General features: G+C 47.9%; 1 protein-coding gene across 1 annotated transcript; it reads left to right on the forward strand.

Annotated features, from left to right (window-relative positions):
• The first annotated feature begins 11,393 nt into the window (after window positions 1–11,393).
• On the forward strand, window positions 11,394–37,122 carry LOC133386896 (protein-glutamine gamma-glutamyltransferase E-like). The gene is made up of 13 exons (XM_061630667.1): window positions 11,394–11,610; window positions 13,402–13,575; window positions 14,275–14,517; window positions 18,484–18,602; window positions 19,448–19,576; window positions 20,195–20,375; window positions 20,468–20,603; window positions 23,410–23,513; window positions 23,590–23,832; window positions 33,346–33,663; window positions 34,769–34,926; window positions 36,202–36,326; window positions 36,877–37,122. The coding sequence occupies exons 1-13, from the start codon at window positions 11,604–11,606 to the stop codon at window positions 37,034–37,036; spliced, it is 2,097 nt and encodes a 698-aa protein (XP_061486651.1). The 5' UTR covers window positions 11,394–11,603; the 3' UTR covers window positions 37,037–37,122.
• The last annotated feature ends 34,684 nt before the right edge of the window (window positions 37,123–71,806 follow it).

Below are 71,806 nucleotides of genomic sequence, written 5' to 3' on the forward strand. Positions count from 1 at the left end.
ATGCAGACTCTTTGGCTCTTCGCAAGAAATCGCGACTTGAGGCCCCTCTAGATCCCCTTTTCTCTTTGTGTTCATGATGATTTGCACTCATGTGTACAGTTCTGGTCACCTCATCTCAAAAAGGATATTATAGAGTTGGAAAAGGTTCAGAAGAGGGCAACCAGAATGATCAAGGGGATGGAGCAACTCCCTTACAAGGAAAGGTTGCAGCATTTGGGGCTTTTTAGTTTAGAGAAAAGGCGGGTCAGAGGAGACATGATAGAAGTGTATAAAATTATGCATGGCATTGAGAAAGTGGATAGAGAAAAGTTTTTCTCCCTCTCTCATAATACTAGAACTCATGGACATTCAAAGCAGCTGAATGTTGGAAGATTCAGGACAGACAAAAGGAAGTACTTCTTTATTCAGCGCATAGTTAAGCTATGGAATTTGCTCCCACAAGATGCAGTAATGGCCACCAGCTTGGATGGCTTTAAAAGAAGATTAGACAAATTCATGGAGGACAGGGCTATCAATGGCTACTAGCCATGATGGCTGTGCTCTGCCACCCTAGTCAGAGGCAGCATGCTTCTGAAAACCAGTTGCCGGAAGCCTCAGGAGGGGAGAGTGTTCTTGCACTCGGGTCCTGCTTGCGGGCTTCCCCCAGGCACCTGGTTGGCCACTGTAAGAACAGGATGCTGGACTAGATGGGCCACTGGCCTGATCCAGCAGGCTCTTGTTATGTTCTTATGTTCTTAAGACCTGATTCACTAGAAAAGACAATAATGCTGGGAAAAACAGCAAGGAGTAGAAAAAAAGGAAGGCCAAACAAGAGATGGATTGATTCCATAAAGGAAGCCACAGACCTGAACTTACAAGATCTGAACAGTGTGGGTTACAACACGTTATTGGAGGTCGCTGATTCATAGGGTCACCATAAGTCGTAATTGACCTGAAGGCACATAACATACACACCTTAAATATAATATATGTCACTAGGTTTACAGTATCGACCTATGGCATACTGCATCTGTGTTGGAATTGCTTTTTAATATATTTTTAAATCTTTTTTTAAAACGTGTTTTAAAGCTTTTTAAATATGTTTTAAATATGTTTTATTTTAATATGTTTTAATGGTTGTTTTGTTTTAATATATTTTAAAGTCTGTTTTTATGATGTTTCAAAGTGTTTTTAGTGCTTTAGTTTGCCACCTTGGGCTCTACAGGGAGAAAGGGTGGGATATAAATAAAATAAATAAATCAATACATAAAATAACAGAGTGCTAGACTTGGTTGTGTAGAGCCTAGATGCGGATCCGTACAGATCCTTCTTTCACTGGACTCAGGTCCTGCTTGCTTGTGGGCTTCCCATAATGGGCATCTGGTTGGCCACCGTGAGAACAGGATGCTGGACTAGATGGGCCCCTTTGGCCTGCTCCAGCAGGCTCTTATATTCTCATGGGGCGCTAATGTCACATAATCCATAATTGCCTCAAACATGGGATGAAGGTTTTGATGTAGAAACACTTGTCCTAAAGAAGGACAGTGAGTTTAGCTTCTCAGCCAAGGAGGCAGAGTCTCTTTTTTGAGTTTGTAGAAATGGAATACAACGAGGTGGCTGTCACTTCTACCCACCCTACTCACTGTTGGCCTGCATTGAGGGCATGCTTTTGAGGGTCACCATAAGTCATAATCGACTTGAAGGCACATAACAGCAACAATGTATGGATGTAAAGTTGGACAGTGAAAAAAGCGGATAAGAGAAAAATCAACTCATTTGAAATGTGGTGTTGAAGGAGAGTTTTGTGCATACCATGGACTGCAAAAAAGACAAATAATTGGATGTTAGAACAAATTAAACCAGAACAATCACTAGAAGCTAAAATGATGAAACTGAGGTTATCCTACTTTGGACACATCATGGGAAGACATGATTCACTAGAAAAGACATTAATACTGGGGAAAACAGAAGGGAGTAGAAAAAGGGGAAGGCCACACAGGAGATGGATTGATTCCATAAAGGAAGCCACAGACCTGAACTTACTGTTGCAGCGGTGTATTGTCAGCGTGTGTGCCAAGTGTGTGCCCACCTAGAGACCAGTAGTAATAGATCCAGCCGAAAGATATCCACAGACACAGTTACTAGTTAAGAGTCTTTTACTGACAGGATTTTCTAATAGAGTTACAAACATGAATTACTTTCCTAGCTCTCCTAACACCGAACACCCCCACACCTTGCAGTTTCTCTTTCAAGGCTTTTATGTCTGTTTCGTTCTTGCCAGCTGTGTGCTGACCTTGGGCACTCTCTGCACAGTGTTAACCCATTCCAATGTCTTTCTGGAAAACCAGACACACAGACTTCTCAGCAGCCTACAGTTCCCACCTTTTCCTTTTTTATCATTAATTTTATTCAAATTTTCAAACAAAACAAAACAAAACAGAAACAAATTAAACAATAAAATAAAATGTTGACTTCCGATTTGTCGCAGATCAGTTATAGGTCTATGATATATAGCAAACCTGTCTCTTAAAATATTACAAAATCACTTTCCTCCAGTAGTTATCTTAATTAATCATCAAATCTCATTAACATCACTTTATTCTTTCCGCAAAAAGTCAAAGAGAGGTTTCCACTCCTTGAGAAATATATCCCTCAATTTTTCTCCAAATAAACATGTCAATTAATCCATCTCATCAAGTCTACTAGGACCAGTAATTTCAATAGCCATTTTTCCATTATCAGTGTTAATTCCATCTTCCAACTTCCATCCTTGCACCCATAATAATCTTGCTGTCACAGTCATAGTCATAGTCATATAGTAAGAGTCTGATGGGAATTTCCTTCATCACAAATAGTTCCTTGCCATCAATTCTGAATGTGTTGCTGAAATATTGTTGTAAAGTCATATCTCTGTTCCTCTTTTTTACAAAATGCACTAGCACATCTCTTGAGAGTTTTTCCATTGTCACATATCTGGAATTAATTCTATAAATTTTCTCTATTTCAAGTTCCATCAAATCATTCCAATCCAGAAATTCCATCGAAACATTGATAGCTTTATCTCTGATATCTTCATCAATTTCTCCAGGGACAACGCCGAATTCCAAACAGTAATCTTTATCTCCAGGATCCACAAACTCCAAATATTTTTCCAGTTCCACACTTGATATATCTGTTCCAATCTCCAGGACTTGCATCCTCCCTTCAATTTTTGCCATAAAGTCCAAATCTTTTTCCAATTCCACATTTGATATATCTGATCCAATCTCCAGAATTTGCTCCTTCCCTTTAATTTCTTTCATATTCTATTGCTTGTCCATCTGCTTCTTTTCTCATATAATCCTTTATTTCTTTCAACTCCTGTTTCACTTTACCAAATTCAGTTGCCATCTCTTGTCTACTCTGTCCCAGTTCTTGTTTCGTTATCTTAATCTCATCCATTATCTTCTGAAACATATCCAGAGGGAAGAACCCTTCCAGGGGTACATCCAGGGTCTCTGCCACTTCTTTGATTGTCATTCTTAAAGCCGAAAAAAAAAAAACCCCTTCAAATTTCCAATATAGCCACAATTCCCAAGCAAAGAGTAATTTGCTTCTTTTTCCAGCAATAAGGGAGTTAATATTCCAGGCCTGTTGACATCTGGCCAGCACAGTTCTTATCTCCCGCACGTCCAAGAATGCAAAACAAATTTGGTTCACAGCGCCGAACAATTAGTAAAATACACGAACAGCAGATTCGTCTAAAGAAAGTAGTCCAAGAAAAAGTAGTCCCAGACATATATCAATCAAACAATCATCTAAATCAGATTTTCTCTTCCGGGAAGTTGCCCCTCATCCGTTTTAATCTTTATAGTTTCCAAATTCAGGCCTGCTTTTTGCCATAAAAAATAAGATAAGCTTTTTAAATTTTCTTTCCTCCTCCTTAATTCCTTGTATAAAAGAGAGAAGTGTAACTCACCCGGGTATCTTAATTGCTGATTCTTAAACAAATCTCTTTTACTGTAGTAATTTAAGCCAAATGATAAGATTAGACAGAAGAAAGCTCGCCCGTTGTGGATCGTTTAAAAGAAAAAACGTCTCGCTTTTTTTCAGCCCAGCTTGCTGGAAGTCCTAACTCCGTCCTCGGCTGCTAGGTATGCCTTCCTTTCCCAGGGAATTCCTGATCAATTCCAGCCACTGACAGCCCAACGAAGTTTCTGTGGATAATCTATTCGGTTCACCCTTGCCTGGGAGAACATTTACACCAGTCAAAGTTCCCTTTTGACTGATTTTAAACTGAAAAAAGCTTCCTCTGAGACAGAGCTCATCTCAGAGGCAGCCACAGGCGGAGCAATCTTCCGGGAAGTCCAGTTCCCACCTTTTCCATAAAGACATGAATACATACATTTCATTGGTTTTCACAATTACATTCTGTTCTGCAGTCATATTTAACACGATCTAGGTACAGTGTTTCACCATCATCCATATCTGTGTACCTGTTTGTTTCCCGGCTTGATACTGTGCCAATTTGAAACCTTTCAGGAGGTTTTCCTAGATTTGCTCTTTCAGAGTGTCTTAATGTTACCTGAGGCTCTGTTTCCTCTGTGCCTCTCTCATCCGCTCCAGCAAGAGGTTGTTCATATCATATCACTCTGGTGTTAGTAGATCTACACTGGTTACCAGTTGTTTACCGGGCCCAATTCAAGGTGCTGGTGTTGACCTTTAAAGCCCTATACGATTTCGGCCCAGTTTATCTGAAGGAGCGCCTCCAGCATCACCAATTATGTCGCCTGACAAGATCAGCCACACAAGACCTTCTCTCGGTCCCACCAGCTAAAACAGCTAGGCTGGTGCGGACCAGAGAGAGGGCATTTTCGATTGTGGCTCCCACCCTCTGGAATTCCCTTCCTTTTGACCTTCGCCATGCCCTCTCCTTGATAGGTTTCCGCCGAGCCTTCAAGACATGGCTGTTCAGGCAGACCTATGGGATCGCTGGGGTGGGTTAGTTTTTAACGCTGTTGCTTAAATGTAAGAGGGGTGATTAGTTTAATTATTGAGTATGGTTGTATTGGTTTTATATTGTATTTTTATTTTATTGTGTTAATGTACGTCGCCTAGAGTGGCCGTTAATTCGGCCAGATAGGCGACTCACAAATAAAATTTTATTATTATTATTATTATGTTCCTCTTCCTCCTGTTTTATCTCATGTTCTGTGTTTACATCACGTTCACTTGAATTGTCTAATTCAACATATTCAATGTTATCCCAATCCTGATCATTGACTTTTATGCTTCTGCTAAGTACCACCCTGCTCTGATTTGGAATCCAGACACGATAATATGCATTTTGGAATCCCAGCACATTCCCTTTCTGTGCTCTGTGTGCTAGCTTCCCATGCCGTTTTCCCTTGGGAACGTGCACCCAGCACTTTGCTCCAAATCTTACAATGTGCTGCAGTTTAGGTTTCTTCCCATTGAGCTTTTCATATGGTGTCATTTGAATTGCCCTATGATACAGCCTGTTTTGGATGTAATTGGCATACAACAGGAACTCTCCCCAAAACGCATTTGGTAACTCAGAGTCCCTCAACATGGCTCTAGTTGCATCCTGAAGTGTTCTATTTTTTCTCTCCGCTATCCCATTCTGAAACGGAGAAAACGGTGCAGTGAAATTCTGTTCTATTCCTTTCTTTGACAAATACTGCGCTAATGATTTACCAGTGAACTCTCCCCCCTGGTCAGAGCGTATTCTTTGGATTGTCACACCATGTTGCACTTCAACCTTTTTCACAAACTGTTTCAGTTTCCCCTCTGCTTTGTCTTTTGCATGTAACAGATATATGGTGCAAAACCTGGTATAGTCGTCTACAATCACCAGAAAATACTTGGCACCACCTTGTGACCTTTGAAACGGTCCTGCAAGGTCAACATGAATCATTTGATATGGTGCGTTTGTGCTACCCTCTGCCTCTTTACATATGGGAGCAACTGTGGCTTTGGTTTGATTACATACATCACATTCCACATACTGATTGCACTCTTTTAGTGTCACATCCAAACTGTTACTGGGTGTTTTCATGATCATACCAAAACTAGCGTGTCCTAGTTTTCTATGCCATTGATGTATGCATCTGTCATGAGGCTTCTTGTTTGCACTCACAGTAGCACACCCTGTAGGTTTGAATTGCATGTAAAACAGTGAATTCCTGAGATACCCCTTCATACAGAGTTTGTCCCCTCTCTGTATCTCACATGTTCCTTGTCTAAATGTGACAACATATCCCATTGCATTCAGTTTCTTAACAGACAAGACATTACATTCTAAGCTTGGTACATACAATACATCAGTCATAATGGTGTTTAACACACTTAACTTTACAGTTCCCCTCCCCAATACCTGTTTGTGCGTGCCATCCGCAAGCACAACATCCTCTGTCGTGGGAAGTGTAGTTTTGAATAAAGTTATGTCCTTCACCATACTGTGGGTAGCCCCTGAGTCAACAACCCATACAGTACTGTCTCTGTCTTTGCTGCTTTTAGTTTTGCAGTTGTCAGCACTCACCAGCTGCACACACGACGGCTTCCTGCCTCGTCCTTTTCGCTTCGCTTCACAGTCTCTTTGTAGATGAGTAGTAGAACCACAAAAGTAACAGGCTTTTAGTCCAAATGATCTTGCTTCTGTGTCTTTGAAGTTTGGCTTTCTGCATTCTCTTTTCTCAGTTCTCTCCCTTCCTTCGGCCGTTTCCTTCCGTCTCTCCCACTCTTGGAGCAGCTTGCCCGAGACATATTCGACTGTCAGACCATCATCTGGCATAGCTTCCAACGAGCTGATGATCAGATCCCAAGACGAATTCAATGAAGAGAGTATGATGTACACTTGCTGCAACTGTGTGTGCACCACATGCCTTTCTTGCAGCTCTGCAAACAGCTTCTTTATTTCCAATAGATGGGCGGACATCGTCCTGTCCTCAATCAGCTTCATCTGATAGAGTCTACGTGCTAAGTGAATTTTGCTGCTTGCTGTTTGTCTCACATGCACTTCATTTAATGCAGTCCTTATAAGCCTAGCTGTCGGCTTATCTTGAATAAACAACAACTGAGACTCATCAACAGCCAAGATGATTAACGCCTTCGCTCTTTCATCCATTCGAATCCACGGAGCCGGTTGCGGATCCGCCGGTGGGTCGGTCACAATCACCTGCCATAAATCTTCCTTGGTAAGGAACGCTTGCATCCTTAGACGCCAACTGGAATAGTTTCGTTCAGTAAGCCTTTCCAAAGGCATCCCGGCTGAAAGTGAAACTGCCATGCTTCTGAACACTGCTAAACACTATTCCTTCTCCGATTTCCACGAATAAGCACTCTTCCTCGGCTCTCTGCTGCTGGGTAGCTTGAGCAGCCAGGCTGGGTTGCTTGGACCGTAGGCTGGGTTCCTTGGCCCTCTAGGCTGGGCCCATAACCCCTGTTGCAGCGGTGTATTGTCAGTGTGTGTGCCAAGCGTGTGCCCACCTAGAGACCAGTAGTAATAGATCCAGCCGAAAGATATCCACAGACACAGTTACTAGTTAAGAGTCTTTTACTGACAGGATTTTCTGATAGAGGTACAAACACGAATTACTTTCCTAGCTGTCCTAACACCGAACACCCCCACACCTTGCAGTTTCTCTTTCAAGGCTTTTATGTCTGTTTCATTCTTGCCAGCTGCGTGCTGACCTTGGGCACTCTCTGCACAGTGTTAACCCATTCCAATGTCTTTCTGGAAAACCAGACACATAGACTTCTCAGCAGCCTACACTTACAAGATCTGAACAGGGTGGTTCACAACAGATGCTTTTGGAGGTCACTGATTTATAGGGTCACCAAAAGTCGTAATCGACTTGAAGGCACATATCAACAACAACAACAAATTTTCATGGCAATACACAAAACAGTCAGAGAGAATCGAGAGTTCAAAGTGTAAAAAGAGAGAAAAAAAACCCAGACCCTTTTTGGACCTTTTTCTGACAGAGTTCTCGTAATCTGATGAAATTAATTAAAAATCAGCCATGTTCATAGAGTACCTTTTTGGCTGCTCAAAAAATGTGTTGGCAAGAAACAAATCACTGGCTTCACAGAATTCAATAAGTCTTTCTCCTGCTTCATTTCTGTCACCTAAGCTCCATTTCCCCACAATTCCTAGTTCTCTGTTCCCCACTTTTGCATTCCAGTCCCCCATGATTATCATCATATCTTGTTTTGGTGTGTGATCAATTTCCTCCTGTACTGCTGTGTAGAATCTCTCCAATTCCTCTTCTTCTGCGTTTGATGTTGGAGCGTAGACTTGCATGATGGTTATCTTAATAGGTTTCCCAATTAATCTCATTGATATCACTCGCTCAGACCTTGCGTTGTAGCTTTTGCTACATCACTTCTCACTATTAAAGCAACCCCGTTGCTTCTTAATTTCTCATTTCCTGCATAAAATATTTTGTAGTTGCCTGATTGAAAATGTCCCATTCCCGTCCATTTTAGTTCACTCACACCAAGTATTGTAATGCTGATGTGTTCCATTTCTTGCTTGACAATTTCTAGCTTTCCCTGGTTCATGCTTCTCACATTCCATGTTCCTATTGTGTGCGTCGTACAACTCTGGACTCTCCTTTCGCATCTGTGCACATCAGCCTCTGGGCTTCCTTTTGGCTTTGATCCAGTGGCATCATTAGTCACAGCGCTACTCGTACTTGTCCTTTGTTCTTCCCCAGGAGCTCAGTGAGTGCCTTCTGACCTGGGGGTCTCATCTTCCAGCACTATCTCGTGTTGCATTTTGGATACTCTGTTCATAGGGTTTTTGTGGTAAGAGGTATTCAGAGGTGGGTTACCATGGCCTTCCTCCGAGTTTGGATGCATCTTGGTGTCTCAGCTTTGACCATTCCACCTTGGATGACCCTGCTGTATACACACACACACAGACTGACAACAAAATGACATGGAGAAAGAAAATACACTGAGAGAAGAAAACACAAAAAGAACAAAATTATATAAAATAAACAAAATTAAAAAGGGTGTGTGTGCTCTCTGCCATCCAAAAGTCTGTTTTTTCAAGTTTGGGTTAAACAGTAAAGGTGAATTAAAGAGGTGAAATTGGCTCTCTGAATTTAGACAGGTAAAGCCACATGTAGAAATTCAATCTCAGATTGAAAAAAATATCCAGGAATTTCTTCAGCCAGAGTTGGCAACCCTAGCCTCCAGCGAGCTTTGATATGCCGCGAAGGTATCGTCTAAGGGCCGCTCTGTACATCCGAGCACTTGCAGGAGGAGGAGTATAAGAGAACAGCCTCAGGTAGTTGGCCACCTGCCAAGGAGAGAGAGAGAGAGAGAGAGAGAGAGAGAGAGAGAAGGAAGTTGGGTTGCAATTGCAGTTAGCACAGAAGGAGAAGCCTTCCAAAGAAGAGGAAGGGAGCTGGAAGTGTCCACGTGTGGTGATGGAGGTGGAGGAGGATGCAGAAGGGGGAAATCGAGGAGAACATTGGCCAAGGACCATAATCATTGGTGGAATGACTGGACTTAGGAATCTCCCAAACATTCTGTGACTCATAAAAGATTTCAGGGCAGGCTACTTCCTCTTGAGTAGGACACAGAGCAACATCAGGACCATTAAGTTGGGTGGGGAATAAGGAACAGCATTGCTCAACTGAAGCCCTGTGGCAGACTTCCAGAATCCATCATGAAGTTTAGGCTAGGCTGCTGAAATGTTTCCCTGTGAACAGTTCAGGAAATAAACAAGGCTGAAATTTCAGTTCAGCAGCTGAATCTCCAAACCGGAAAGTCAAGCAGGCAGATATCATCTGCAGGGAGGAAAAATGTCTGGGATGGGAATTCTGGGTTGGGACAAAGATGGCTGCCAGAAGCGAAGGTGGGGGTCATGTTCTTTGGCATGCACAAGGCAGAGCCGGTGGCTTGGAGGAGCCCCAAAGCTGGGAAGACAGCTGTAATTAAGCACCCGCATCACAGCTCGTAATGAGGGGGTGGGGTGAGCCATGACTGAAGCAACACCCGAGACAGGCTGCCTGAGCAGCAGCAGGAGGTGGCAGGTGGCTCCCAAAGCATGGCGGCACTGGCAGCAGGTTTTGCTGAAGGAAGCAGCAGCTGCCCCAAGAGGAGGTCAGGGGGAGAGCCCCAGAGGTCGCTCCCACGTTGCCTGGTTGGCCACTGTGGAAACAGGCAGGCCTTAGGTGGCCCAGCCACAGAGCTCTTCTGCTGTGCTTTTGCTCTCAGGCATGCGGGGGGAGGACCTGGCGATAAGTGGGGCAGAGCGGTGCATGGCCAGTGACCCTGATCTGCAGCTCCTTGGTGTGGCCGGCAGAGAGCAATGGAGGGGGGAGGGGGACTGCTCCAGATGCTGCTGGCAGGGGTGGGGGAAGGGAAGGAGGCTTCAGCATGAGAGAATAAGAGATGGTGACATGCCAATGGGGGGGAGGACAAACAACTGAGGGAACCTGAGAGAGTGGAAGTCACGCGGGGAAATTCCCAAGTTGGAGCATACAACTTGTGGGCCCGAGAAGGCCACCAGCAGCAGCAGAGAGGTAGGGAGCCTAGCACCCATCAGGGCACCCCAGGGTGGGGGATCATGGTCACCTGTCAGCTAGGGCAATGTCACCAGTTGGGCTTGAGCCTTGCTGAAAGATGGGCTGGTTACATCTTCCCCAGGAAGACAGATGATCCAGGTTCCATCACATCTTCCTAAGTGAGTCCTTTTGGAACCCCAGCCTGAAAGACATCCTTGTTGTGAGCTGACCTGCGGCTGCTGGAGACTTCGGAGGAGCTCAAAAGGTATTTCAGCCAAAGATATTTCACCATCTTCACCCAAGACGCCATTTTTAGAAAATCAGTTAAGCTCCTCTGAGAACAAAAAATGTGGAGGGTGGCAGATGCAAATGGCAAGTTGCCCAACAGGCCAAATGAAGCACTGCAGACATTCAAAGTGCCAGACGCCTCCAGGGAGTCCCTGGGTCAGCTCCCCACGCAGCCATGAAGCTCGTTTGGTGATGTTGGGTCTCTCTCCCCTCTCTCCCTGGTTCAAACAAGACTAGCGTGTGGCACAATGTGGCCCAGCTGCAACTACCTCAGCGGCTCTTGTAAGGGACAAAAGGGAATCTTATCATGTTCAGCATCTGAGCTTCGTGGGAAGGGCAGGAGAGAAATAGGAAGTCCTCCACACACAGGCAGAGATTCTGCTTATAAGTGGGATGGGAGTGGAGCTGTGCATCAAGGGAGCAGGGCAGATCTGCTTAATGGAAGGGTGTGGGGTGGCTCTCTTCCTCCGGAGGTTTTCATCCCTTCCCACTTATTTCCTCACCTTTGGGGATGACTCTTTGCCTTGGAATTCCACAGAGGAAGTCCTGCATGTCAGCCCTATGCAAGAGAATGCACTTCCTTTGAGTAAACAAGGACAACTTCACGTCTTATGGCAGGACCTCCCACTGAAGAGGAAAATTGCCCTTGCCTAGCCACAGATTATAGGAACTGGCTAATTGCACTTGGGATAGTTTTATAGGGATCAGCGGTGACTGCCTCACATCACACCCAACTCACGGACAGCAGGAGAGCTGCAAGGAATGTGCAATTGAGGCTCCTGGCAGTGCTGAAGAAGAGAAGACACAGAGAAGATGGGAGGTGAGTTTGGGATGGAAGCACCTGCCGCCTCCATCAGGCCTGCTGTCCTGTCCTCCCAGCTGTACTGTGTTCTCTGGTCTTTGCTGGGCCTGAGAGAGAGAGAGAGAGGGAGGGAGGGAGGGAGGGAGGGAGGGAGCTTTGCGTGTGGAGTTCCTCTTCAGTACCTTGTGCTCTAATTGCCTGTGGAAGTGGAACAAATCTATGTGTCTAAAGGGCCACTTGAAAGAAGCAAATTCAGCCACGTAAATCCAGCTGTCTCCCGTTCAGATTGCTTGGCTGCCTGTATCCTCTCAAGGAAAGCACAAGGACCTTCTGGGTGCCAGGAGAAATTGGGTGCTCCTCGCCTGGGAGTCAGCAGCTTTACCCTCAGGGTACATGTAGATCTTGGGTGTCCCAAGTGATGGAACCTTCTTCAGGAGAGCAATTCATGCTCCAAGTGGGTGGGTGCAACTCATTCCAGGATGTCCAGGGTGCCTGGAATAGCCTCTTCCCATAGTTCCACTTTAAATGCCTACTCAGACCACCTATCTCATTAGCAGACAAGTGTTCCAAAGCCACCAGAGTCCCTCTCTGCTCCTGCTTCAGTTGACCTCCCCCCCCCGGCTTCTTTATCCCTCCTTCATCTTTGCCCTTAGCTGCTCCAGTCCAGGTCAGAACTGTATGACCGAGTGCCCAGCAGCACACACTGCTGGTGTTTCACCCCCATTGAAGAACCAACCAGACAGCGACCAGTGACCCTGGAAGCCCCAACATTAGGGCGGGCTCTCCCTGCCTGGTATTTGCTACTTGGAACACATCAGAACATTTCCTGGCCTCACCACAATTGGTGCAACTGAGCCTTTGATCTCGCTCAACCTTCCACTTTCACTGCGAATCATCCTTCCATTTTCATCATTCATGTTCAGATTTGCCAGGTCTAGAGAACACAAACCCTGGAAGAAGGTGGTTTCCTCTTCCCCCTCCATCCCCAAAGCATAAGCTAGATTTTGGACAGCTTTTGTGACGTGCTCTCTGGACACTGCACGGAGGCTCAACCTTGGCATTGAGTCCCACCCTTTCATATGCTTCTGCAACCCGCTGCAAGGCGTGTCAAAGTCCAGGGTCTGCACACAGCGGCCCCGTCCAAAGGCAGGTGATGCTCTTGCTGGGATGGTCAGAATACACCCAGAGGAGGACTTTGGCGAGCTGCTGCCAGAGGAGGCCTGAGCTCCCAGGAGAGTTTTTGTGCTTGGATGCGAAGTGCTAGCTGGGCATCTGGTTGTTAGATACATCACCTGGGTGTATTCTCAAATCAACCTTCCTCTTTAATATGCTTGTGAAGAGACAACACAACCCTTTCCTTGGCAGCTACTGACACCTCGGCTGCTTCCTACATGGAAAAGCTGTGGTTCGTGCGCATGCCCCCTTCAGCACTTTTGCATGTCTTGAAAATTAATACATTTTGAGTCTTGAACTGATTTTATTCTGCCTTCTCTTCTTTATTTTTATGGTTGTTTTTTGTATTTTATGATGATAGTTTAATTGGTTATTATAAGGTGCCCTGAAAAAGTATTTGATGAATGGGATGTACGTGTATTTGTAATTACATAATAATCACTGTCACAACTGGCATGGATATTGTGCCCCTACGCCACCTGTCCCTGCCAGCCCAAACTAGCCCTCTGCTTAGAGGAAATCTTGGGGAGGGGAAGGAGAAGTTGGACCAGTCTGAGGGCAGCATGTTGGATGGAGGCAGCAGAGCCAGCCCGAGCTCTTCTGGCCCCTTTGTACTCACCTCTTCCTGTTTCGTAGATCTGAGACCAACACAACTCAGCTGGCAAATCCCAGCCAATGCTGAGGCACATCGGACCAACTACTTTTCCACCACGGACCTGACCGTGCGCCGTGGGCAGGACTTCTCCATCAGGGTGTACTTCAACAGGGCTGTCCAGCCCGGGGAGGGCTTTGCTTTCGTGGCAGAGACAGGTAACGTCCCCCAGCACTGCTCTCGCTTTCCTCTCAAAATAATCTGTGTCCTCCTCTTCCAAGGCCGGCATCACTCACTCTACAGAGGTGGGACAAACCTTAGAAGCCTGTTTGTTTCTAGGAGGGCAAGTTCATGCCTTCTGCCCTGTGCTTCTCTTGGGCACATTTGGGCTCTACAAAGAAAGTGGTGGATCTATTGTGACTCTTGTCTGGCAGGACCTTTTTGCCCTCAGTGTTTACCTCCCCCATCTGTATATGCAAGCTTGCGTGCATGTGTGCATTTGTGTGTGTGTGTTTGTGTCTACCACAATGAACTGGTTAGTCAGTCTTTAAGGTGCCAGCCAAGGAGCCCAGGGTTGTCATTTGTGACATTGTGCTCACTACAGAAGCCTCCCTGATGGCCTGTCAAGGCACCCCCAAGCACCATGTAAGTTGTTCTGTGGAGGGAGACTGGGTCATACACACACACACTCACACACACTCCAACCCTATTTGGTCAGCACAACAGCCACAGGCTGGTATCAGATTGGGCATCAAGCTGGATTTTCACTGTGCACGAACCCTCCCAGGGGAAGGCTGTCCCACAGAGAGCTCAGGGGTGCATGTGGCATGATCGATGGAGAGTGCCTCCCCTTCTAACACTCTTAGATATCAGTAGCTGCCATCGGTAATTTTGCCCTTTGTCCATTCTCCTGACAGGGTCAGCCCCTTCGGAGTCCCATCACACCAGGGCTGGCTTCGCCGTCTCCAGTGCCCTGTCTAGAGGAGCCTGGAGTGCAGTGATGGGATCCACAGACTCCAACTCCGTGAACTTCACCCTCATTAGCCCCTCCACGGCTGTCATCGGCCGCTACAAGCTGAGCCTGCGGGTGATGTGTGGCAACCAGGTGAACTCCACGTTCCTGGGGCAGTTCATCCTGCTCTTTAACCCTTGGTGCTCAGGTAAGATCCGCGCTTGTCTGTTACCAGCATTTCTGCCCATGCATGCCCAGCTGTTAAGGAGATTTGGGCTGCCGGTGGAATGACACTGTGGATGGTCCTGCCCGGGTCAGACATAGGGCAGGGTGCGCTGCTGGTCCTGTCTTCCTTCAAGTCCGGCTGCATGTGGACTTCCTGTTGCCATCTGGAGGGGGCCCTGTGGGTGGCAGAATGGATGCTGGACAGAGGAGGGGTGGGGGTAGGTTTGGCAGCCTGAGCTGACCCCTGACAGCAGGACTGGGCTCAGGTAACTTCAACTGTCCAAACTGCTCTGGTGGTAGTTGCCAATGCCCCCCCTCAGCCCCCTCCTCTGCCCAAAATGGGTCCCTTGTCAGTTGCCATGACCACTGGCCTGGAAAGGGCTTTGGACCTGTCTGCAGTTCATAGCAGCATGCCTTTTCACAGACAGACCATTCTCCCCTTGCCCCACATTCCGGCCAGAGGTCAGCAGCTGAGAAGCAAGAGTCCAGGGCAGGGGGCTCCTGGGTGGGCTGCCCTGCTGGGGTCACACTGGTTGGGTTGACTGAGGGCACTTCTGCCCTCAGGGGCCAAAAAAGACAAGAAGAGCTGAGGGGTGGGGTGGGGTGATCCCAGGCAGGGCTCCCTCCTGACAGCCCACAGGCAGGGCCAGAGTGGCAACATGTCTCCCTCCCTCCCTCCCTCCCTCTGTGGTGGTTCATCCATCATCTGCTGGGTGGCAGAAGCTCAGAACTAGCCCAGGATTAGCTAAAAATGGGGACCTGGTGAGAAGATCCAGCGCCCCTGGCAGCAGGCCAGACCTCGGCATGCCCAGAAGTGTGTCAGCCAGGGAGCGTCCCGGAGGCACCTGCCTGAGCAGCGGCGGCAGCTCCTGCCTAGTCCTGACTTGCCCCCCCCCCCGTGAGCCAGCAGGCAGGCAGCATCCCTGAGCGCTTTCCTGCAGCAGCACTGGGGAGACGCCCCCGGCACTTGGCTCTGCTTCCCAAGGGCCACCACCGTGCGGTTCCAAGCAGGGGGCCCACCCCTCCCAGCCCCAAGCACGGCAGCTGTGGCCCACTTCCCAGATGAAAGGGGAGGGGTGGGCTCTCTCTGTCGGGTTAGCGGCCCACACCATCCGCCCTAGGATGGAGAGTGCTGAAGGAAAGAGTCCCATGGGGGGGGGCTCCTGTAGGCTACCCCCTGGAGAAAGAAGGCCCTGTTAAGCTTCCTCAGACCTGGCTGGGAGCAACCCCAGCTGATGCCAGCATTCTCTGGAAGGCAGCCAAGGCCTTGGAAGGCTCCTGCTGCAAAATGCAGAGTCCCAAAATGGCTGACTTGGAGAAAATATCATCCTGTTACACTTCTGCACAATGAGGAAGGAACAGCAGAAACAATTCTGCCTCCCACTTGGGGCTCTCCTCTGCGGGGGGGGGGGGCTTTAGTCCTTGGCAATCAGCAGAGCCGGCTGCTCCTGGTGCAGGAATTGGGGAGGGGTCTAGTTCTGATTTGTCTCCAGGCTCTCTGAAGGGATAGCGCTGAGGGTTGAAGGCAAGCAATTGTAGGAGACCCCCCATGCCACGAAGGCCCCTCCCCAAATGGCAAAACTCTGCCTGCAGGATAACCAGGGTGCCACCCGATGATGCCCTGGCCTTACCCTCAAATAGAATAGCTGCTGGCGATGGATCCTGGCCTTGCACAAGGCAGACCTGCCTCATGCTGGTGTCCAGTGAGGGGAGAGTCAGCCAGACAGGCTGCCGGAGGGGCCTGGGTGAAGCAGCCTTGTTCCACACCCCTCCCCCGTCCTCCACCACTCTTGGCTTCCCTGCCCAAGCAAGGCAGGGCTGGATGTATTGCTTTTCCCAGACTCCTTTGCACCCTGCTCAGCTGGGAAGCCAGACCCACCACTGGCCTGGTCTTGTCAGCTGCAAAGGCCTGGACAAGCAGAAGTGCCCCCACCCCACTGGAAAAGGGTCTCAGGGTCAGGCCCACTGTCTCCAGATGCCCACAGCAGGTGTCTATGCAAGAACCCATCCATAACTTTCCTATATTTACACTTGCAAAGATGTTCTAATCAGGAAAATAATTATTTTCCAAGTAACTGTTTGAAACTGTACAGCAAACTTCAGAGAACAGCTAATTTACATACTAAGTCAAACTATTCTAATTTTAGATTAGTGTTTTGCATTTGACATGCACACAGTGTACTTACATCAACATAGTTGTCAACGAACTGTGAGAAAATGGAAAGACATGAATATTCCCTATTGCAGCAGTTGCTCTCTTGGCAGCCATGACGGCCCAAAGCAGAAGCAACTCAGGGAGCCCCATGACACCCGCCAACCTCGCTGCTTCCTGACTGGCAGCGCCGCCTGAGAGGGCCTCACCGTCTATTGAGCATTACACATCTCTTTAGATGCGCCCTGGACCGCTGCCTGGAATTGGTGGTGGGTTGGATGAGGGCCAATAAACTGAGTCTGAATCCTAGCAAGACAGAGGCACTGTGGGTCGGTGGTTCCCGAGTTCAAATGATTGGTCAGTTGCCTGCTTTGGACGGGGTTGTACTCCCTCTGAAAGAGCAGGTCTGTAGTCTGGGGGTGGTCCTGGATCCATCTTTGTCGCTCGAGGCCCAGGTGACCTCAATGGCTAGGAGTGCCTTTCACCAGCTTCGGCTCGCCAGACAGCTGCAGCCGTTTCTGGACTGGGATACCCTGGCCACTGTTGTCCACACACTGGTAACCTCCAGGCTGGATTACTGTAATGTGCTCTATGTGGGGCTACTCTTGAGGTTGGTCTGGAAGTTGCAGCTGGTGCAAAATGCGGCAGCGAGACTGCTCACTGGGGTAGGATCAGAGCTTGGAAAAGTTACTTTTTTGAACTTCAACTCCCCTCAGCCCAATCCAGTGGCCATGCTGCCTGGGGCTGATGGGAGTTATAGTTCAAAAAAGTAACTTTTCCAAGCTCTGGGTAGGATATCGCCAACATGTCACGCCACTGCTGAAAGGATTGCACTGGCTGCCCATTTGCTACTGGGCCAAGTTCAAGGTTCTAGTTTTGACATACAAAGCCCTATACAGCTTGGGACCAGGATACCTGAAAGATCATCTTGCCCCTTATATACCCAGTCGATCACTGCGCTCTGCAGGTGAGGGCCTCCTGCAGATACCCTCTTAGGAGGTCCGTTCTGCACAACATAGGAAGAGGACCTTTAGTGTGGCGGCACCTACCCTGTTGAATTCCCTCCTCTTCAATATTAGGCAGGTGCCATCTCTGTTATCTTCTCAGTGCCTTTTGAAGACTTTCCTCTTTCCACAAGCCTTTTAAGTTGAGACCTATCCCACTCTGCGTCTGTGTTGGAATTGCTTTTTAATATGTTTTTTAAAAAAGAAAAACAATATGTTTTTTAACCCTTTTTAAAATATGTTTTTAAAGCTTTTAAAAAAACGTTTTAAAAGAAGTTTTGTTTTAATGTATTTTCACGTTTGTTTTTATGATGTTTTAAAGTGTTTTTAGTGCTTTTGTGTGCCGCCCTGGGCTCCTGCCGGCAGGAAGGGCAGGATATAAATTAAATTATAAACAGACAGACAGACAGACAGACAGACAGATAGACAGACAGACAGACAGACAGACAGACAGACAGACAGATAGATTAGATAGATAGATAGATAGATAGATAGATAGATAGATAGATAGATAGATAGATAGATAGATAGATAGATAGATAGATAGATAGATAGATAGATAGATAGATAGATAGATAGATAGATAGATAGATAGATAGATAGATAGATAGATAGATAGATAGATAGATAGATAGATGGGCAGGCAGCATGTTTGGCTGAGCAAAGCCGGAGGCTGCTGAAGACAGACAGCCATGGTGAGTTGTGCCTCTTCCTGCTTGGCTGTCCACAGTCCCATACAGCTTTGCCTCAAGGTTGGCAGGGCACCCTTTGACCACCTGCCTCTGCCCCACAGGGGACCTTGTCTTCATGGAAAATGAGGCCGAGAGACAAGAGTACGTTCTGAACGAAAACGGGATCATCTTTGTGGGAAACGCCAACTACATTGAATCACGAGGGTGGTACTATGGACAGGTCAGTGTCAATGTCCTGGTTGTGGCAGCTGTCTTGCCTTCATGGCATCACCCCCTGCACTGCTAGCCACCACTGACTTCCTCGGGCTTTAAGCAGCCGCCCGTGTCAACAGCGGAAGATGTATCCTTTCGGGTCATGATGAGATTCGTAAGGGCAGTTTTCTAGACCATTCATGAACCTCTGCCCTGTGAATGTAGGAGCAACTGGTGGCCATTCAGCTAGTTTGTTCCTTAACTGTGTGTGCAGCCAAGGCCAGAGAGTGCAGTGCATGATAGTAACTGTGCCGGCCTTGGGCTACAATGTGCCTCCTCAAGGAAAGGTTTCTGCCACCACAAGCAGCAGGATGAGGCCAGGATCTCCCTGCTTCCATTTCTGTGCATTACAGGGTCAGTTCAGTCACCTCACGGTGTCAGGGGCTGGAAGTAGAAAGGAGTGGTTCAGAGGTAACCCCTGAGCCTGACTCTGTTTGTGCGTTCATGAGAGGAACTTGGCTGGCATGCAGATGGCTCTACTCAGAGGAGATCATGTCTAGAGCCACCTTTTCCATGAGGGGGGAGATGAGTGGCAAATGCCCTGCTAGCTACAGAGCAATGACCTTGCCCATTTGCACTTCTGAATCTTACCATGCTCATAATAAGTCTCCCTTCTTTTAACATGCCCCAGTACGTGGGCCAATGGCCCCCCACTCCACCTCCTGGCCAAATTAAAGCACGGCTTGTTCTCAGCGCTGATCCAGCCATGCGTGAACGAGTGGCTTTCAGCTAGATCCTCACTAAGCGGGATGGGTGGGCAGGGGAGACTCCTGCCTTCTGGCAATTAAGAGGACCTGCCTTTTTGGGTTATAGTTTCAACAGAACATCCTCAGCCTCTGTCTTCGGCTTCTGGACATGAGCCTCTACCACCGCCAGGACCCAGCTGGTGACACGTCTCGTAGGAGCGACCCTCGATACGTGGGCCGCGTGGTCAGCTCCATGGTAAGGCCAAGCCTGCGGCTCTGCATTGTGGTAGCAAAGTTGCCACAGAGTCACAGCTTGGAAGGTGGCTGTAAATGAATGCTGCATGACTGGGGTTCTCCCTTGGCTCCAGTCACAGAGAGACTTGGGAAGAGAGCTTAGTTTATTACAGGAAAGGCACACTTGGACAGAAGAGAGTTCCTAGTTCTAACCAAGCTGGAGATGCATGCTGGCTCTTTGCTGCCTTCCAGAGAGAAAGAGAGAGGGGAAGGCAAGACGTCTCCTCTCCCAAGGTGGGGTGAAGAACAAGGGAGGAGTCTGGAAATGGGATGAAGCAGCAACTCTGAGAGTTTATACACCTGAAGGAAGGTCAGCACAGAGACCAAAGGATAGTGAGACAGTCTAGGAAACATGGAGGTTCCCCCTCTATCTACTCTTTCCCCATGCAAACCCCAACAAGCTGAGTTGCTTCCCACTTTGCTTGCAGACTGCCCTATGCCCTGGTGGGATGATGCCCTTCAGCCACATGCCAGGGATCTACTAAGGCCCCAGGCAGCTGGAAGAACCTGCCTGACTACCAGACCTCCCCTCCCTCACCTGCCTCTTCTCCTCACCTGGGCCATCTCTCTCATACTTTAGATCAACGGCAATGACAACGACAATGGGGTGCTGGAAGGCAAATGGAGTGAGGAGTTTGCCCACCACGAGAATCCCTCCAGGTGGGATGGAAGCGTGGCCATCCTCAGGACGTGGGCCCAGGGCAACTACCGGCCTGTCCAGTATGGCCAGTGCTGGGTCTTTGCCGGTGTGGCTGGCACAGGTATGCTTCCCGCAACAAGAAGGGGTTGCAGAGAGGAATCAGCAGTGCCTAGCGGAGTCAAGACAAGCTGGTTTGTTTGCCCTCTCTTTCAGCCCTGAGGTGCCTGGGAATACCAACTCGATTGATCACCAACTTCAACTCTGCTCACGATTCAAACGGGAACCTCAGCATTGATAAATACTATGACCCCTCCGGAAAGAGCCTGAAGATGGGACAAGACTCTGTCTGGTAAGTACAATTTGCTCAGCCTCTGGTGGGTGGGGGGCGGGGATGGGATGGGACACTTCAAATATTTTCCACAGATGAATTCCACCAGAATCAGCAAAGAGTCTTGTGAGACCTTGAAGACAGACAGATAACAAATTACTTTGTAAGAAGGAACACCCTGCACACACACGTACACACACACACACTCTTCACCAGCAGTATCATTCAGTGAGTTGCACATTATATTTATGTACATGTTTGGCTTTGAGGATCAACTCTTAACTACTATTGGCTGCCAATTAGCTACCAGGCCAAGTTCAAGGTGCTGGTTTTGGCTTACAAAGCCCTATACAGCTTGGGACCAGGATACCTGAAAGATCATCTTGCCCCTTATATACCCACACACAACATAGGAAACAGACCCTTAGTGTGGCGGCACCTACCCTGTGGAATTCCCTCCCCTTAAATATTAGACAAGTGCCATCTCTGTTATGTTTCCGGCACTTACTGAAGACCTTCCTCTTTCAACAAACCTTTTAAGTAGAGACCTTATTCCAATCTGCTTCTGTGTTGGAATTGCTTTTTAAGATGTTTTATCTCTTGAGGGCTCCTTCAGGAGGAAGGATGGGATGTAAATTTAATAAATACATAAATGCAGAGTATGGAGCAGGCCCCCTACAGGGAATGAAACTGCCAGAAAGACATTCAAAAGGAGTTGCCAGATTTTATTCAGGAACCCTTTTGCTTTAGAATTCAGGCAAAACCAGATATGGGGTTCCTTCCAAGGTGCCACTTCTCTCTTTTCAGCATTCCAGGTGTGGTGGAGTCTCTTTCCATGGTAACTGGATGTGTAGCAGGATGTGTCCAAGACAAACACCTGCTGTTTGGGACATGTCCTCACCTTCCCATTTGCAGGGAGTGAATAGGTGCAATTAACACCTCTCAGTCCCTCGTCCTCTACAAGATGAACAAGGAAATGGCTTGGACTACTCAGTCTTTGTTAGTTGGCCCATTATCAGACCAGGAACAGTTTTTCCTTGATTTATTACTGTAGTTTTACCCAGCTTCTACTTCCATGTGGACCCTTCAGGTAGCTAAAAATAACCCCATCGTAAAGCATCGTAAAAACACATGGAAAAACTAAACATCATTTAATTTTTTATTGATTTTATTTATTTAGATTATTAATTACAATAGTCTCAGAAGTGCTGTACAAGGAATACAACACAAAGGAAATTTTAAAGATTGGTTAGAAGAACCATAAATTCAGACTTCAGTTGAGATGCCTGCTGGAATGAAAAAGTCTTTGGGAGGTGCCAGATTTCGATGAGGGGTGGCCTGTCTGACTTTTATAAACAAAGCACCAATCAGCCAAGTTCCAAAATAAATGAAACTTTGTAGTCCAACTTTCCCATCATCATCACCATCATCACATTTACATCCCACTTTTCCTCCAAGGAGCTCAAGGTGGCGTGTATGGCTCTCCCCCTCCCTGTTTTATCCTCACAACAGCCCTGTGAGGTAGGCTAGGCTGAGAGGTAGTTGTGGTCCCTCCATGTCTTGCAAGCTTCTCCTGTTGACTTCCGCCTTCAGTGAAGGGAATCTGTTGTGAGAGGGTCTCTTCTGTCCCAGGCTGAGTGAGACCAGCAGATCAGTGCAGTCTGCTTCTTCTTCCCATGCAGCTGAAACCCTAAAATAATCTGCTGCCCGCATGGTGGAAGCCTTGGATGACACGTGGGCAGACAGTGGGTGGGTGTCCATGTGTCTGTGAAAGGAGAAGCAGAGTGAAGCAGAGCTTTTCCATTCTGTCCCAGAGGGATGAGGTCAGCCGGCATAGGGCTGATGCTCACCAACCCTTTGGGGTTAATGATTTTGAATTGTTAGGGGTTTGAATTGAACAGCAGTACATGTTTAATTAATAGCTTGTTTTTGCTTTTTTAATATCACCATATTGTTATATTGCTGGAAATGTTATTTTTCTAATGCCCTCAAATACTTTTGATGTGAGCCACTTTGCCCTCAGCTTCATTGTTGGAAATGTGGTATATGAATATTAACTCAAATCCAAATCAAACGCTGAGGGACCACAGCAGCATTTGGGAGACTCAGTACTTTAGAGCCAACCTGAGCAAGGTCAAGGAAAGGGGTCCAGCGTGGTTGGGCTCTGGGAGTCCTCCGCCTGCTATCTCTGTGGATGCTCTGTGGGTTGATGACCCCAATAAATGTAAAGCGTCCGCCATGAGCCTGGACTGCATCCTGTCATCTATTGCAATGGAATAAAGATGGGCTGGCACGTGGCTGAAGGTGGTCTTGCCTGGGTGCCACAGTGCCCAACAGCGCCCCTCTTGCCAGGGTCATAGCCATATACAGGGAAAGGAGCATGCAGGCAGTTGCTGCAAATGGTGTGCGTATGGGGACTCCACTGTAAAGGTGGGTGAGCTCTAATGAAAAGCAGCCACGTACTTGGTGTGGGAAAGATCTGCTGGAGCCCCAAAACATCCCAGCACCTCCATTTGTGACCTGTTTTGGCAGATTTGGCAGCAGGCCCTGAGGCCACTGCAGCAGCAGCCTTTGTGCCTTTGGGCTCTGGGGCAGCATCCCCATTGGGAGAATAAGCTCCACGCTTGCCCCTGGCTCAGGCCTGTTTCAGGACACCCTTTTTGAATAAGGTCGTCCCCTTGTGAGCTCACTCTATTGGCTCTCCATCTATGCATGGGGCTAATTTTGTGTAAAAGCAACACGAGGGAACCCTGGCTCTGACCAGCACCTCCAAAGGTCCAGGCCAGTCTGTTGCTCCTCCATCAACTCTGCTTCTTCACCCCTTCAGGGATTACCATGTCTGGAATGAAAGCTGGTTCGTTCGAAGGGATCTGGGAGGAGCCTACTCTGGGTGGCAGGTGATTGACTCAACGCCCCAAGAGCAGAGCCAAGGTAAGGCTGCATTCTGCTCTTTTGTTGGTGCTCAGTCATCTTCCAGAGCATCTGCTGCATTCTGGTCTCCTTCCAGGGATTTACCAGTGTGGTCCAGCTGCTGTTGTGGCAGTCAAGCAAGGAGATGTGAGGCTGAACTATGACACAGCGTTCGTGTACACTGAAGTGAATGCCGATATCAACCGATGGGTCGTCTATAATGATGGAAGGCGGGTCAAAGTTTATTGTGACACTTCATCCATCGGCACACATATCAGCACCAAAGCAGTCGGCAGCAATTACCGGGTGGATGTCACCAATAACTACAAGTTCCCAGAAGGTAAGTCACTGGCTGCTCTTCCCTCCTGGACCAACTTCCATGCTAGTTTTCTCAATTTTTCAATTTCTGAACTGTGGGATCTCTTGAGAGATGTTCAAGGACAAAGTGGAGAAGCAGAAGCTACCACAGATAGGGCCAGAATGGAGACCTCACAGTTTTCAAATGCCACCAAATTTTTATGCAAATGGTCTCACCAAACTGGCCAACAGAATGGCAGATGCAATTGAGTATAAATAAATGCAAACTGATGCATGATGGGACAACTTCTCACATATGCTGGTGGGTGTAAACCAGCTGTGACCACCCAGAATGCAATCTTCACAGCATAGACTAGAAAGGCAGACAAAAATATTATTGACCTATTAGGAGAGGAGCTAAAAATGCAACAGCAAAAATCATAATGCCAGTATATAAACTCCATCATAGAAAGGAATTGGAAGGGGCCCTGAAGGCCATCGGGTCCAATCCCTGCTCAATGCAGGATCTTGCAGCAACAGAGAACAAGTTAATTCCTCTTTTGTGTGACTGGCAGCTCTTTAGTCCCCCTTAAACTTCTCTTCTCCAGGCACATGCTGCTCTTGCAACCATTCCTCACAGGACATGTTTTCCAAACGCATCTTGGTCACTGTCCTCTGGACATGCTCTACTTTGTCAATGCCCTTGGGGTAAAATAGGGTGCCCTGTAGCGGGCACAGTACTTCAGATGGAGTCTGACCAGCACAGAATTCCCATGTGGAACTATTCCCTCCTCTGATCTGGCCACGATCGCTCCTGATAAAGCATTTGCTCTTGCAGTAGCCACCACCACATCACACTGCTGCAGGCTCCTGTTCAACTTCCTGTTCAACTGATGCCTGGATCCTTTTTGCATGTTACTGTTGCCAAAGCAGCCCTCTGTGATTGTGCCTTTGATTCTTTATACTTAAATGCAGGTTTAAGTATAAAGTGCATTTGTCTCTGCTGGATTTCATGTTGATTATTTCAGTCCAGCATTACAGCCACATTCCAGTCAAGATGGTTTTGAATTGTGATTCTGTCTTCTATGATGCTAGCTACCCCTCCCAGCTTCATATTATTTGCATATCTGATAAGCATCCCCTCTACTCATTTCTAAAAAAGATTGAACAGCTGAGGAAGGCCTTCGTGAGAGCTCTAAGGTGCTTCACTCGAGACCTCCCTCCAGGTTGACACAGAGGCCTTAAGAAGTGCCCATTAGGGGCAGTTGTTCCACCTGACAGTAGCATTATTTATTTATTTGCTTGATTTATTAAATTTACATCCCACCCTTCCTCCCAGAAGGAGCCTCGGGAGGCAAACAAAAATACCAAAAACATCTTTAAAATATCTTAAAAACAAAACTTCTTTAAAAACAACTTAAAAACATATTTTAAAATAAATCTAAAAACAGTTCCAATGCAGACTGGGCAAAGGTCTCTACTTAAAAGGTTTGTTGGAAGAGGAAGGTTTTCAGCAGGCGCCGAAAAGACAGTGCCGTGATCGACTGGGTATATAAGCGGTAAGACAATAATCCAGACCACATTTTACTGACTTGTAAACAAGGATGTGGGAGAATTTAAGGACATACGAACATCAGAGGAGCCCTGAAGCAGCAGCCGGATCAGGCCCAAGGGGGCCCATCCAGTCCAGCCTCCTCTTCTCAGTAGCCAGCCAGACACCCATTATGGGAAGCCCACAAGAAAGCAGGACCTGGGTGCAAACAGCAACTCTTCCCTCCTGCGGTTCCCAGCAACTGGTATTCAGGCAGAGCATGGTCATCATGGATTGTAGCCATTGACAGCCTTTGCTGAGTAGACCCACTGAAATGAATGAAACTAAGTTAGCCATATCCATTCATTTCAATGGGTTTACTATGAGTAGGACTAGCATGAGATACAACCTACCATGTCCACTGTCTCCTCATGATTTACTGATAACTACCAAAAAAGAAGAGAGGTAAGGCTGGTCTGGCATGACTCCTTGATAAACCCATGCTAGTAACCAATGTATTATTTTCTGGTTTATTGTAACCGGTTTTATTGCATACCCTCAGGCAACCTCTGACTCAGCATTGCTCAGGAATTCCAAGAAACCAAAAAAAGCAGAGAAAACCCTTTTCCTTGATCTCAAAAATCATATTGTGTAAAATTTAGTTATGGTATCTTAAGAGGGGTTCAAGCAAACAACTTTCCAAAATATGTAGTAAATTATGTGTTTATTTTATATTATACCTCACTCTTGGATTATTTTAAAGAAGGGAAGGCTAAAATTTTCCTAAATAAAATAAATAAATAATGTCCCTAAATAAAGTAAATAAATAATAAACAAATAGATGTTCACAAACTGATTACTTAAGTATCTGTTCTAGGATTTTGCCCGGTTATTCACATCAGGCTGACTGGTCTACAGTTCTCCAGATCTGTCCTTTCCCCCTTTTTGGAGATCACTACAACATTTTTCCATCTCTCCAGTCTTCCAGCACCTCATCAGCTCTTTAAGAATTCTCAAACATTACAGACAGTGATTCTGAAAAAAATGTCCACAAGCTGCTTTAGCACCTTGGGACATAATTCATGGACTCATTGAAAGCAGCAAGCTGTTCTCAAAGGATCTTCTTACCTATTTTGGGCTGGAAGTCACTTCTTGTTCTGCTTTTCCCAGGCCAAACACAGATTCCTCTTGCCGTAGGAAACTGAGGCAAAGTAGGAGTTCCACCATCATCTCTCCATCATCTGTCATCTCTTCCCCAGGAGTCAGACTTACCTCTCCCCTTGCTCTGGATACGGCTAGTGAAGCCCTTTTTGTTGTTAGTGTCCCTCAAATGCCTTCTGCCCCCCCCTTACAGGTTTGAGCCATCTCTTGCACTGATCCTTGGCTGTGTGTCCCTTCTTCCATCTCATGAGCACAACCTTCTTCAGTCTCCTCAGAGGCTTCCGGAGGTGCCTCCCACTTTTCCTCCTCATCTGATGAGTTGCTGATTGTGCCTCAGTATTCCACTTTCAGAATCTTCCATGCCTCTTAAACTCCCTCCTCCTCGGAATTTCTAGCCAGGGGATACTACCCAACTTTTCTCTGAGCCCTTTGAAAGTGACTTTTCTAAATGCCAGGGTGCGCATGCCTTGCCATCATGAATTCCCAGATGACACAGTCACTTTCCCCAAAATTCTTGCCACTTTCTCTTCATCAATTAGTTCTTCCCTGTTGGTCAGTACAGATGGGGCCTTCCCTTGTTCTCTCCTTCTCCTTCTGAAAGATGACGTTGTCCACAAGGCAAGGCAAGAACTTAATTGGAGGTTCCATTCCAGTTAGAGTTAGACTTCCAGTAGATGTCAGGTTAGTTGAAATACCCCACACACACACACTCAACTCTTACGGCTCAGCTTTTTGGAAGTTTTGCCATCTGTTTCCAGAAAGGATCACCCAGATCTTCGCCTAGCTGTCTGGAGGATCCTTCTGCCCCCACAATAAAAGTTTTTTGTTTCTCTCACCTTCTATCTTTACCCAAGTGCTTTCAAGAGGGATTTGGGGGCTTTTGCGCTTGTGTTTCCATATTATGCGACACCTTCTGCTCCTTTTCTGCAGGGTCAATTCTTTTTGAATAAGGTATACCCTTCAGTAGCTATAGGCCAAACAAGAGACTCCTCCCACCACATCTCAGTGATGCCCACCAGACTGTACTCCTCTTCCATATTATTAGGATTTCTAGTTCATCCTGCTTGTTTCCTATACTCTTTGCACTCGTTTATAGAAACCTGAGGCTGTGGGCATTGCATCTTCCCAGTTTCCGTGTTGTATTTCCCAGCAAATGATGGGGCACCACCTCCACCCTCCTTTTGTCACACCTGTTCTTATCCCTAACACTTAGTGCTTAGCTCTGTGCTTACCTCCTCCTCCTCCTCCTCCTCCTCGTGCCCTTCCAGAAATAGACCTTGTCTCTTGCCTCGGAATTGTCCATCCTCCCTCATAAGCTGGAGAGTACAGAGGTGTCCCTCAAGCCCTTTCAACAGAGCAGCTGGTTGAAACTTGCTGCATCGCCCATTCTGCCTCCAGGCAGGAAGACAAACACGGCAGCACAGCATGGCATTTCATGGCACGGCACAGCACTGCAGGCACCCTACAGCTCACCACAGCATCTCAGTTTCCCTGTGCTATGCTCTCAGACCTCTCTTCTTGGACTCCTGCCCCACAACCTTCCCTACCAAACTGCCACACAGAATTCTCCAAAAGGGTACCCTAGAGATGGCAAAGGTGCAGATCAGGGCCGATAAGATCATTGTTGTGGGGAGTTGGATCCTGCTGATCCAAAGAAAGGCCTGAGATCTTGAACTTGGAGCTAAAGACAATCAGGAGCAGCAAGCAGAGAAGTGGATAAAATTATGAAGTTACAGAAGTTAAAGTTATGAAGTTACAGAAACAGAGAAAAAAGAGAAAGCGTCTGTCTTGTTGTGTCAGTCCCTCCCAAGCCCTTGGTGTCTGTGTAGAAGGTAACAGCTAAAAAAACCTTAGGTGGTTGCATGGCTGGCAAATGCCTCCTCCCCACTCCCACCCCAGCCTGCAACTTGGGGGGCTGCCAGTGTAGTCAGTCCTGATCTAGGTGGTGGACTGCTGATGGTCTGACTCTGCAGACAGCAGCTTCCAGGCAGCCCCTTGTGCACTCAAAACTCCCCAGATGCACACCTGTCCTCACTGCCACTTTGTCACCGCTGTCTGAGCTCTGGAATGCTGTGCAGACGCATTCGTCTCTCAGGAGGATGAAACGCCTGTCATTGTCCACATTCCTAGCTCCACGTTCTGGCAGTTTCCAAGCATCCTTTGGGCTTCTGTCAGATGACTATGATTTATTTATTTATTTATTATTATTATTATTATTATTATTATTATTACCACCTGCCCTTCACCCAGAGGTCCCAAGGTGGGTTGCAACCATTTTAAAACACATAATTAAAACAGTTAAAAACAAGCTAAACAGCCTAATGTCACAGAAAATAGGGTGGATCCTACAAACACACATCTCAGGTGTCGAAGGCCAGGGAAAAGAGGTCCGCCTTCAGCATTTGCCGAAGGTTGTACAATGAAGTTGTCAGACACACCTCAGTGAGGCGGGAGTTCCACAGATTATGGGCCACCACAGAGAATGCCCTCTCCCAGGCCACCCCCCCCCGAGCTTCCAAGGGTGGCTGAAAGGCCCCCTCTGCTGATCTCAGCACTCGAGAGGGTCTGCAGGGAAGGAGGCCGTCTCTCTGATATCTGGGGTGTACGTCATTTCGGCCTTTAAATGCTAACATGAGCACCTTGAAGTGGGCCCGGAAATGGACTGGCAACCAGTGCAGCTGCTTTAAAGCAGGGCTCATGGGAGTTCTAAAAGGGACTTGCACCAGTAATCTGCCTGCTGCATTTTGGACCAGTGGAAATGTCTGAGTTGTCTTCAAGGGCAGCTGCACGTAGAACGCAGTGCCCGAAAGGGGCTGAAACTGGCGAACCAGCCTCAGCTGGAAAAAGGCACTCCTAGCCACTGAGGCCACCTGAACCTCCAGTGACAGTGTTGGATCAAGCAGTACCCCCAGGCTGCAGATCTGCTCCTTCAAGTAAAGAGCAACCACATCCAGAACAGGCCATCTTCCCACCTCCTGGACATGAGAACTCTGGACACATAATATCTCCGTCTTTTCAGGATTCAGCCTCAGTTTACCCACATCCAGCACATCACTGCCTCGAAGCACCAGTCCAATACCTTAATCACCTCTCTTGATTCAGATGGAACAGAGAGATAGAGCTGGGTGTCATATGCTGCATATTAATGACACCTCACTCCAAATGTCCTCATGACAGTTCCCTGCAGCTTCATATAGGTGTTAAATAGCAAGGAGGACAAGATGGAACCCTGTGGAACAGCACAGGACACCTCCCATGTGCCAAACCATAGCCTCCCATAGCTACTTTTGGAAGCGCCCCTGGAGGTATGAGCAGAACCACTAGATCACACTGCCTCCTACCTCCACCTCCACCTCCCTGAGGTGCTTCAGAAGAATAACATGGTCAACAGTATCGAAAGCTGCTGAGAGATCAGGGAGAACAGGCAGGGTCGCATTCCCCCTATCTCTCTTCCAATAGATGTCATCAACCAGGGCGACCCAGGCGGTTTCAGTACCAAGGCCAGACCTGAAGCCAGACTGGAACGGATCCAAGTAATCAGTTTCCTCCAAGCATGCTTGAAGTTGGACCGCCACCACCTTCTCAAGCACCTTGTCCAAAAAGGAGATATTTGCCACTGGCAATAGTTGTCTAACATAAGGACATAAGAAGAGCCTGCTGGATCAGGCCAGTGGCCCATCTAGTCCAGCATCCTGTTCTCACAGCGGCCAACCAGGTGCCTGGGGGAAGCCCGCAAGCAGGACCCGAGTGCAAGAACACTCCCCCCTCCTGAGGCTTCCAGCAACTGGTTTTCAGAAGCATGCTGCCTCTGACTAGGGTGGCACAGCACAGCCATCATGGCTAGTAGCCATTGATAGCCCTGTCCTCCATGAATTTGTCTAATCTTCTTTTAAAGCCATCCAAGCTGGTGGCCATTACTGCATCTTGTGGGAGCAAATTCCATAGCTTAACTATGCGCTGAGTAAAGAAGGACTTCCTTTTGTCTGTCCTGAATCTTCCAACATTCAGCTTCTTTGAATGTCCACGAGTTCTAGTATTATGAGAGAGGGAGAAGAACCTTTCTCTGTCCACTTTCTCAATGCCATGCATAATTTTATACACTTCTATCATGTCTCCTCTGACCCGCCTTTTCTCTAAACTAAAAAGCCCCAAATGCTGCAACCTTTCCTCGTAAGGGAGTCGCTCCATCCCCTTGATCATTCTGGTTGCCCTCTTCTGAACCTTTTCCAACTCTATAATATCCTTTTTGAGATGAGGCGACCAGAACTGTACACAGTATTCCAAATGCGGCTGCACCATAGATTTATACAATGGCATTATGATATCGGCTGTTTTATTTTCAATACCTTTCCTAATTATCGCTAGCATGGAATTTGCTTTTTTCACAGCTGCCGCACACTGGGTCGACATTTTCATCGTGCTGTCCACTACAACCCCAAGGTCTCTCTCCTGGTCGGTCAATGCCAGTTCAGACCCCATGAGCGTATATGTGAAATTAAGATTTTTTGCTCCAATATGCATAATTTTACACTTGTTTATATTGAATTGCATTTGCCATTTTTCCGCCCATTCACTCAGTTTGGAGAGGTTTTTTTGGAGTTCTTTGCAATCCCTTCTTGTTTTAACAACCCTGAACAATTTAGTGTCATCAGCAAACTTGGCCACTTCACTGCTCACTCCTAATTCTAGGTCATTAATGAACAAGTTGAAAAGTACAGGTCCCAATACCGATCCTTGAGGGACTCCACTTTCTACAGCCCTCCATTGGGAGAACTGTCCGTTTATTCCTACTCTCTGCTTTCTGCTTCTTAACCAATTCCTTATCCACAAGAGGACCTCTCCTCTTATTCCATGACTGCTAAACTTCCTCAGAAGTCTTTGGTGAGGTACCTTGTCAAACGCTTTTTGAAAGTCTAAGTACACTATGTCCACTGGATCACCTCTGCTTGTTGACACTCTCAAAGAATTCTAATAGGTTACTGAGACAGGACTTTCCCTTGCAGAAGCCGTGCTGGCTCTGCTTCAGCAAACCTTGTGCTTCTATGTGCTTCGTTAATCTAGCTTTAATAATACTTTCTACCAGTTTTCCAGGGACAGAAGTTAAGCTAACTGGCCTGTAATTTCCGGGATCCCCTCTGGATCCCTTTTTGAAGATTGGCGTTACATTTGCCACTTTCCAGTCCTCAGGCACGGAGGAGGACCTGAGGGACAAGTTACATATTTTAGTTAGCAGATCAGCAATTTCACATTTGAGTTCTTTGAGAACTCTCGGGTGGATGCCATCCGGGCCTCGTGATTTGTCAGTTTTTATATTGTCCATTAAGCCTAGAACTTCCTCTCTCGTTACTACTATTTGTCTCAGTTCCTCAGAATCCCTTCCTGCAAATGTTAGTTCAGGTTCAGGGATCTGCCTTATATCTTCCACTGTGAAGACAGATGCAAAGAATTCATTTAGCTTCTCTGCAATCTCCTTATCATTCTTTAGTACACCTTTGACTCCCTTATCATCCAAGGGTCCAATCGCCTCCCTAGATGGTCTCCTGCTTTGAATGTATTTATAGAATTTTTTGTTGTTGGTTTTTATGTTACACTTCTGGGTCCAGGGAGGTCTTCTTAAGGAGGGGACGCATCACCACCTCCTTCAAGGCAGATGGTACCTCCCCCCCGCATCCATTTGATACCCCAGAGCACCCATCCTGCCTTCTGCTCTGGTTCTTCCAGATGTAGTGCCGTTGGGGTGGCCAGCTAGATACAGCACCATGGACAAGCCAGCCAGATGTCAACAGCTCTGGTCATCATGCTGACCTCTAAAGCACCATGAGGATGAGTTCAGAGGGTGGGGAGGACATGAGCCATCATGCACAACCAGCAGTGGCAGCTCTATCTGCCTCCATCTTGCTATGGAAGGCCCATCACGGCGCAGCAGCAGAGCACCAGCTTTGCACGCAGTCCCCAATGGCAGCATCTCCAGGCAGGGGGTGGAAAAGGCTCCCTCCCTGAAACCTGGAGAGCCATTGGTGCCAGCTGGTGGCTGGCATGCTGCGCTGGATGGACCAAGGGTCTGGCTTGGCGTGTGGAGGCTTTCTGTGTTGTTCTCTTCTGTACCCGGTGATGACAGCAGGCAGGGAGCTGCAGGACCCCAGGAAGCTTCCAGGCTGACCTTGGGCCAGCCACTGTGCCTCAATCTGCCTTGACCTGGGATTGAAGGGGGCATTCTGCATGCCAGCCTGCGCTGGCGTGGGAGGAAGGAAAGCATTAAGAAGTGTAATTAGCATGCAGAGATAATTAGAACCTGCTGTGAGGTTCTTGCCACCTGGCTTACAGGTTTCTGCCTCTGACTTCCAGGGAGGCCAACACTGACACTGGACTGGCCCTTGACTAGCCCTGGGTAGTTGCCCAGTGCCCTGCTCCTGCAGCCAAGCTCAGCAACAGAAGCTGTGGGCCTTCAGCATCCATAGATGTCTAGTGCCAAAGGCCTTGAATTGGGCCCTGAGATTCTTCTCACAATATAATGAATTTTTGGGGGCCAACAAATGACCAGTCAATTGGCAAATGTTTTTGATTGATCAAATAGCCACATTTATTTCTCCACCTGTCTAAGGCGTTGTACACCACCCACTTGCATAAAAACATCCAGGCAGTGCACAACATAAAAATTAGCAGCTCTTTGCTATTTCTGCTGCCCACCCCCCTTCCTGGCTGATGTCCCTCACAAATGCAGTGGAGCCAGAGCCTGCAGGAAACAAGGGCCAGTGAGCAGCCCTGTGAGAAGCAAAGAGCTGCAGGGACAGCGGAGGCTGCACACGGGAGGCGGGCGTTGAGGGAGGGAGACATGGGCCTGACAGGTGTTCCCTTTCCCCACAGGCTCTGCCGAGGAAAGAAGTGTGTACAGAAAGGCCTGCGCTGAGATGTCTGGTGCCAGCCCCAGAACAAGACGCCCGAGCGCCTCTGATGCAGCTGCTTCCGAGTTAATTACGCACCCCGGGCTCTTCGGGAAATTCAAGCTGGCCCAGCCACCTGTGCTGGGTAAAGACATCAACCTCATCCTCACCCTGGCCAATTTAGCCACCTCACCAAAGACTGTGACTGTCAACCTGAGCGTGTCGACTGTCCTGTACACACGGACAGCAATCAAAGAGATCCTGAAGGAAGTGACCAATGTCAGCCTTGGTGCTAAAGAAGGTAGGCAGTACGTCAGGGAAAGTGAGTGTCTGCCTGATGGCACCAGGAGCTGCTCAGGAGCAAAACCAGCTCAGCCACTTTTTGCAAGGATCACGGGGCCCCACCCACTCCCCATTCAGCATCCCCACCTTGCCCCCGTGGGACTTCCATGCGCAAGAGCTATTGCAAGGCTCCTCTTGCTCAGTTGCCACTAGAGACAGTTGCAGACAAATGCAGCCCAGCAGGTGAAGTGCTGTGCACAGCAATAAGAGGCTTGGCCCAAGGGTGGGAGTGTTTCTCAGGCCTTCCCATCCCCATTAACAGGTCCACCAGTCCTGGTCCTGTGGGAGAAAGCAGTGCCCAGGTGTGGGTCTCTCAGACCCCGGTCACTCAGCATGGCTTCAACAGAGCAACCATGTGCCCAGCTCAGGGGCTCTGTGTGTGCGTTCGCGCATGCACCCAGGGTTAATGTCCAGAGTGCAGCAGTAAACAGCTCCCAGCGTGGGAAGAAAATGATGGGGGGACTTGGGGCAACAGGGGGCCTAAAGGGGTGCCAGTGCCCAGCCAGAATGCCTGGCCTAGGAGCCGGCCCCACTCAGGTGATTCAAGGCAGGCTGCTTGTCTGGGCAACTGGAGAGCAAAGCTGGAGGCTCATGACTGAGCGACTGATTTTATTTAAAAGCATTTCTGAACCACTTAATATTTTAAAATCTCTACATTGTGTACAATATAAAAACAAACAGTGTCATTAAAAATACAACCTAAAACCAATAAAACTGCAGGACAGGAGCATCTAAAAAGAAATAAAACAGGGATTCTGGGGATGTGAACAGGACCAATCTGGAAAGCCTGGACCACAAGAGAAGTCTCTACAAGTCATTACATGTGTCACTGAGGAAGGTCAGCTTCTTCCTCCTGGCTCCTGCCCTCAGGCCGAGGGCCCTAGTCTAGACGGGCATTCTGTGCTCTTGGGGGCTCCCTCACTGAAGGCAGTGAAGAGGGTCTGAAGAGAGCACCTTCTCTTTTGCATGAAGTAACTGGATGGTGCCAGGGACCTTGATGGGGGGCATCTGAGAAAGGACCTTGACTCTCCCCCCCCTGCCCCCCCATCCCTTCTAACTTTCAGAGAAGCACCTCCCAGTGCGAATCACATACGGCCACTATGGGGCATCTCTGACCGACGACAAGAAGCTCCTGGTGACGGCCTTGTGTGACGTCGCAGAGGGCGTGAAGCTGTTGGTTGAGAAGGCCATCACCTTGGAGAGTCCGAACATCTCCATCACGGTAAGCAGTGCCTTTGCAGGGAAGTGCAGCCTGGGCGCACAACAGGAGCCAAGAGACACCCCAGACTGCCCCCGTCCTCATGGCCTGACCCCTCCAGCAGCCCACCAGCAGTCATTTCCAAGCCAGTTACCTGGGGAAGAAGCCACGTGTATTAAAAAGTGCAGTGATGATATTGCGTTTATTACTTCTGGGGGTTACAAACCACTGAAGGAGTCAAAGACACTACATTGTGATAACTGTCCTTGGGCTGCTGACTGACAGCTGGGATGGCTGGCACAAGTCCCACCTGCCCCCTACACACACATTTGTGAGGGTGGCCAATGAATGCTTCTGGTGCCTTACCTGCAGAGTAAATTTCTGCAGGGGCGGTTTGCTTTGCCCTGCATGTCAAGCTGACCTTCCTGCTGTGTCCTGCTGCTGCTGTTGTTGATAACGATGTTGATGACGACAGTGATGATGATGAGGCCTAATTTAGAGGGTATTTTCCAGCCTCCAGACCCAAAACAAGAGGGGCCGAGTTTAGAGTCACATTAGCACAGAGCATGCGCTTCGGCTGCAGGCTGCCCTCCCCATCTCCCCCCAATAAGTCCAAGAGGCCTTTCTGTGGCACTTGCAAATCCTGCCTCATCTGCTCATCCTTGATGTATTTATTTTGTTTCTAAATATGTTTGTATACCACTGTATTGTTAAAAACGTCTAAGTGGTTTACAAGTTAAAAAAACAACCATACAATACAAACATTAAAAATACAATAAAATCAGATGTTGCATCATGGGGCACCATCCCAGAATGCAACAGCATGTCTGCTCATAAGGGACCTTCCTGAGGAGGGGGCTGCAAGGACTGAAGCCCACCTGAGGGTTAATTATGCCGCCTGGCAATTGCAAGGCCTCCAGTTCTGATCAAGGGCCGCCAAACTGGGCACAACATTTTCCACACCTTTAGCTTGTTGCATTAACAGCTGGACTGTGGTGATGGTGGGGGAAGAGAGCGTAACCCTCTGCCCCTGCTGATCACAGGGCGGTGGTGGGGTGGGGTGCTATTTGTGCCAGGAGGAAAGCGCTCATTGGTGCCAATATTTAAAGGCTTAAACATGTGAATAGTTTGTGAGAAGGTGTGAGGGTACCGCTAGGGGACCCCGGTCCTCCTGGTGCTAGCGTGGGCTTCCCTAGTTTGCTCTGGGGAAGGGAGCCTGTCGCCTGCCCAAATTTCAGCTAGCGGCTAGAGGGCTCCTGGAGTTGCTTGGAGGGCTGAGTGGTTTCTTCCTGGCTGCAGGTCCCCCCCGGTGTTGTCACAAACAAGCCAATCACGGTGGAGATCGCCTATGCCAACCCACTCCCGGAGTCAGTGGACAGCTGTGTGCTTCTCGTGACGCTCATGGGACAGGCCGTCAAGATCAAGTAAGTGCAGGGGGGAGGGGGCATTGGGAGGGGGGCTTGTGCAGGGAGGAGCTGCGGCCCTGGCATAGAAACAAGCCCCTCCCACAGCCATATGGGTGCTTGTCCATGGAGCAGCCAGTGGGTGGGGCTTTTCTGGAAGACTGGGGGGTCCTTTCTAAGCATTCATTGTTCCCAGATGGGCGGGGTGGGGGAAGAACCCCTCAGCTGTCATCAGCTAGTAGGGAGGAGCAGGGAGACCTTCCACCCAAGCAGCTTCACTGAGCCCCGGGTGCAAGAGAAGCTGCCCTGCTGTAGGAGGGGCCCTTCGGCACCACCACCACCACAAAGGCCACTGCAGTATGCCTGGTTCATCACCAGCCATGGCAGCGCAGCGGCGGCGGCAGCACCAAAGCACCTCTCATCCTTTGTGGCAGCCAGGTGGCCAGCCAACTCCCCCCCCCCAGGACTGTGCCTTTGCCAGTGGGTAGAGCTGCTCCTGCATCCTGGGGGCCACCAATCCTCTGGGATCCCTCATCTCTCTCTTTCTCTCTGTCTCTCCCTTTTGTTTCAGTGTGGCAGGGCTGGCAGCTGGGGAGAAATCCAAAATCTACTTCGAGTTCACGCCACGCAGCACAGGGGCCATGCAGCTGCACGTCGACTTCTCTTGCAACAAGTTCCAGCACATCAAGGGATTTGTGCTCATGAACGTGGCCCCAGCCGGGCCCCTGTGATTCATTCAGGGCGAGGGGCTAAGGGGTGTGCGCCTGCCTGTCCTGTTCCTGCGCTGCTATTAAAAGCTTTCTTCCTATGCAGAAAAGTGGCCTGTTTGTTCTGAGGGACATGGGGGCCAACAGCACGTCTCATGGGTGAGGTGGGGGGGGCCCTCCTGTTCCTCTGGCGATCTTTGGGCTGCCTACCTGGGCAAGGCCCTGTGTTCAGGAACTGGGTGAATCCCCCCGCTCCGGCCTGTCCAAGGCACAGAGCCACCTCTTCTAGCAAACCAGGGGGCCCTTGTGCAGTCATCAGCTGGGACGCTGTGGTGCCTGTTGGGTCCCTGGGGAGGAGGCATGATCCTGCTCTTGTTCCTGGCCACATTGCGCCAGCTGCTGCCACAGGGCTGGAGACATAAGCTGGGCCCTGGGAAGGGATGAAGCACAGCTGGCTGCAGGAGGCGCTTCCAAGGGCCAGGTTGAGAGGGCCGGCTGTGGCTTCCGTGGCTGTCCAGGCACCAGGGGGTGAAAGCTGCCTCCCCCAGGGACCAGCCTGGCCCTCATCCTCACCTCTCTCCAGCTACCCCACCAGGGCACTTGGCAGGGGGAGGGAAGGAGACGCCACAAAGGATGGGGGGACGTTGTTCCCTTGTGGGCAAAGGACCTCAGAAATGGGCTTCCCCACACATTGCCTCCTGCTGCTGCTCAACCAGTTGCTTATTCCGCTACTGTCACCACAGCAGCTTTTGCAGGAAGAGCAGCCAGAAGTCTTCCACTTGAGCAACCAAGCAGGTAGGCCCACTTGGTGCCACCACCAATACCGGTCGGATGCAAGGCAACCAGTCACGTAGGCCCATAAATGCTGACTAGATAATAAGCCCCCCAGGACTCTTACAAGGAAGGACCATAGGCAAATCTGTATAAAAAGGAACTAATTAGGAATGTATGGCAGAGGGACATTACAAATCCCTCGATCCACACTCCGGCACGCAATTCCTTCCCCTTTGTTGCTAGCGTGGCTTCTGAGAGGCAGTGAGAGCATCCCCCTTTGCAGGGGTTGAAGGGTATGGAACCAGGTTGAGGCAGGCAGTGGGACCCGGCTCTCTCCTCTCAGGGTGCAGGCGAGGGCAGCCATATTGGAAGAGAGAGAGAGAGACAGAAAGTGCCACCTGTGAAAGGCAGAGAGTCTGCCTGCCTCAGCCTTTCACCCCAGTAAGCGCCATCCCTGCCTGGCCAGGCTCTAGTACTCACCACTGGAGAAGCCTCTTCTTCCTTGTGCCCTCTTGGCTCTACCCACACCTCAACCCCCTCCTCCCCGCTATGCAGCAGCTCTTACTTCATGACCAGCCCCAAGTGCCTGCTCTGCTGCAATAATAAACTGTGCATACCTGACTATAATAACAATAATTAAGCCTAATGGCTGTGCTAAGGTGAGAAAGGACATGGTCACCCAGCAGACTGGCTCAACTGGATCTCAGCTGTTTTGCGTCAGTGGGGTGTTGAAGTGCCGTTTCCAAACTAGGACAACCAGGATTCAAGAGTGGCACAAGGCCATCCCAGCCCGCTGACACTTGCCTTCAGCTGGCAACCACCTTTACACGGGAGAGGAACAGTGCCGTCACTAGGCAGGTGCACAGGCACAGGGCCCAGGACGAAGGGGGCCCTGAAATGGATTTGCTGAAATGAAAATTATTTATAAACAATTGTTATATCATATTTGTTTTATTATTATTTTTCCCCCCCAAAAAAATTAAGGGGCCCAAAAATAAAACCTTGCACAGGGCACATGAAAAGCTAGTTACGCTACTGGAGAGGAAGAAAAGGCACAAATCAGAGTGATGGGCTCTCTCGAGCCCAGCTCAGGGAAGAGGAGCTCATTGCCATCGGGTGTGATGGTGATGGTCATCACCACCTCCAATTTGGATAATAATAATAATAATAATATTTGTTTGTCGCCTATCTGGCAAATAGCCACTCTAGGCGACGTACATTAAAATGAGATAAAATACAACAATATCAAATGCAGACATATTAATAACAGTAGAGAAAAGTACTGGACAGTCATCAATACATATAAAAACAATTATATTAGCAGCATATGATAGATGGTAAAATCATGAACATTTACCCTTCCCAAGGACCTCAAAGGCCTGTTGGAAAAGCCACGTCTTCAGGGCCTTGCGGAATACCTCTAGGGAAGGGGCATGTCGAAGATCACATGGGAGGGAGTTCCAGACAGTGGGGGCCACCACAGAAAAGGCTCTCTCCCTAGTACCCACCAACCTAGCTGTTTTGGTTGGCGGGATTGCGAGAAGGCCTTGAGTGGCTGATCTAGTTGGGCGGCATAATTGGTGGCGGTGGAGGCGCTCTTTCAGGTAAGCTGGGCCGAAAACGTACAGGTTTACATTCACATATAGGAACATCACACTCCCCCTGCCAATTTTATCCTCACAACAACCCTGTGAGGTAGTTTAGGCTCACCTAACTGCCCCAAAGTTACCTAGTGAGCTTCCCTTCATGGAGGGTCCATTACCCATCACTGGCCACCTCCATGTCCAGAGACAGATGTCAGGGACAAACTAATTTAGAGAGTGGTGGTGGTGGAAGAGGCAGTGGTCTCCCATCATGAACTGGAGCACCTGGCTGACCACTGTTGGGAACGGGATGCTGGATTCTGCAGTGCCTCCCTCTGATGCCTCAAGGCAACCCTCCACAGACGTCTGAAGGGGGGTTCAGTGTGTATGCATGTCCGTGTGCACGCACAAACACCTGTGTGTTTGAAACAGCAAAAAGTGGCCTTCTAGATGGAGCACCAGCTTCATTCCAGGGGACTCTAACCAGTGTGGCAAAGTGGTTAGGGGGCTGGACTATGACCTGGGAGCCCAGGGTTCAAATTCCCACTCAGCCATGAAGTTCACTGGGTGACCTTGAGCTAGTCACTGCCTCTCAGCCTAGCCTACCTCACAGGGTTGTTGTGAGGATAAAATGGAGAGGGGGAGAACTAGATTTATTTGTTTATTTATTATATTTAGACCCCGCCTTTCTTTCCCCATGGAACCCAAGGTGGTCTACATGTTCCCAGGCGCTCTCCCATCCAGGCACTCACCAAACACAAACCTGCTTAGCTTCAGTGAGGTGGTGGCCTCATGTGCCTTCAGACCATAGCCTGGGACACAGCCAGATATGCCACCTTGAGCTCCTTGTTGGAAAGGCCAGACATAAATGCAATAATTAAATAAATTTGCATAAATAAATTTGCTCAAGATCCTCACTGTGCCAGCTGGCAGAAATTGGGCCCAGGTGCTTGGCCCCACCAGCCAGGCCAGGCCAGCGGCCCACTGGAGGCCAGGTCTCCTCACCAAGCTCTCTTACCCAAAGGGCTTTGCCTCACGGCTCCTGTTGTGACAAAGCCAGGCATTAACCTTGGGACTGGTGGGCAGGCTCAGGCTAGGGAGGGGAGAAGGGCAAGGTCGCAATCCCCCATCCCCCAGTGACTGAGGAAGCACCAACCACTCCCCCCTCCACTGTGGCAAGGTCAGGGCCGCCTTCTCAAATGGCCCCTGGAGGGACATTGCCCCTCTGGATGCTGAGGGATTGCCACGGATTGCTCCCCCAGAATGAAGGAAAAGTCTCCCAAACACAGCATCTCTCCAGCCTTGTCAAGCTGCCGACAAGGGCCCCACTCCCTCCCGAGGCCCAGATCAAAGGGAAGCAGCCAGATGGGTGTCACTCAGGGCCCCATCCAGGGCACCCCATCTGGAGAGGGGGCTCCTTCCTGATTCAAGCCCTCAGGACCAGCCAGCTGCCCAGGATCCCTTGGAAGGCAGGAAAGGCAACGTGGCCCACCCTCCATCTCTCCAGCACAGGGTGGCCTTTCCCACGCCCACCCCAAAGGCACTGCTGTCAGCTGGGCTGCCTCCTCCCCCACCCACCCCAGACCTGAGGGGAAATAATAAACCATCACAGCCAGTTTCCTCCCTCTCACTGACAGGGGCAGCCCCTCTGGAGTCCCATCACACCGCCTCAAGTGCCCTGGCTGCAGGGGCCTGGAGCATAGGGCTAGGCTCCAGAGATGCCCGCTGGTGAACAGCACCCTTGCCAGCCCCTCCATGGCTGTCACTGGCCGCAGCAAGCTGAGCCTGCAGGCAATGTGTGGCAGCCAGGTGCATGCCAGGTGCCTGGGGCAATTCATGCTGCTCTTTCACCCTTGGTGCTCAGGACTGTAGCAGCTTGTGTGGAAACAGCACACTTCAAAACAAGCAGAGCCCTGCTTTGCATGCAGAAGGTCAAGGGCCAGTCTGCAGCTTCTCCAGGAACAGCTGGAAAAACCTCTCTGTCTACTTCCTCCATACCACCCTCTGCCATGTCACCTCCTCCTCGCCTTTTCTCTAAACTTAAAGCATGGAGGCAGAGCAGCCATTGTGGCTCCTAGTCACTGATAGTCTTATCCTCCTTGAATTAGTCTAACCCTCTTTTAGAGCCATCCACGTTGGTGGCCACCACTGCCTCTTGTGGGAGCAAATTCCATAGTTTAACAACACGCAATGTGAAGAAGACTTTCTTTTGTCCGTCCTGAATCTACCAACATTCAGCTTCACTGGATGTCCAGGAGTTCTAGAATCATAGAATCATAGAGTTGGAAGGGGCCTATAAGGCCATCATAGAATCATAGAGTTGGAAGGGGCCTTGTAGGCCATCGAGTCCAACCCCCTGCTCATAGCAGGAAATCCACAGCTAGAGCATCTCCCGCAGATAGCTGTCCAGCCTCTGCTTGAAGACATCCAGCGAAGGGGATCCCACCACCTCCCTAGGCAGTCGGTTCCATTGCCAAACTGCCCTTACTGTCAAGAAGTTCCTTCTAATGTCCAATCTGAATCTACGCTCCTGCAACTTAAAACCATTAGACCTAGTCCTACCCTCTGGGGCAGCAGAGAACAAATCTGTACCCTCCTCTATGTGACAGCCCTTCAGGTACTTAAAGAGTGCAATCATGTCACCCCTCAGCCTTCTCTTCACCAGACTGAACATGCCAAGTTCCTTCAACCTTTCCTCATAAGACTTGTTCTCCATACCGGCTATCATCCTCGTCGCCCTCTTCTGAACCCACTCCAACTTGTCTATATCTTTCTTAAAATGAGGGGCCCAGAACTGAACGCAGTATTCCAGATGAGGCCTGACTAATGCAGAATATAGTGGGACTATTACTTCCCTCGACCTGCAAACTATAGCTCTGTTTATGCAGCCCAAAACCGCGTTTGCCTTTTTTGCCACAGCATCACACTGCTGGGTCATGTTCAACTTGCGATCCACTACAATTCCAAGGTCCTTCTCACACGCACTACTGCTAAGCCGGGTATTTCCCATCCTGTACCCATGCATTTTGTTTTTGTGGCCTAAATGCAGAATCTTGCGTTTGTCTTTATTGAATTTCATTTTATTAATTTCAGCCCAATTTTCTAGTCTATCCAGGTCCCTTTGGATTTTATTCCTGTCTTCCATTGTGTTAGCTATCCCTCCCAGTTTCGTATCATCCGCAAACTTCATAAGGCTTCCCTCCACCCCATCATCTAAGTCATTGATAAAAATGTTATATTCTAGTGTTATAAGAGAGGGAGGGAGGCTTTTCTGTCCACTTTCTCTATGCAACCCATAATTGTATACACTTGTAACATGCCACCTTTTCCTCACCTTTTCTAAAATGCCCCAAATGCTGCAACCTTTCCTCACAGGGGAGCCGCTCCATCCCGTGATCACTGTGGTTGCCTTTTCTGAATTATATCCAGCTCTACAACATCCTTTCTGAGGTGAGGCAACCAGAACTGTACACAGTATTCCACATGCCGCCACACCATAGATCCAAATATATATATTTATATATTTGTATATTTGTTTTTAATGTTTTTAGTTATTGTAAACTGCCCAGAGAGCTTCAGCTATGGGGTGGTATATAAATACAAATAAATAGATAAAGGCATTATGATTTGGGCAGTTTTATTTAAGTGAACGGGCTCATTTTTTATTTTTTTTTAGTTGTCCTATTTTGGAAGGAAACAGCTGGTATAGCGCAGTGGGGAGGAGAGCCTGGCTGGGAGTCCAGAGCCTGTGAGTTCAAATCCCCACTCGTGTCTCCTGAGTGCAAAGGGCCAATTAAAGACCACCCCCACAGTGAGTGGCTCAGGAGTTACATGCCTGCCACCTGTGCAGCCGTGGGCAAGCTGCATAGTCCCAAGGAGCCCAGTTGCCCCCCAACTGGCTGTTGCGGACAAGGAAGGCGCTGGCTTGTGCAGCTCTGGCAAGCTGAGCAGGCCTAGCCAGCTGGGGAGGACTAGCCTCAGAGGGAGGCAATGGTAAACCCCTTCTGAATACCGCTTACCACAAAAACCCTATTCATAGTGTAGCCATAAGTCGGGATCGACTTGAAGGCAGTCCATTTCCATTTTCATTTTGGAAGGAAAGCTTCACTGGGATGGTCAATTTGCCTCTTGTCCTGAAGGACAACCTGCACTCACTTGCCCTCCTTGCCTCATTCTTCACAGCTGCAGCACTGCCCCAAGTGTTTAGTCAGGAAAAGTAGCCCAGCCCCCCTACGATGCACAGCCATAGTAGTATACATTATAGTATGGGAGAGCTCAGAATCACAGAGTGGGAAGGGGCCTATAAGGCCATCCAGGCCAACCCCCTGCTCAATGCAGGTATCCAAATTAAAGCATACCTGACAGGTGATTGTCCAGCTGCCTCTTGAATGCCTCCAGTGTGGGAGAGCCCACCACCTCCCTAGGTCATTGGTTCCACTGTCATACCGCTCTAACATTTAGGAAGTTTTTCCTGACGTTCTGATGTTTATCTGTTTTTATAACCATATGATATTATTGTAACCTGACCTGGGGCCTCATGGTGAAGGGCAAGTGAAAAATCTTATAAACGTGAGCATACATACTATGGATTGAAGTCAGAGAGATTATCAGGGAAGAATGCAAAAAGATAATACCTCTAGTTAAAAAGAGAGAAAGACCTCAATCCACTTCCTGTGTAGCTTGAAAGAATTTGGTAACATGTGCCTCTGAGCATACCATCACTCTGGCCACTGGAGCTCTGTCAGGGGAATAGGAGTCTCCTCTCAGCACCCTTCACAAACTATACTTCCCAGGATTCTTTGAGGGAAGCCATGACTGTCTAAAATGAAATAAAGGTCTGGTGTGGGTGTGGTCCCCTGATTAGGCAAGCCCAGCAGCTGTGAGTCTGGTTTTTAGAACACTGACAGTTGGTTCTTACTGAGCATGCCTGACGTTATCATTGAGTTCCATGTAAAACTTTTTAAATTAATTAAAAATCAGCCAGGCATTTTTTAAAAAATTTAAACTGCAGAAGATGAAGGTCAGAGTATGGGGCAAGGTAGGTAAAAGGTTTACAGGATTAAATTAATTTTTAATTAATTTCAACAAATTATGAGAACTCTGACAGAAAAAAGTCCAAAAAGGGTCTGGGTTTTTTCCTCTCTTTTTGCACTTTGAACTCTCGAATCTCTCTGACTGTTTTGTGTATCACCATGAAAAATTTAGAAGGTTGTTAAGCAAGCATTTCTGAGTTCAGGTCTATAGGTTTTGTAAGGTTTTGTTTTGAAATGACCTTATGGGAAGCATCAGAATGGCATGGGGGTATTTTCAATTTAACATTGTGGAATGCGAAAAATCCACACTGGCTATAGTATACAGCCACTCTTGTGGCTGTATAATCCCAATTCCAAAGAAAGGGGATCCCAGGGAATGCAGTAATTATCGAATGGTTGCCTTAATATCCCATGCAAGTAAAGTAATGCTCAAGATTCTACAACAAAGGCTCTTACCAGATTTGGAGCGAGAAATGCCAGATGTCCAAGCTGGGTTTAGAAAAGGAAGAGGTACCAGAGATATCGCAAACATATTTATTTATTTATTTATTGCATTTATATACCACCCCATAGCTGAAGCTCTCTGGGGAGTTTACAGCAATTTTAAAAACTTAAAAACAAATATACAAATTTAAAAACACATTTTTAAAAAACAATTTAAAAACACATGCTAAAGTGCCTGGGAGAAGAGGAAAGTCTTGACCTGGCGCTGAAAAGATAACAGTGTTGGCACCAGGTGCACCTCGTCAAAGAAATCATTCCATAATTTGGGGGCCACCACTGAGAAGGCCCTCTCCCTTGTTGCCATCCTCTGAGCTTCCCTCTGAGATGGTTGTAGGAGAACCCCCAAGCTACGAACCTGCTCCTTCAGGGGGAGTGCAACCCCATCCAGGACAGGTTGGACATCCACCATCCGGTCAGAAGAACCACCCACTGGCAGCATCTCAGTCTTGTCTGGATTGAGCCTCAGTTTATTAGCCCTCACCCAGTCCATTGCCGCAGCCAGGCACCAGTTCAGCACATTGACAGCCTCACCTGAAGAAGATGAAAAGGAGAAATAGAGCTGTGTGTCATCAGCATACTGATGGCAACGCACTCCAAAGCTCTGGATGACTGCACCCAATGGTTTCATGTAGATGTTGAACAGCATGGGGGACAGAACTGACCCCTGTGGAACCCCATACTGGAGAGTCCAGGGTGCCAAGCAATGTTCCCCAAACACCACCTTCTGGAGGCGACCCACCAAGTAGGAGTGGAACCACTGCCATGCAGTCCCTCCCACTCCCATGTGCATTACAAATTGCATTGCATCTTTAAGCTTCCTGAACATGCCTGCCTATCTTTCTCCCTTGCAGTGGCAGCTCCTGCTGCTGTGTCTTCCAAGGTTGTTTTCAGTGCCAAAATCACTCCAAACCTAAAGCCAGCTTGAAAGGAGTCCAGATAACTGGATGAATCCATTTCACCCAAGAGCAGCTGGAGGTAACCAGCCACCCCCTCATAACTACCTTGCCCTCATTAGCGAGGTTGGCTCTGAGGCAGTTGTTATCAAGCCCCCCCCACGTCCCAAGGAACTCAGCCCCCCCAGCAATGACACATTTCTCACCCCCTTGATCCACACAGCCAAACTCTTCTGGCTAGCTCTTTATCAGCCAAGAAGGGCAGAGATCAAGAGGGCATGTAATGGGCTAGATCCCTTCAAGTGTTTTGTCTACATCCTCAACATGCAACGATGGGCTCATTCACATGGGAGCTGAACTTCGCAGTTAAGATGCAGCTTTTGCCATCGTGACAGATTTGCAAGGTTCACACTTCCTACCTTCAAATCCACTGTTTTTCTTTCACACAAGTAGGCATTCCTCTGGAAAGGTTTAGTATAGCTGTTTCCTTGTGACCCCGCCCCTAATTTTAAAAGTTTAATCCCTCCAGAGTATCAATATTGCTAATGGAGAAGGGGAGGGTTTATGTCAGTTTCATTGTTTCTTGTCAATTTCACGCCTCTCTGTCTGAAGCCAAGAGAGAGTGGGGGTTCAATTGACAGAAAACTGTATGAAACTGCATAGAGGGGGGAGTGAGTGAAAGGCAAAGTAGGCAGTGGCTGAAGCAGCTTTTGCAGGTTGCAGAGAGAGAGAGAGCGGGCGATGGGGCATAAGAGAGCCCGCCCACTAAAAAAACATCAAGGCAAAGCGCCTACATGGAGGAGCACAGCAAAGCTGAGATGGTTTTTCCTTTCCTTTTTGCATTATAATTGGATTGGGTTGATACGGGAAAACTGTGTGATAGCTGCTGACTCCCTGCAACATCATGTGAACCATGAAAATTAAATGGGGATGCAAGTAGCACCAGACTCACATTAAGTTGCCGTGTGAACGAGCTCAATAACAACTTTTCCTACAAGACCAGACCAGACAGTGCTCTAGAAACCTCCTCACGATCATTCCAAACTGTGGTGTCTAGTTCCAAGCATAGTCAGGTGATTTTGGCTCAGAGTGCTCTGCAAATTGATCACAGCAAGCCTCCAAGAGTTCTGATATCCCCACCTGTGGGACAGATTTCATCAACTCTCATCTCCTGCAAAAACTCTGCTTGATGACACCCTGTGGAGGCAACGGTGGGGAAGAAGGAAAGTTTCTCGGCTGCCATCACTGCCAGACGACAGGCAAGATGATGTGCTGCGCTGAGTATCCAAGGCAGCACAGCTGCGTCCAATCAGGCCGACCCAGGTCTCAGCAATACACACCAGGTCAGATCAGTTTCTTCATCCACAGTCATGTTATTGCAGACTGACATGGCATTTGACAACAGCGGCAGGAGGTGAGAGGGCAGGTTGGCATGACAACCCAATCTTAATGGAGGGGGGATGGCCCAGAAAGGGCAAAAGGCTTAATAATCTGATGCCCGTTCACCTATCCTGCCACAGCCACCCCCAAATCCACATCGCCCCCTGCCCATTGCCCTGCCAACAGGGGGTCCCGGGGGGGCAGCAAAACAGCTTCAATATTTGCAGGATAGGCTCAGTGGGCCACTTAGCCATTAGCAAACATCAGCCCTCAGAACATGCTGGATGGCACATTGCTGGCAGTCAGGAAGGAACTCCAGTAAAGTGTGAACCCAGCCAAGACTGCCGTCATCAGGCTGCTGAGGGAAACCCTCAACTGCATGCCGGCAAGTTGTGTGTGTGGGTTCTTTGTGAGAACCTGACTCAACTGGCATCTGCAGTTAGCAAAAGAGTCCACCTCTCTATTAGTCTAACCAAGGCAGGCAGGCAGGCAAGAGGCAGTCTGTATTGGCACTCACCCTTTGCTGCAAGTGCAGACAAGAGGCAATGCACAGATGAATGCCAAACAGCTGCATGCTCTTTTGTTTGCCCAAATGACTAAACTGGTGCCTTCTCCCTTAATAGGCTTCTGAATAGCTCCCAACTGAGACCCGAGGCCAAGGCTGCCTCTCATTCCAGGCGGGTACAATTTTACAGCCACACTGAAACCCCTGCTGAGGCTCTCTTTCCAGCCAAGCTCCTATGAAGAAAGTGCAGAAGATGTACTGGAAAGCACTGGTGCTTCTTAGCATCCATCCGGAGAGAGATGGAGTCCCTGTTCACACATGGAAGTAGAGTCCCTGTTGGCAGACCTGGCACAGAAGCTGAGCTTCTCAGCTGCAGTGCAACTGGCTGACCCCACTGTGTTTGGGAAGGGCATCAACCTCAGCCTGACTTTCAGATGATTTTATTTATTTATTTAAAATATTTCTGTCCTGCCCTTACCCTACAATAAGGCACTCAGGGCAGCTACAACAAAATAGCACACATATATAGTAAAATACACAATAAAAACACAAAACATTACAGTAAATCAAAATGCATAAAATACTATTAAAATATATAAAATGTATTATACATACACATACAAACATACATACATGTATATATGTGCACACACATATAAGAAAGTGAGAATAAAAGAACTTAAAAAGATAAAAATAAAAGATAAAAAACTTAAAACAGTGTCAGGCTGACCCGTCAGTCCCAACCAAAGGTTCTCCGGAACAAAATAGTTTTTACAACTTTCTGGAAGACCATCAGGGGGGGAGAAAAGCGGGCTTCTTGGGGCAGGGACTTCCAACGTCTGGGAGCCACAATTTAAAAGGCTCTCTCCCACGTGCCTGTCAATCTAACTTCTTTCATTCCAGGCACACAGAGGAGACCAGAGGTAGAAGGTCTTAAATCCAGGCTAGAAACATATAGACGTAAGCAGTCCCTTAAGTACACTGGTCCAAGGCCGTTTAGGGCTTTAAAGGTCAAAGCAAGCACTTTGAATTGGGCTCGGAAACAAATTGGGAGCTAGTGGAGTCGATAAAGCACAGAGGTGATATGCTCCCTGCGCTGTGCTCCAGTTAACATTCTGGCTGCTGCATTTTGGACCAACTGTAATTTCTGAACCATTTTCAAATGCAACCACACATAGAGTGAGTTACAGTAATCATAAGAACATAAGAACATAAGAAGAGCCTGCTGGATCAGGCCAGTGGCCCATCTAGTCCTCATCCTGTTCTCACAGTGGCCAACCAGGTGCCTGGGGGAAGCCCGCAAGCAGGACCCGAGTGCAAGAACACTCTCCCCTCCTGAGGCTTCCGGCAACTGGTTTTCAGAAGCATGCTGCCTCTGACTAGGGTGGCACAGCACAGCCATCACGGCTAGTAGCCATTGATAGCCCTGTCCTCCATGAATTTGTCTAATCTTCTTTTAAAGCCATCCAAGCTGGTGGCCATTACTGCATCTTGTGGGAGCAAATTCCATAATTTAACTATGCGCTGAGTAAAGAAGGACTTCCTTTTGTCTGTCCTGAATCTTCCAACATTCAGCTTCTTTGAATGTCCACGAGTTCTAGTATTATGAGAGAGGGAGAAGAACTTTTCTCTATCCACTTTCTCAATGCCATGCATAATTTTATACACTTCTATCATGTCTCCTCTGACCCGCCTTTTCTCTAAACTAAAAAGCCCCAAATGCTGCAACCTTTCCTCGTAAGGGAGTCTGAACCTTTTCCAACTCTATAATATCCTTTTTGAGATGAGGCGACCAGAACTGTACACAGTATTCCAAATGCGGCTGCACCATAGATTTATACAACGGCATTATGATGTCACCAATGCATGTGTCACCATGGCAAAGTCAGCTGCTTCCAGGAACGGATGCAGCTGGTAGACCATTTTGAGATGGCCAAAAGCACCCCTGGCTACCACAGCCATCTGATATTCCAGCAGCAGGGCAGGATCCAGAAGAACTCCCAGACTGCGGACCTGCTCTTTCAAGAGGAGTGCAACCCCATCCAGAACAGGTTGCAACCCTATCCCTTGTGCAGTTTTCCCCTTGGCCGATGGCCACCCGCACCTCTTCCGCCGTGACCGGAGCCTCCAGCACTGTCCTCTGGTCATCCGTCAGCCCCGGCCCCCAGCCGGCCCGCGCCTCCACCCCGTCAAGGAAGGCTTGGACCTCCTCTTCGGGAATGGGTTTGCGGGCAAAGACCTTGCGCCAGTGACGCTCCATCACCACCAGCATCCCCTCAGGAGTGCTCTGGATCACATCCTCTGGAGCATCACGGAGGCCCATGCAGGACACGGGTGCAGCGGCGGTCGACGACCTTTCCCACTCACCGGCCTTGACCATTGGGCCACGGCTGTGGCAGACGCGGTGCTGCATTGCCTGCCTCCGCTCCCCCTGGTGGAAAGCCACAATTGTCTCCTGTGCCCCAAGAAGTTCCTCCGGCGGGAAAGGGATCCCCTCATCACGCCACTGGTGGCAGCGCAGGAGGGTATAGACAGCATCCTGATAGCCACGCACCTCGCGGCGAGCTACCCGCCGTGCATGTTCGCGGCAGCGCTCCGGCAGCAGTCCTTGTTCACACAGTGCATAGTTAAACTATGGAATTCGCTCCGAGAGGAGGCAGTGATGGCCACCAACTTGGTGGCTTTAAAAGAGGATCAGACACATTCATGGAGGACGCTATCAGCCATGTTGGCTGTGCTCTGCCCCCATGGTCGGAGGCAGGTTGCTTCTGAAAACCAGTTGCTGGAACCCGCAGGAGGGGAGAGCTGCTCTTGCGCTCAGGTCCTGCTTGCAGGCTTCCCACAATGGCTGGTTGGCCACTGTGAGAACAGGTTGCTGGGCTAGATGGTCCACTGGCCTGACCCAGCAGGTTCTTCTGATGTTCTTAAGGTCTTAAATTGAGCTTGGCTCTGAACAAGGCGCGGCTGTCTCTTGCCTCATTCAGCAAAGGCAGAATAATCCATGGGCCCTCCCAGTGTAGCAAGGAGGAGGTGCTTAGCCCATCAAAGACTTCATAAATGACCCAAGGAACTGGGTAAGGATGAAGATGATCAAGCCAAACGCTTGGAACCCACTCAGATCCTGGCAGCTTGTGCTCATAATATATCTTGACTTCAGCAAAGTTTTTGACAAAGTGCCCCATGTTATTCTGATCAGCAAACTAGCTAAATGTGGACTGGATGAAACACCTATCAGGTGGATCCACAGTACTCAAAGAGTGCTTATCAGTGGTTCCTTCTTAAAGTGGGGGGAGGTAATGCGTGGGGTACCGCAGGGCTCGGTCCTGGGCCCAGAGCTCTTCAACATTTTTATTAATGAATTGGATAAGGAGGTGCAGGGAATGCTTATCAGATCTGCAGATGATACAGAATTGGGAGGGATAGCTAATACCCTGGAGAACAGAAACAAAATTCAAAGGGATCTTGATAGGCTGGAGCATTGGGCTGAAAACAACAGAAAGAAGTTTAAAAATCCAACGTTCTACACTTTGGAAAAAGAAACCAAATGCACAGTTATAAGATGAGGGATACTTGGCTCAGCGATACTACATGTGAGAAGGATCTGCATTAACAGAAGTGTAGGTTCCAAATTGCATGAAGTACTATTTCCCCTCTATTCTGCACTCACTGGGCCTCATCTTGAGTACTGCATCCAGTTCTGGATGCCACAATTTAAGAAGGATGCAGACAAACTGGAACAGGTTCAGAGGAGCTCAATGAGGATGACCTCTAAAGCTCTAATTTCCCTTCATATTCCCACAAGCTTTCTTCTCTTCTTACAATCCCTATTCTGCCTACTCCTGTTTTTGAATCCCCATTTAGCAACCAGCTTGTACTATACTAGTACAGAAATGAATTAACAATTAATACATAAAGAGGGATCCCACTTTTTCACTGGGTTTGATTCTTCACTTTCTTCTTTATAGTAGTCTGTAATTTGATTTCTGATCTCTTGGGTTAGGACCCAGTTGAAACCATCTGAAAGTTCCTATCTCCCGTGTCATTCCCTTCAATATTTTGACAAGGTGCTTGGACAGGTTCGTGCAACCACTTCTGTGCTGGATCCTTGCCCTTCTTGGCTAATAAAAGCTAGCAGGGATGGAACAGCCGGCTGGGCCAGGGAAATGATTAATTCCTCTCTGCGAGTGGCGGTGGTTCCTGGCCGCGTGAAAGAGGTGGTAGTGAGACCACTCCTGAAGAGACCCTCTCTGGACCCAGACATTTTAATAACTATAGGCTGGTGGCAAATGTTCCATTCCTGGGGAAGGTCCTTGAACGAGTGGTGGCAGGCCAGCTCCAGACACTCTTGGATAAGACCGATTATCTGGATCCATTTCAGTCAGGTTTCACATCTGGTTTTGGCACAGAAACAGCCTTGGTCGCCCTGTATGATGACCTCTGTCGGGAGAGAGACAGGGGGAGTGTGACTCTGTTGATTCTTCTTGATCTCTCAGTGGCTTTCGATACCATCAACCATGGTATCCTTCTGGGAAGACTGGCTGAGTTGGAAGGTGTATTGCCCCGGCCATGGGCTTTTCAGGTTTGAGAGAGATACCAAGGAATCAATATGACAGACTCAGGTTTACTAACAAAGGAGAGTTTATTGAGTAATAACAGGCATGCCTACCCAATGGATCAGACTGCAAGGCTCTTCCATAGAACGTTGACCAGTCTGAACAACGCACTGGGAAACAAGGGTGACTTATATAGCAAAATCTTTGGCAAGGCACAATATTGACGAATACATGATTAGCTGCTATCTTACATCAAATCATCATTTCTTGACATAATACATGATTAATTGTTCTATATCAGGCTAGACATCAAAGCAATTCTATGGTTAATAGATTATGACTACTATCTTCGAAGCATCACAGCATTTGATCTGAAGCATCATGGCACTTGATTGATTATACATAAGACATTGTGCTAATTAAGACTACTAGCAAGCAGATCATCTTGACCTCTGAAAGCTACTCTCTCTTGGCAGCCTTTGGTCATTAGCTTGTCTAGATAAGACTTAGAGCTGCTCTTCTTGGCAACACATCAAACAGTCCGACCACTCCCTGGCAAGGGTAGCTCGTTAGCCCCCCAGATAAGGACCAGGTGAGTTATGAGCTAACCATTGACCGTTCCTTGACCTCTCGCTTGCTGCCAAAATGAGCTAATTGGGTACATTGGCCGTCCTTTGACCATCTATCACACTGCCAAAATGCTAAATCATTGCAGATGCTGACAGGTACCAAGACTCAAAGGAGAGGGACACAAGCTTCCATGCCTAAAGCAGCTTTATATTTGCCCTTATATTATATTATATTGCCCACCAGCCTATATTCCACCCCCATGGTCAAAGGACGTACAATGTGCCTCTTCTTGCCCTGAGGGCCGGATCTTCTTTGCCCTGTCATTTGACCAACAGGGGTATTAATCTTTGCTCTTAATGGCATACTACATACTAATAGTTTGCCAGCAATGCAAACACATACACACAAGCAAAAATCCACAAATAACAGTGATACCAATTGGAAAAAAATCCTCTGCTTCCCCCAACCCCCGATGCCTTGCTAGGATGGGGTCAAGAACTGAGTTTTCCTCCAGGTGGCTTATTTTAACACTCTACTCATATAAGGCTTCTACGCTATAATATATTACACTTTGCTTATCAAGAATAATCAATAGGAGCTTACCATAACTACAGAAGGAAAGAAAAAAGTTAACATGGTGTTTGGATATGTTGTCCACAATCTAACAGACGCAGAATAATAAATCTTAAACAGTAGAACCTTATTGCGAAAACCTATCAGCATAGTTCCAACAAAAAAAACACATCATCAGACAGCTCATATCCCCCATAAGCATTTTTTAAAGCCCAAATCGACAGCATTTCAAAAGGCAATACTAAAAACATCAGGAGAATTCTTACAGCAAATCAGTACACAGTCCCATATGCATAACCCCCACCCCCAGAGGATGCGGTTGCCCACATGGCCCTTTGTCTAGGGACTTCAGGGAGTTCCCAATCCAAGCTGATCCACGCTGCTGCCTGCAGGGTTTCGGGACTCCTCTCCAGGAACAGATCTGCTTCCTCATCGGCACACAACAGGCTGTAGCCATCTTCTTCTCCCTCTCTGCTCTGGGAAAAGTCTTAAGCCGGTCCACTTTATCTCCTGCCCCATACTCCAAATCAAAGTCCTCCCACAAGTCTTTATCTGGGGGCATCTTCAGGTTGGCAGAAAGAAATCTCTGTCCTCCCTCATAATCTCCAATGTAAATCATGGGCTCAAACAGAGGCAAATAACCTTCCCTGTGTCTTTCGCTCCCTAAACTCACAGGGTGCTGGGCACCTCTCACTGCTGGAATTTGCCCAGGGACTGCACTCATCATAGGAGCTATATCCCACTCTGTAAGACCATTATGGGGCGTCCCAGGGGCAAAATTACTTGGGGACTTTATCTCACCCATCTCTCCAGGCGCTGGGAGCTCAGCTAGGACTTGCACTCCCTCCTCAGGCTTCTCCTGCATTTTTCCTTCCACAGCTGGCACACACGGGGCAAAGAAATCCATGGACAGCAGCTCTTCTCTCACACAGTCCGACCACTCCATGGCAAGGGTAGCTCATTAGCCCCCCAGATAAGGACTGTTATCTTTTCAGGGCCAGGTCAAGACTTTCCTCTTCTCCCAGGCATTTTAGCATGTGTTTTTGAATGGTTTTTTTAAAAATGTGTTTTTAAATTTGTATATTTGTTTTTAATGTTTTTAATTGTTGTAAACCGCCCAGAGAGCCTCAGCTATGGGGCGGTATATAAATGTAATCAATCAATCAATCAATCTGTGAGGACAGACTGACAGAACTGGGCATGTTTAGCCTTGAAAACAGAAGACAGAGGGGAAATATGATAGCACTCTTCAAGTACTTGAAAGGTTGTCACCCAGAGGAGGGCCAGGATCTCTTCAGAGTACAGGACATGCAATAATGGGCTCAAGTTACAGGAAGCCAGATTTTGGATGAACATCAGGAAAAATGTCTTAACTGTTAGAGCGGCACAACAATGGAACCAATGACCTGGGGAGGTGGAGGGCTCTCCCACACTAGAGGCATTCAAGAGGCAGCTGGACAGCCACTTCTTGGGTATGCTTTAAGTTGGATTTGGTTGGACTCGATGGCTTTAGTAGTCAGTCAGCTAGGACTGAATTTATCCTTTTTGGAGATAACAGATGCAACTTTGCAGGTAATTTAGAGGCATACAGTGACAGTTAAAAATGGTTGTTGCCCACTCTGAATCGATACCTTTTTCTATAGGGCAACCAAAATTCAAAACTGAATCCTCGGAATGTAGAATTTGGCAATATTCTTGTTCTAAAGTATAGGAAAGTGTGCTTAGTGTCGATGTATAGGTTTTCGTGGATGGAGAATTTAAATTTTAAGCTCTCCATAACTCCTGAATCATCTAAGATGGCTTCATAATCCAAAATGGCTGCCACCAGAATGATTTACAAAGCTATGAGAACCACACCTGCTCCCCCTCCATAATGCTGGGAAAGTTATGTGATCATATACAAATACAATACATATACATTTCCAAGGAAAAAAGTTATTTGGAACAAATATAATAATTAAACATTCCATCAGTATTACTTCCATTTATTTATTTATATCCTGCCTTTCCTTCCAGTAGGAGCCCAGGGTGGCAAACAAAAGCACTAAAAAAAAACTTTAAAACAGATTTCAAAATATAGTAAAACAAAAACCCCTTAAAAACGTTTTTTTTTAAAAAAAAACACTTTAAAATCATCTTTTAAAAAAAGAAAGAAAAGGTTTTAAACATATTAAAAAACAAATCCAACACAGATGCAGACTGGGATAAGGTCTCAATTTAAAAGGCTTGTTGAAAGAGGAAGGTCTTCAGTAGGCGCCAAAAAGACAGTGGGGGGGCATGTCTAATATTTAAGGGGAGGGAGTTCCACAGAGTAGGTGCCACCACACTAAAGGTCCGCTTCTGATGTTGTGCGGAACGGACCTCCTGGTAAGATGGTATCTGCAGGAGGCCCTCACCTGCAGAGCGCAGTGATCGACTGGGTATATAAGAGGTAAGACGATCTTTCAGGTATCCTGGTCCCAAGCTGTATAGGGCTTTGTACACCAAACAAGAACCTTGAACTTAGCCCTGTAGCTAATAGGTAGCCAGTGCAATTCTTTCAGTAGTGGGGTGACATGTTGCCGATACCCTGCCCCAGTGAGCAGTCTCGCTGCCACATTTTGCACCAGTTGCAGCCTCCGGACCAACCTCAAGGGTAGCTCCACATAAAGCGCATTACAGTAATCCAGCCTGGAGGTTATCAGTGCATGGACAACAGTGGTCAGGCTATACCAGTCCAGAAACGGCCACAGCTGTCTTACCAGCCAAAGCTGGTAAAAGGAACTCCTGGCCATTGAGGTCACCTGGGCCTCTAGCGACAAAGATGGATCCACGAGCACTCCCAGACTACGGACCTGCTCTTTCAGAGGGAGTACAACCCCACCCAAAGCAGGCAATCGACCAGTTATCCAACCCACCAACCCACAGAGTCTTTGTCTTGCTAGGATTCAGACTCAGTTAATTGGCCCTCATCCAGCCCACCACCCTGAGTCAAGATAAATTGTTTCATCCAAAAGTACTTGCAATTGCTGCACCGTAACCCTCTCAATCACCTTCCCTAGGAAGGGGGTATTTGCAACCAGATGGTAATCACCAACCAATGGGTCCAGGGTGGGCTTTTTCAGGAGCAGTCAGATTACCACCTGTTTCAGGGCAGCTGGAACCACTACCTCCTGCAATGATGCGTTGACCATATCCTGGATCCACTCGGTCAATCCCCCTCGGCAAGCTTTAATAAGCCAAGAAGGACAAAGGTCAAGAGGACATGTTGCTGGCCACATCGTCACAAGCATCCTGTCCACGTCATCAGGACACATCAACTGAAACCATTCCCATGAAGTTGCAGCAGATGTTGCACTGGACACCTCATTGGTGACTACAGCAGTTGTGGATGGGGCATCAAGACTGCTACGGAGGTGAGCAACTTTACCCGCAAAGTGCCTTGCAAACAATTCACAGTGGGCCTCCGAAGGGCCTAAAACTCCATTTCCTGTAGTTGATGTCAACAGACCCCTGACAGTAAGGAAAAGATCCACTGGACGGCTACTTGAGGATGCGATGGAGGCAAAGAAGTGGGCTTTCTTTGCTGCCCTCACCACCACACAGTAGGCATGGTTATGATGTTTTACTTGTGCCCAATCAGCCTCACAACACGTCTTTTGCCACTTGCGCTCTAGCTGTCATCCAGCCTGTTTCATTGCCCTTAGCTCACTGGTGTAGCAAGGTGCAAACCGGGCTCCACAATGCCAGAGAGGGCGCTTGGAGGCAGCCGTGTCAAGAGGTTATTGTTCTTGATTGTTTATGTTCGCCGCTCTGAGTTCTTTGAAGATAGAGCGGGTTATAAATGTTTTAAATAAATTAAATAAATAAATAAATAAGAGCTCAATGCGCCTCACTATTCCACAGCGTGACAATAGCTTCAACAGGGTCACTTGCTCTATCTACTGGGAACTCCCCTAGGGCATTCAGGAATCCTGCGGATTCAATTAATCTCCGGGGGCGGACCATCTTAATCTGTCCACCACCCCTGCAGGGAAGGATCGGAGCTGTAAGTCTAAACTTCACCAAAAAGTAGTCTGACCATGACAATGGGGTGACATCCACCACCACCCCAACTCCAGACCACCCCTTCCTCCATCTGGAGCAAAAACCAAATTGAGGGGGTGCCCTGCCCTATGCACTGTTCGCTGACAACTTGAGACAGCCACATGGTCATCATAGGCCATGAAGTCCCAAGGGGGAACACTTGAGGCAGCCTCAGCATGGACATTGAAATCACCCAGGACTATCATTCTGGGCTCCTCCATCACCACAGCCAAGATGGCCTCCACCAGTGTGGTCAGGGAAGCTGCCAGGCAGCAGGGTGGACGGTACACCAGCAGCAACCCTAGTTTGCTGTCTCCTCGGCCCAACACCAGGTGCAGGCCCTCACAGCCAGCTCCAAGACAGAGTGGTTTCCTGGTGACAGAGATGGAAGTCCTGTAGACCACAGCAACTGCCCCCCCATCCCTGCAGCCTGTACTGGTGGGCAAAGCTGGGTCAGATCAGCCCCTCCAAGCTCACCCACCCAGGTCTCGGTAATGCACACCAAATCGGCACCTTCATCCACGATCAAACCATGGATAAGTGTGGTCTTATTTTAAACAACAGCATACACAGGCCAACTGGCACAGCAGATGCGCAACAAGGAACCCATCCATTATTATTATTATTATAAATTTATTTATACCCCGCCTTTCGGCCAAAGGCCCTCAAGGTGGCTTGCAAAGGAAAATAAACACAAGTATAAAAATAGATCAATGAAAGCAATACAATTTACAAAAATTAAACTAAATAACAAATAACATTATTAAGAAAAAAAAGGTCCAGGAAAGAATGCAGAATTGAAGACCTTGTCTTAAAAAGACATCCATCCTTTTTCCTGCAATGTTTTGCATCTCATTGTCACAATTCCCTGAAGCCTGTTCCAGCTGAGGGCAGTGGCAGCTCCTTGGTCTTTTCGGAGGTGCCAACTCCCGCAGCTTGAGTCCCAAGTCGTGGGACCCAGCAAGGATGAAGCTGCGGCTGAGGGAGGACGCAGGGCTGCCGGGGGAGGAACTCGGCACCATGGACACAGGCCGCACCGCCAAGGAAAAGGAGGTGGTGTGAGCAGGGGGGCAGCTCCCAAGGGGCAGAAGGGCAACTCTGGGGACTCAGTGGCTCAGGCAGTCCGTCGAATTCCATGCTCCGCACTTTGTGCAGCTGCTTCTGTCTCCAGTCTGAGTGCAGCTCCCTACTGCTGCCACCCAAGTCTCTCGCCAAATGTCCTCCAGCAACACCGCCGTCACCTCCAGCACTCCCAGTCCCGCCGGTCCTCACAGACTTCGGGCTCCAGGCAGCGGCTGCAGCACACGAAACAGGCGGCAGCAGTTTCCTTACCCAAAGATAATCCCACCGAGGAGGAGACACAACCCACAGCAGTGGCAGCTGCAGCCACCGCCATTCCTCCTGCCGGCATCTGCCGCCAAGTTTCAGCTTTCTGTTCAGATTATTAGCAGCTAAAAGCTAGTCTAGTTTGTTCAGGCTAGAGTGAAAGACACAACTTTAAACTACAGGTGAACTTGCACTGTTAAACGTTGTTGTTGTAAGCAAATAAAATAAAAATAAGGTAACAGCTAGTTAGCTTTTCTTAGTAAAGTTTTTAAACAAGTCTCTCTCTCAGGAAAGAAGGCTGAATTAATCCCCAAGAAGTAAATCCCCAGATGACAGTTGAGCCACCAGCCATGAGAAGAGTGGGAGGGAGGAACAAGGCGTAGATAGCATTGCCCTCATCTTCTATGGTAGTTCATCACCACCCCATGCCTATACTTCCCTCTACCTGCGATCACTGAAATTGGGGTGGCATCACCCATCTACCTCCTTCCTAAGACTCCTCCTAAACACCTGATATGGACCCAACAAGAGCCCACCAACAAAACCTGCCTGAACCAGTTATCCCAGTAGGCCTCTGAGAAAATTGGAAACAGTCAGACCCACTCAATATCTTTCTCACAGGGCACATCTACTCCCCCTCCTGTCTTATACCCAGGGAGGGCCAGCCTTCTGCCAGTTGCAGACTCTCACTCTGAAGGCATCTGGTGACTTTCTCCCGCTGTTTAGTTCACTGCACAGGCTCTCACCCTGTGCAGGAACTACACATGTGCCACACTCCCTCCCCACTACCACACTCCCAGTTTAGGAAACAGAGAAAAAATGGTACATGCATTGAATGTACAATGGTCTTGAACAAATTTATTGAAGGCTTCTATTCCCCTTTTCTCTGCATTAAGAAGGTCATCCTTTATCTTAGGTGTGGCAGATTTACCTGTTAAAAGATTTCTTAGTTCACCACAAATCCAGGGATTGGCAGTTACTTCACCAACGATGTCCAGTATTTCTTGAACTGCATCATTGTCCTTTCTAATACATGATTGCGAAAGGTCTCTATGTTAATATGATATATGTAGGTTAACTATATATATAGTTTAGAAGGAGTCTTCCAAATGTAGCTCTTCCCAATGCATTCAGTACCCATCGCTCAGTTGCAGGAAAATTTGCACTGAAGCCTTTATACCCCCCTGCAGTGTTGCAGTTGGGTTAATAGTGTTCTGAATGGTTTTGTCTGCTTCATTTCCACCAACAGGATTGCTTGCACACTTTTGAATTGTGAATTCACCTTGCATGAATGTTTCATGAACAGCAGGGTGTGTTGTTGGAAGTTCAAGCATATCATTAAGATAAGGAAGCACATACTTTGCATAATGTTGTCTATCATATTAATGATAACATTTTTGTTTCTTAATTTTATAGATCTCTATGGTGGATTGTGGTACTATCATTTTGGATTATGGAAGCGATCTTAAATGATTTGAGAGTTATGGAGAGCTTAAAATTTAAATTCCCCATCCAACAAAACCTATGCATAGACACCAAGCACACTTTCTTAGATTTTAGAATATTGCCGAATTCTACTTTTGGAGAACTCAGACTTGGATTTTAGCTGCCATATAGAAAAAGCTAACAATTCAGAGTAGGCAACAACCATTTTTGACCATCACTACATAGAATCATAGAGCTGGAAGGGGCCTTGTAGGCCATCCAGGAAATCCACAGCTAGAGCATCTCCCGCAGATAGCTGTCCAGCCTCTAAACTACCTGCAAACTTGCATCTGTTATCTCTGAAAGAGGACAAATTAACTGAACTGTCATAGTAGCTGACTGATCATATTCATTCATTCATTGGCGATCACTTGTGGCCGAGTAAGATTGTCTGTCTTCCAAGATAAGATAAGATAAGGTCTTTAGTGGTGGATCCGTAAGTGACTGTGGAGGCCAATTCTGGATCCACAGCCTCCCACAGTGAGGACATAGGTTTCCAGATGGAAGATGGTCACGATGAAGGATTTGCTGATCATATAGGCTGCTTCCAACTCTACTATTTTATGATTCTAGGGCCCACCCACATCCTTCTGGGTCCTTTGTGCCATTTTGTTAAATATGCGTTTGTCCATTTCTTTGTTCCTCCCCATGCTTTTATTGCACAGGAATAAAGACCCAACAGCAAGAGGTGAGCATAACCAGCCTGAGGCATATCTGCCTGTAGGAGGCACAGCTGTTTGGAGCAGCAGGTTCCAAGGTGGGCACTTATTCACAGGTGGAACTGCTCCCAGGTGGGCATGGCAGCTCCTGATGGAAACACACTTGAATGCTTTCTCGTGAGTCTGCCAGCTTCCAGGAGATGCTGGAAATGGCCACCAAACTGGAGCACTTCAAAATTCACGTAGGAGGATAAGGCTATCAACGGTTACTAGCCAATGGCCATGTTCTGCCTTCATTACCTCTGAATACCAGTTGCTGGGGATCCCAGCTGGGAAGAGCTCCTGTTGCACTCAAGTCCCGTTTGTGGGCTTCTTCCCTGTAGGACATCTAGTTCACCACTGAGATGAGGAGTTTGGGCTAGGCGGGCCCTCTGGCATGATGGTGCTGGAGGGCTCCTCTTATGTCCTTAGGACAGGCTGGAGTTCCTTCTCAGAGCCTGTTCTGGCAGGGTCCTCGCTCGGCGGCAGAGTCCAGGCTCAGTTCCCAGCAGCATCTCCAGGCAGGGCTGGGAAAGGCTCCCTGTCTAAAACCCTAAGGAGCTCCTGCCAGTCAGTGTAGACAATACTGAGCACGGTGGGCCAAGGGACTGCCAGTGCACGGCAGCAGGGGATGCTCCTCCTGAAGGGCTCCTGTCTCCGCCTGCAGGGAGAACACTCTTGCGCTTCTGCCTCCTGCTGGCCGAGATGGAGACTGAGGTGCTGGCGACTTCCGGGAAGGGTGACTTAGCCTGTGCCTGCTTTTGAGACGGGCTCCTGCCTCAAAAGAAGCTTATTCAGATATATCAGTCAGTTTTTTTTTTTTTTTTTTTTTTTTTTTTTTGACTGATTAAACTTCTCCCGGGTAGGGAGAAACGAAGAGATTAACCTCAAAGCCTATTTTTGTTGGGGCGACCAGATCTCATTAATTTATGGGACGAGGTCCAGCCGACGAAGGTGGGACGGATTTTCAACAGCAAGCTCTATCTGATAAAGCGAACGTTCACCTTATCTTCTAAGAGAGAACGCACTAACAGGCAAGCACCCTTCTTTCTATATTTTTCTTTTACTTGACTTAAATTGTTGCTGTTTAAAAGAGATTTGCCAGATTGATCGGTTTTTGACATCTCACTGGGGAGCCATAACTTCTCTCTGCTACGCACTAATTAATAGCTTATCTCTGTTTTTGTTGCAAAAAGCTGTCCTGGATTTGCATTCTAAAGATATACACAGAAGAGGGATTTCTATTCCAGATTTTTATTTTGAAGAATATTATATTGTCTGAGACTACTCTCTTTTTGGTCTATTTTATTTTGACGAATCTGTTTTCTGACGACTGCCATTAATTGTTTCGATCCTGGGAACTGCATTTTGTTTACTTAACTATGGAGAGATAAGGCTGTCTGCTCTGATTATACTGTGATGTCACCAAGTTTGGAGTATTAACCCAATTGTTGCTGAAATAAGAAGTGGTTTTCCTATATTTTTCTTTTAAAATGGCAATTAAGAAAGTGGCTGAGAATCTGGAAATAACTATGTTTCAGAAAATAATGGATGAGATTGAGATAACGAAACAAAACCTGCGACAGGGTTGTAAGGAGCTGAAAATTGAATTGAGTAAAATGAAGCAGGAGATTAAAGATATAGGGGTCCCTGTGAGAGAGGTGACCCTGGAAGGGGTCCCTGTGAGAGAGGAGACCCCGGAGATTGGAACAAACGTGGAACAGGAAAAAGATTTGGAGTCTATGGACTTTAGAAACAAAATCTATTGTTTGGAGACACAGGAGATTAAAGACATAGGGGTCCTTGTGAGAGAGGAGACCCTGGAGACTGGAACAGGGGTCCCTGTGAGAGAGGAGACCCTGGAGACTGGAACAGGGGTCCCTGTGAGAGAGGAGATCCCGGAGATTGGAACAAACGTGGAACAGGAACAAGATTTGGAGTCTATGGACTTTAGAAATAAAATCAATTGTTTGGAACTCAATGTTATCTCTGAAGAAATTAATGAAGATTCTAGAGATAAAGTTATCAATGGCATGGATAATCTTCTGGACTGGAATGATGTGATGGAGCCCAATATAGAGAAAATCTATGGAATTAACTGCAGCCATGTGACAATGGAAAAACTTTCAAGAGATGACCCAGTGTATTTTGAAAAAAAGAACAGAGATATGATTTTACAGCAGTATTTCAGCAACCTATTCAGAATGGATGGCAAGAAAATATTTGGGATAGAGGTAATTCCCATCAGACTCTTACTATATGACTATGGCTTTGACAGCAAGATTATTATGGAATACTGATAATGGAAGATTGGATACTGAAATTACTGGACTTAACAAGACTACTGAAGATGGAAGATGGAAAATGGAACTAATAGGGATAATAGAACAATGGCTACTGAAATTACTGAACCTAACAGATTCTGATGTGATGGATTAATTGAAATGTTTATTTTGACTATGGTTATGACAATAAGATTATCATAATTAGTAATGAGATGGATTAATCGATATGCTTATCTGGGAAAAAAAATTGATAGATATATTTCTTAAAGAATTGAAACCTCTCTTTGACTTTTTGTGGAAAGAATAAAGTAATGTTTATGAGATTTGATGATTAAGTAAGATAACTACTGGAGGAAAGTGATTTTATAATATGACTTAAGAGACAGGATTGTTATATATTATAGATTTATAACTGATTTGATCTTTGACAAATGGGAAGTCAATATTTTACTCTTTATTTTTTATTTTTGTTTTTTTTTTCTTTTTTTCTTTTTGTTTAACTATTTTTGATTTTGTTTTTTGTCTTTGAATGTTTTATGATTTCGTCTTGTATGTTTTATGAAAATCTGAATAAAAATTATTGAAAAAAAAAAAAAAAAGAGACTGAGGTGCTGGCAAGCATGCAGAAAGCCTTCCCAGTGCCCGCCCTCATCAGGAGGCCTCCTGCTTCTCAGCGCTCCTGCCGGCCACGTCCTCCTCAACTGAGCAGCTCCACTTTATGCACAGATTGCTTCATGCTGGGCATCAGTCCAAGGAAGGTGGGAACAGCCTTATTTGTCCATGAAGCTCAGTCTGCTCTGCTCCAGGGTCTTCTTCTTGGGCAGAGAAGGGCCTAATTTTTCCTCACCTGCTACCACCTGAGATTCTTCTCACTGGAGATGCTGCCCAGGACTGGGCCTGGGACCTCCCCCACGCAAAGGGAGTGCCCAGCAACCACGGAGCCCCCACCAACATGACAATTTCTTTCTAGCCTTCCCTGTAGTCCTGAGGAGTGGGAAGTGGCCACACTGTGGGCAGCTGACCTTGCAAGAAGGCTGGGGTTGCAGAACCAGGCCAAAGGCTGGAAATGCAGCCACTTATCGCCCCTTTAATTACTGGCCTGGGAAATTACAGGCTGGCTGTCAGTGGCACTGCAGGGCAAAACAAGGCTGTCAAAGGCCTCTTCTTCCTCCTCTTCCATGTTTGCACAATGGAAAACACCCTCCAGGGAGCTTCACGTCTCACCTTCCTCTCCTCTCGGGGCCATTGCTGGAGGCAAATGGGAAGAGGAGGGTCCCAGGCAGCAGCAGATGCAAGGAGACCTTCCTCTCCCAGCCTCCATCCGGACTTTGGGCCACCCAGCGCTGGGTTGTTTTGGAATGTTCCAGAGCCACCTCCTTGCTCTGCTTAGCACAGGCCGGTGCCCACGGCTGAACTGTCCAAAGCAGGGGAATGCTCCCTAGGCAACAACAGAAGCAAAGGGTCAAGAGGAGGAGGAGGAGGCCAGACTCCGGCAGCTCGTGGAGACTGAGCAGGAAGAGAAGGAGGGGCTGTGCTGAGTGAGGAATCGCTTCTTCCTTTCAGGATAGCACAGGGGGCCTCCATGTGGGCATTTGGGTGCAAACGTGATAGTGCAAGAGCAAATCCCCATCCAGCAAGAGGGTGCCTAGGAGAGTTCTGGAGACGACCATCTTGCTCTTGAGTAACTGCTGGATTGTGTCCTCAAATTAGCTCCCTCCTTGGCTCATCCTGGCCAAGGGACAGGGCCAATGGTAAACCCCATGCAGCCACCGGCTCTGCTAAGGTGCCTTCCGAAGATGCTGTTATTGGTCTGAGCCTTCCAAGGTACGATGGGCTTCTGCAATCCTGGCTTTGCCAAAGTCAGGTGTGCTTCAGAAGCTTCAGAGGATGCATCACAATCTCCCACACACATATGCAATGCCCCACTTCCCTCTTCCCTGGCCTTCAGCTACTTGTGCACCAGGCACTAGCAGTAGCAGAAGACACCCACACACCCACACACACCCACACACACAGTGCATTGCCCTCCAAGGAAGCATTGCTGCTCAACCTGAATTAAATGGGCATGGTGAGGAAACATCCCTGGTTCTTGCGTGCATGCTTGGTGCTTTTGGGTCCACACAGCGAATGGCATGGCGCCACCCTTGCTGTGCACAGCACTACCCGGATCAAAGAAATGTGCATAAACACAAGAAGAGCCTGCTGGATCAGGCCAAAGGGGACCCATCTAATCCAGCCTGCTGTTCTCACGGAAGCCAACCTGATGCCCCAAAGGGACACCTGCAAGGAGCACCTGAGCGCAAGAGCAACTCTCCCTTCCTGCAGTTTCCACAGCTGGTATTCAGAAACACACCAACTCTGACACTACTGGAGACAGAGCATAGCCAGCATGGTTGGTAGCCTTTGATAGCCTCAACCTCCATGAATTTGCCTAATTTTGTTTTTAGAGTTTAGGTTGTTTTTAATGCTGTATTTGAAATTATTGTACCCTGCTCTGGTACCTTTGGGGGAAGGGTGAGTAATAAATGATGATAATGATAATTATAGCAATAAATAATCCTCTTAAAGCCATCCAAGGTGGTGGCCACCACTGTCTCTTGTGGGAGTGAATTCCATAGTCTAACTATGGGCTGTCTGGAGAAATGCTTTCTTTCGTCTGTCCTGAATCCTCCAACATTCAGCTTCTAATGTTGTAAGAGAGGGAGAAAAACGTTTGTCAAATCCACTTTCTCCATGCTTCTATACACTTCTGTCAGGTCACCTCTAAACTAAACAGCCCCCAATGCTGCAACTTCTCCTCACAGGGGAGTCGCTCCATCCTTCAGACATCTGGTAGTGCATGACCCTTTGGCACCACAGTCCAGGTGAGTCCTGCTGCTGCTTGAGGGAGCTTCCACTTGCCCCTCCCGGGCACCTGGCCTTTTGTGACGCCGATGGCCCCAAGAAGCCAGCAAAGGCCTCTTGGTTTGTGCCTGCCAAGTTGCCATCTTGGAACCCCACACTTCACACTTCCCCAACCCCCCTCCCCCCAGCTTGCCGGCTAAATTCCTTTCATCTGCACCCGCTTTTGCAGAGTCACTCCGCTGCCTCCATTGCATCTTACTGGACCCCCAGTGGCTGGCTACGTATGCCACTTGGCAAAGGTGTGGGGGAGGCATCTGAAAGGAACTGTCACCTACACATGGTGCTGGGGGACAGGGCGGAGGGAATGTTCCTGGCCCGCTAATCTTTCTGAGAGGCAGGTGAGGTGGCTGTTGAGGGCTTTGCAACTGTTGCCTGAAAATTAGCTGCTAAATGTCAGTAGATCCAATCAGAGCTCATGCAGAACATGCCATGCCTGTGCATCAACCTTCACAGGACTCTCCACCCTCGCTCTGTTTGCAGCAGCAACCCAGTGGAACAAGGAGGGAAGCACAATCCATGAATCAAAAACACAAACTCAAAAAATAACTGAAATGAATACACCGGCGTTTTGACGTACAAAGCTTAATGGTATTATGGGATTGACAGAAAATAAAACAAAGGTAATACTTTGACATTACAGCAATTTAAACTAACTTGGAAAGTACATTAACGCAGTGTGATATATATTTGCATAAGGTAATTAATTAAAACAATAACAACATGAACTCACATATATTTTCTTCTGAACTCTCTCCAGCTCTGGGCTCCTGCTGGGAAGAAGGGCGGGATATAAATCTAATAAATAAATAAATAAATAAAAATACAAAAAGCCCTCAATTTCCTAGATTACTAAAGAAAGACACAGTTACCTTTGAGTGGGTAGGCCTGAAGCCTTCCGCTTGGGCAAAGCTTGCAAAAGTAGGGCAGAGCAGGGCAGATAGCAGCAAGAAAAGGAGAAAAAGTGATCCAAAGGCAATCCCCCCTCCCAAAGAACTAACTCACCAAAATCTGAATACATCTTTTATACTAACCAGCAAACTTAGTCAGGAGGTATAAATTATCCAATAAATTTACATTGATTTCAATAATTGTGGGTGGAATCCCATAATATCCCCATAATAAGCTGGGCTCCTGCTGGGAGGAAGGGCGGGATATAAATCAAATAATAAATAAATAAATAAAATATGCAGTCCATGCGTGGGCTATGAGTTATCATGATCCATCTGGGAGGGAGACAAAGGGGAGCGTCTGAGACCTGCATTGGTGATATTCCAAGCAGTGTCCTTTTGCGCAGTGGCACCTCAACACACGTACACGTTATTCTTTCACGTAGATATCAGACAGCTCTGCACTAGCTTCTTATCAGAAGCCCTTTCAAGACGGGAGCAGGAAGTGGCAATGCTTGCAGACATCCAAGCAATCCAACCAAAAATGTCACACACAGCACAAACGTGTCATCCGCCTTGGTCCATCATGGCTGCAGCATTGCTCTAGCCTGTGCGTCCACTTTTAATCTGGCTGCCAAATGTAGACCATAGACAGGCCGTGTACAGGCCTAATACAGACCAGATTATCATTGCCAAATGCCATCACATACTCCCTGCCCCACGTTGACTGGACCTTCCATTGTGCTCTCATTTCCAGCCAAAGTCTGAAGGCCCAGTCACCCAGAAACCTCTCAGGTCCTCATTAGTGACATCCCGTCTTTCTTCCCAACACTCAGCAAACCCACAAATGGGTAACTATCAATAATGGCATTTTATTTATTATTTTACTATTTCACTGGCTGGATTTTTTTTTATGGCACTCTTTGCGGTGCCTGATGCACATTATTATGAGGATGACTGGCTTCTCTTTTCTTACTTCTGGATAAGTAAGCGGATGGCTATGAGTGGTTGCCCTCCGATGGACCAGGGGAAGCTCAGGCTGGCAAGTGGGATTGACCAAGGTAAACCCGGTGGCTTGGAGGGCACACTGTTGCCCATTGGGGTACTGAAGGCTCTTCCTGGAGCTGTCCCTCCTTTGCAACATTATCTTTCTACTCTTTACAACAAGGGAGAGTTTGATCAAAGGGGAAGCGAGCTCAGAATTTGCCCAGAGACTTTGGCCTACCAGCCTGATTCCCGGGATTGCTAGAATTGCCCTGGGAGATGCTGGTGTCCTTCCATCTGCAGCCTTACAGAAGGAATGCCCCCAGTGTGTGTGCTCAGCAAAGACTCTGCCCAATAACACTCTAGGAGGGGTTACTTGTCAGCAGACCACAAGAGTCCCTAAACAAACAGCCTTGCCCTGGTACCATGCCTCTGCCAACCTGGGCCTCCCACCCTCCCTGGGTTTTGGTGCTTGGATTGCTTCCTCCTGCAGCCCACAAGGCTGCCCCTGCCCCCCCAACAACATTTTTGTTTGTGCCTCCACAAAAATGGAGACGCTGCTCGCCCTTAGGCCTCCCCAGCTGGCCCCAGTGGCCCCATGTCCAAAGGGTTCATTCAACACACAGGTTGCCCATACTTATCTAAAGTTTTACTTATTAATACACATTTCCATTTCCCTTTATATCCCACCCTTTGTCCATCATGAAACGCATGGTGGCCTGCATGTGGGGCTCTCACATGGAGCCCCTCAAAGCGGTGCCCCCTTGTGCCTCCAGGTAATCTCCTGGGACCATCATTTTATAAGGAGCCACTTTTCTAGGACACATAGTGTTTTACAAACAGCAATTAAAAACATCAAAACAGTATTATGAAACATAGAACAGATTCAAAGAACTTGATGGCTCAATCATAAGAACATAAGAAGAGCCTGCTGGATCGGGCCAGTGGCCCATCTAGTCCAGCATCCTGTTCTCACAGTGGCCAACCAGGTGCCTGGGGAATCACAACACATTTGCTTTAAGAAAATTGTTCCAATTGGTTTTAGTGTTTTATTACTGTAGTAAGTTGCTTTGGGTCACATCTGTGAAGAAAGCAAATAATAATAATCATAACCACCAAAGTTAGAAAAGGCTGATTTTATCCAGAGTGAAGCTGATAGGCGTCCCCTGGGAAGGAGCCACAGATCATCATAGACGGGGGCTCCTTGTATTGTAGATGCGGGGAACGGGGAGTGGGGAGGGGGCAGGCCTCTGACCTGAATCAGCAGGCATCCCCAGCTACCGACATTCATTCACAAGCAGTGTGTGTGTGTGTGTGTGTGTGTGGCTCTCTAGGGGGAAGGTGCTCCCTTATCTCCTTGTTGCACTCTGCTTACAACAACCCTCCCAAGCAGAAAGGTCATATTGCAGTTGCCCTTGTGGGACTGAGAGAGGGAGATTGAGAGCCAATGCCTTGTCTGGTGAGTTTGTGGCAGGGACGGCATTTGTTTGCAGAGCCGGCCTGCCCTCACAGCCAAAGGGCCAAAGGAGATGTGGTGGGAACAGTGATTAATCTTGTTATATCTCTGCCACTGGACATTACTCAAGTTACACAACTGGCCTCCAGGAGCCCTTGCTGGCCAAGTGCAAATTACCCACCACCAGCAATCTCTTAGGAGGGGAAGCCAGACTCGCTGCTGCTGCTGCTCCTCCAATAGGCCAGGAGGATGTGGGTCCCTCCCGGCTGTGGTGAAGCCAGTGGCTCGTTGTTTGCCAGATTTGGTGCTGCTTGTCAGTGTGGGGAGGAGGCTCTAGGGTGGCATCCCGGGCACGCTGAAGAGGGCCAAGCGCCTGCCATGACACTTCCATCCGTGGCCCTCTCGGCCCTTGGCTGACGTGCAGTGAGATATCGTTGCCCTCATGGTGCCGGCCTGGGAGGTGAGAGTCCAGCGATGCAGCCAAGGAGGAGGCTGTGGCTGTCAGCTGTGGGGCGTTCTGTGCTCCTTTCTCCCTCCTCCACTTTTGTGCTTGGAGGATCCCAGCTAAAGTTAGGCTGGCATCAGCTGGCTGCCAGCTTGCTAGACCATGAAAGGAAAGGTGAAGTCCTCAAAGTATGGAAGGGCTCAGTAGCCAGGAAGGGCTTGTTGCCCCCAAGAGTAGCCCCCCTCCCTCAGTGGCAGAGAAGGCCTTGCCCACGGAGCTTTGCATGGGGGGGGGGACCTGCAAAAGCTGAGCTCTCCAGCTGAAGAGCCAGCTGAGCAGTTGAGCAAGAACTGGGCGTGGGTGAGAGACAGCACGAGAGACAGCAAGAGAAGGGTGCGGCCAGCCTGCCTATTCCTCCAGGAAAAATCCTCCCAAGGTGCCATTAGTAAGCACTTCAAAAGCCAAAACCTTGCTTTGTGGCACACCAAAGTATCATAAGATTCTTGCTAATGAAATTAGGTTGCGTCACAACAAGGAACGAGAAAAGGAAACCCTTGCAGGGCAGGAAACATTGTTGACAAGCAACAAGGAGCTGGAAAAGATGCCAGCAGAAGAAGGTGTTTCCCACTGAGAGAGACGGTGGCCTGGAAACTGCGTCGGCTGAACCAGCAAGCTCAGTATTTCTAGGGCGTAAAAATCCCCCTTGTACGTAGGAATTTCTCAGAGCTTCCTGCATTACAACTTATCAAAAAGATAATTCCTGTCACCTATGGCGTGAATGGATATTAAACTATAATGAATGAATTAATCAAATTAATACCTTGCCCTTCCTCCATAAAGGGACCCCAGGGCAGCTTATAACATAAAACAATCTTAAACCATAATCCACAGCAACAAGTAAAATAGCAGTAATTACAACTTAGAATTATATTAGGTTTGAATTAGTTTACAGATAATTAACATACTAGGACATTTGCATTCTGATCTCTGCTTTGTGAAAGGTCCCTGTGCTTATTTTAAACACATTTAACTTTATACATAAATGTCACAGATAGACCCCCCCCCCATTTCCTTTCCTTTTGAAACCACAGCTCACAGTCGTTCCCTCTGCCCCATTCAGGAACCTTTTCCAGGGCTCGTACTGGGAGGAAGGGTGGGATATAAATGTAATTAACAACAACAACAACAACAACAACAATAATAATAATAATAAAAGGGCCACACCTCCCTGTGGGCACCCTTCTGGGAGAGGCACATGCAAGTGGTGGGTGGGGCCAAAGGCAAAAGTTGGCCAAGCGGCTGATGTGGCTCTTGCTTTGTATGGGAGGCGACATTCTGGCTATGCAAAAACCAGAGCTTTCTACACACACGCACCTTTGTTTAGTTAGTTATAAAAATATTTCTATACCGCCCTCTTGGAAAACATCAGGGAGGTGTGCAGCAACATAAAAACATTAAAAATCAAGGCGAAACAATTTTGTGAGTGACTGGCTCTTCAAGAGCTGCATCAGGCCTGTTGGCACAAAAACATCTTCAAGAGGTGTCTGAAAGTCAAACGTGAGGATGCCACTGAGGCAGAGAAGAGGCTTCATTGTTAATCTTTTAATAGTTTTATTTGTGCAGTTTCAAGAACACTTTCCAGTCAGGCAGAAATACCCAAGGAGGGTGTAGGTGAGCTGTGTGGCTGGAGAGAGACCCCAGGGCCAGGCAGAGAGGCTTGGAGGGCCACAACTGGCTCCGGGCCCGATTAGGACATCCACTGGTGCTCTGCGCCCATGTCTGCATTTGCTTGTATTTGTACAGACACACACACACACATGCATTTGTTGTTGTTATGTGCCTTCAAGTTGACTATGACTTATGGCAACCCTATGAATCAGTGACCTCCAAG

This window comes from Rhineura floridana, chromosome 6 (assembly GCF_030035675.1).
Source record: "Rhineura floridana isolate rRhiFlo1 chromosome 6, rRhiFlo1.hap2, whole genome shotgun sequence".
Classification (NCBI taxonomy): domain Eukaryota; kingdom Metazoa; phylum Chordata; class Lepidosauria; order Squamata; family Rhineuridae; genus Rhineura; species Rhineura floridana.

Coding starts and splice junctions, on each gene's coding strand:
- LOC133386896 (XM_061630667.1), top strand. Junction 19,577..20,194: donor GCCGCGTGGTCAGCTCCATG/GTAAGGCCAAGC, acceptor CTCATACTTTAG/ATCAACGGCAATGACAACGA. Junction 20,376..20,467: donor TGCCGGTGTGGCTGGCACAG/GTATGCTTCCCG, acceptor CCTCTCTTTCAG/CCCTGAGGTGCCTGGGAATA.